Source organism: Hemitrygon akajei, chromosome 16, assembly GCF_048418815.1.
Source record: "Hemitrygon akajei chromosome 16, sHemAka1.3, whole genome shotgun sequence".
In the NCBI taxonomy this organism is placed as follows: Eukaryota; Metazoa; Chordata; class Chondrichthyes; order Myliobatiformes; family Dasyatidae; genus Hemitrygon; species Hemitrygon akajei.
The window spans coordinates 50,849,164-50,921,252 of record NC_133139.1 but is presented as its reverse complement, the minus strand read 5'-3'; the positions used below and the strand labels follow the sequence as shown (position 1 = coordinate 50,921,252).

The 72,089-nt window shown below is 42.6% G+C and overlaps 1 protein-coding gene across 2 annotated transcripts; it reads right to left on the bottom strand.

Annotated features, from left to right (window-relative positions):
* Window positions 1-37,114: 37,114 nt before the first annotated feature.
* On the bottom strand, window positions 37,115-71,872 carry tmem38a (transmembrane protein 38A). Of its 2 annotated transcripts, none has more exons than XM_073068867.1 (6): window positions 71,610-71,872; window positions 51,698-51,854; window positions 47,961-48,145; window positions 46,988-47,075; window positions 46,348-46,465; window positions 37,115-38,363 (listed from the first exon to the last, which is right to left on the bottom strand). In XM_073068867.1, exons 1-6 carry the CDS (start codon window positions 71,731-71,733, stop codon window positions 38,133-38,135), a joined length of 903 nt encoding a protein of 300 aa, XP_072924968.1. In that variant the 5' UTR covers window positions 71,734-71,872; the 3' UTR covers window positions 37,115-38,132. The 2 variants fall into 2 exon arrangements, with proteins under 2 accessions (XP_072924968.1, XP_072924970.1); XM_073068869.1 differs by having other exon boundaries at window positions 71,719-71,869.
* Window positions 71,873-72,089: the final 217 nt, after the last annotated feature.

Genomic DNA, 72,089 nt, shown 5'->3' with positions numbered 1-72,089 from the left:
GTGCATTCGCTGCTACGCCAGAAGACACTGCCTGTGCAGGCAGCTCCTTTGTCCCACTTGCAGAGTGCGGGGCCCCTGGATCTGGTGTGTATGGATTTCCTGTCCATCAAACCTGATGCCAGCAACATGGCAAATGTTTTAGTCATCACGGACCACTATGCTAGATATGCTCTGGCTTTTCCTACTGATGCACCATCAATAACTCTTGGAGACGGGAGGTGAACGATAGGCTTTTATTAGCAGCAAAAGGGAGCACGGCATCTCGGAGACTGAGGGGGGAGCAGTGCCCCAATCGCTTTTATACAGGGGTCTGTGGGAGGAGCCACAGAAGCAGTCAGCAGGGGGCGTGTCCAGACAGGCATACATAGTTTACCACATTCACCCCCCCTTTGTTTTAAAAGAGAGTCCCCACGGGGCGAAGTTTCTTACAAGTATATTTACAGGTTAAGTCTATCAGGCAGTCGAATCTGTCGCTGCGATCGACGTAGCACCGGTGGTGATTGCACCGGTGATGGTGGTTGTGCTGGCTCCGGCCTGACTTGAGGTGCCAGCCCGTTAGGCGTCAGTAATCCCTCATGCGTGTGCGTGACGCCCGGTATGAGAGTGTCGTGAGGAGTCTGTGTAGGGCTTGGTGTGCGCGGCGTCTCGTGGGTATATACATCGGTGGGTACGGGGTTCAGAGTCACCGTGGGGTGTTCGGGGTAGGGCTCTGGTGCTCCTGTGGGTGCCAGGTCGCGGACGGAGACCGTGTCCTCCCGCCCATCAGGTAAGACCACGTAGGCATACTGGGAGTTCGCATGTAGTAGGTGAACCCTCTCGACCATCGTGCATAACAGGGAGCGGATGGAGTGGAGTGCCTCGGGGAGGACCTCCTGCCAGTGAGAGACCGGCAATCCCTTTGACTTAAGGGCTAAGAGTGTGGCCTTCCACACTGTGGCATTCTCCCTCTCCACCTGTCCATTCCCCCGGGGATTATAGCTTGTGGTCCTACTAGTAGCAATACCCCTAGCCAGCAGGTACTGACGCAGCTCGTCACTCATAAAGGAGGACCCTCTATCACTGTGGATATAGCAGGGATATCCAAACAGAGTGAAGAGCTGGTGCAGGGCTTTTATGATGGATGTGGCAGTGGTATCGGGACAGGGGATGGCAAAGGGGAACCGCGAGTACTCGTCGATTATGTTGAGAAAGTACACATTGCGGTTGGTGGAGGGAAGGGGGCCCTTAAAGTCAACACACAGTCGCTCAAAGGGGCGAGTGGCCTTGAAAAGTTGTGCCTTTTCAGGACGGTAGAAGTGCAGTTTGCACTCAGCGCAGACTTTACAGTCCCTGGTCATCGTCCTGATTTCCTCAAGGGAGTAAGGCAGGTTCCGAGCTTTCACGAAATGGTAAAATCAGGTGACCCCTGGGTGGCAAAGATTTGCATGGAGCGCGTATAGCTGGTCGAGCTGCGCGCTGGCACACGCTCCCCGGGATAGGGCATCAGGGGGCTCATTGAGCCTTCCAGGCCGGTACAGGATGTCATAGTTGTAGGTGGAGAGTTCTATTCTCCACCTCAAAATTTAATCATTTTTGATTTTGCCCCTCTGTTGGTGGCTGAACATGAACGCAACTGAGCGCTGGTCGGTCAGCAAGGTGAACCTTTTGCCAGCGAGATAGTGCCTCCAGTGCCTAATAGCTTCCACTATGGCCTGGGCTTCTTTCTCCACCGCAGAGTGCCGAATCTCAGGGCCTTTAAGGGTATGAGAGAAGAATGCTACTGGCCTGCCTGCTTGATTGAGGGTAGCAGCCAGCGCAAAGTCAGAGGCGTCACTCTCTACTTGGAAGGGAATGGTCTCGTCCACCGCATGCATCGTTGCTTTGGCAATGTCCCCTTTAATGCAGCTGAAGGCCGCACAGGCCTCGGCTGAGAGGGGAAAAGTGGTAGACTTGACCAGGGGGCGGGCCTTGTCTGCGTAATGGGGGACCCATTGGGCGTAATAGGAAAAGAAGCCCAGACACCGTCTGAGGGCTTTGAGAGTGGTGGGGAGAGGGAGTTCCAACAGGGGGCGCATACGGTCGGGATCAGGGTCAATGACTCCGTTCTCCACAACATACCCAAGGATAGCGAGTCGGGTGGTTCCGAACACACACTTGTCCCTGTTATAGGTGAGGTTAAGAGCTTTGGCCACTTGGAAAAATCGTTGGGGGTTGGTGTCGTGATCCTGCCAGTCGTGACTGCAGATGGTGATGTTATCCAGATATGGGAACTTGGCCTTCAGTTGGCACTGGTCCACCATCTGGTCCATTTCCCTCTGGAAAACAGAGACACCATTCGTGACACCGAAGGGGACGCACAGGAAGTGATAGAGCCTGCTGCCCGCCTTGAAGGCGGTGTAGGGGCGGTCCTCCGGGCGAATGGGGAGCTGATGGTAAGCGGATTTCAGGTCTATGGTCGAGTACACCTTGTACTGAGCTATCTGGTTGACCATATCCGCAATGCGGGTTAGGGGGTACGCGTCAAGCTGCGTGAACCTATTGATGGTCTGGCTATAGTCCACGACCATCCTATTTTTCTGCCCGGTCCGAACAACAACCACCTGGGCCCTCCAAGGGCTTGTGCTTGGCTCAATGATCCCCTCCCTGAGCAGCCGCTGCACCTCCGACTGAATGAAGGCCCTGTCCCCCGCGCTGTACCTCCTGCTTTTAGTTGCCACAGGTTTACAGTCGGGGGTCAGGTTGGCGAACAGCGGTGGGGGAGGGATCTTGAGGGTGGAGAGGCTGCAAGTGGTGTCAGTAGCGCGGCTGTTGGCATGGAGTTGGGTGGGATGTGTTGGTCGGTGTGTGTGTGTGGTCAGTAGCGGGGTATATGACGAAGTCCCACCAAACTGAGGATTTCTGACAGCGATTGGTGGGAGGGGCCCATCATACTCCATTGTCACACTTTTCAGGTGGCTCTGGAAGTCGAGCCCCAATAGCACAGAGGCACACAGTTGAGGCATGACCAGTAACGCAAAGTCCCGATATTCTGTGCCCTGCACCACCAATGTCGCTACACAACCCACCCGGATGTCTGTGGAATGTGATCCAGAAGCCATGGTGACCCTCTGGCTTACCGGCAGTGTCACGAGTCCACAGCGTTGCACCGTGTCCGGGTCAATAAAACTCTCAGTGCTGCCCGTGTCAAACAGGCAGCTAGTCCTGTGCCCCTCCACCAGGATGTCCATCATAGACCTTGCGAGCTGGTGTGGAGCACTTTGGTCAAGGGTCACGAAGGCCAGAGTCGAATCACTGTCGGAGGTGGGGCGAGGTGGTGCCAACAAAGATGGCCGCCCCCATGCCTTGCACGAGGCGGGCAGGCAAGATGGCGGCGACCAAGATGGCGACCCCCATGCATCACACGCGGCGCTGCTCGACCCCGCTCGTGGTTTGGACTTACAGGCCTTGGCGAAGTGGCCCTTCTTTCCGCAGCCGGAGCAGGTAACTTCTCGGGCCGGGCAGTGTTTTTGGGGGTGCTTCTCGAGTCTGCAGAAGTAACACTGCGCAGACTTGCGACTGGCAGCAGCTGAGGTCGATTCGCCAGCGGGTTGCGGGGAGTGCAGCGTCCATGAGGCCAGCAGGAGATTGCACACCTGGACAGCATCAGCGTTGTGCAGAGCAGCCTCCAGCGTGTTAGCCAGCTCGATCGCTGAATGTAAGGTGAGATCGGCTTGTTCCAGCAGCCGCTGGTGCACGTACACTGACCTGATCCCCATAACAAAGTTGTCTCTTACTAGCAGTTCCGCATGCTGTTCCACCGTCAGTCCCCTGCAGTCGCAGGCCCGCACAAGCATCTGTAGGGCCCGGACAAACTCAGCACTCGACTCTCCAGCCCGCTGCCGCCGTGTCGCTAAGCGATGTCTTGCGTAAACGGTGTTCTCCAGCCGCCAGTATTGTCTTTTGAGGGCATCCATCGCACCCTGGTAATCCGTTTGGTCTCTGATCATGGAGTAGACTCTTGCACTGACTCTGGAGAGGAGAACCCTGTGCATCGTGGCAGGCTCGGTCACATGAATCTCCTCCAGGTACGATTCGAAGCATGCTAGCCAGAGTTTGAAAGCGTCGCCGGCTTCCTGGGATTGAGGGTCGAGATCCAATTTGTCTGGTCGTAAAATGCTCTCCATGTTTTAAAATTGCTGCTAATAAAATTGATGCACCATCAATAACTCTCGGAGACGGGAGGTGAACGATAGGCTTTTATTAGCAGCAAAAGGGAGCACGGCATCTCGGAGACTGAGGGAGGAGCAGTGCCTCCAATTGCCTTTATACAGGGGTCTGTGGGAGGAGCCACAGGAGCAGTCAGCAGAGGGTCGTGTCCAGACAGGTATACATAGTTTACCGCACGTACCAAGGACCAGAGGGCAACTACGGTGGCAAAAGTGACATGGGAGAAGTATTTTGTGCGTTATGGCCTTCCCAGGTGGATACATGTGACCAGGGTCGGGACTTTGAGAGTAAGCTCATCTATGAGTTACTGGGCATGCTGGGAGTTGAGAAATTGAGGATCACACCCTGTCATCTGCAGGGCAATACCCAGCCTGAGAGGTTTAATCAAACCTTGCTAGCCATGCTCGGGATTCTGGAGATCAGCAAGAAGAGCGGGTGGAGTCAACATATTGGACATCTGGTTCACTGTTACAACTATACGCAGAATGAAGCTTCTGGGTATGTGCCATATTATCTGATGTTTGGGCACGAGGCCAGGTTGCCCATTGACCTTTGTCTCAGGACTGATGAGGGTGACTTACCACCGAAGCGTTATCTGAAGTATGTGTCTGATATGAGGAGAGAGCTGAAAAGGGCGTATGAATTAGCTGGGGTTGCGGCCACCAAGCAGAATCAAGGAAATAAGAGGAGGTATGATCAGAAAGCGAAGTTCTCCCAACTCCTGCCGGGAGACCGAGTCCTCATAAGGAATTTGGGGCTACCTGGAAAGCACAAGTTGGCTGATGACTATGTGGTGGAGAGTCAGATGCCAAACCTGTCACTTTTCCAGGTGAAACCAGAGGAGGGGAAAGTTCTCCATCGGAACCACCCAGGACAAAAGGTGCAGGTAGACAGAGAGCCCAACTTGGAGCCTACACCTAGCAAGAGGACTCTGCGAAAACACAGGGTGACTGCAGGGCCCACAGCAGGAGAGGCTGGGCCGGGCCCTGCACTTAAGAGGAATACTGATTCAGAGGATAATGATCTGGGTGTGTGGTACATGCTGCCTTTTGCTAACTTCCCATTGATTGAGGACGACACTCCTGGCCCTTCTCCAACTGAGTCAGGTGAGGCGAGGGGGCTATTGTGAGCAGCCTGGGATACAACAGGACCCTGAAGGAGAGGAGGTGAGGCCTGGCTGGACATGAGACAGAGGGCTCCAAGTTGCAGGGAGTTTTGAGTGATAGATCGCTGGAGGTTTTGCCAGGCAGACCCGAAGTATCCCCAGTAGCATCTGAGCTAGAAGAGTGAGGGGAGGAGGTACGGAGGTCTCAGAGTATTAGGAAACCTCCCCCCCCGGATAGGTTGGCCTATGTAGCGCCTGGGGAGCTATGTCACGGCTCTCTGCCCTTGGATTGGGCTTTGTGTTTTGCAGGAAGGGTTGGCGAATTATCTTAAAGTCATGAGGGCACGACTAAATTCAGTGGGGGGAGAATGTAGAGTTCTCAGTAATGTTAACTGGTAAGGCTAATGAAATGGCTTCTCTGTAATGCTAACTGCTGAAGTAATGGTTTCTCTGTAGCAGCGATGTTATAACTACAGATAACGAGTAACTAACCAATGGGAAACATGTTATTCTTTCTTGTATGTCTGGGAGCTGGGGATTTTGCAGGCTTTCGGTCAGGGAGAGTGAAGAGAAAGGACGAGTGCGGAGAGTGTTCGGTGATTACTGGACGCCGTATACAGGAATTCAAGGGTCCAGAGGTCGGCGATGTTTCGGCAGAGGTCGATTAGGGAGGAACACTGGAGGCGTGAGCTCCAATGAATTTTGTGCACAAGCTATTTAATAAAAATGGCACCTTTTCTCTTTTATATTTTGTTTCCCCACTAACCATATGGCAAAATAAGAGTTATAATGTGTAATCATTTAATCACTTATTGTGTACTGTCTGATATTTTGCGTTGTGGGTTTGTACTGACGTACATTACGCAGCATCCACTGAAACCTGAATGGCCTGTTTGGCAGGGCCGAAAGTTGATTCCGCTAGATGCACGAGCAGACAAGCCTAGTGGGCTACACTTACAATTTAAAAAAAGATACTTTCTAACAAAACTACCACATTTAAACATTAAAAAAATAAGCTAGCATTTTGCCAAAACTCCAAGAAGAAAAACAGCACAACAAAATTCATTTTAAATCAAGACATTGTAAATTATTTTAAATCAAGACTATTAAGCAAAAACAATACTTATTCTCCTAGGAAATCACTAGCCCACGGTTCCCACAGGGTGATCTGATAAGCAATCATTTCCTGGCAGAAATCCAATTTTGATCTTTCAAAAGGTGATTCCCATTTCATGTCTACACATAATAACAAGGTAAATTAGAAATGCAGCCTGTTGTGTAAAAAGTACTTTCTTCTACAATTTACTTATATATATTGTAATAAGATTCACCCAACAAATATTGATTTCAAACATGTTTACATAAGGGGAGTTACGAATGAAAATTGGCTGCTTTTATCTTTTCAGTGAACAAAACTTTCTTCAGACTTGCTTCACTAGCTATCAAATCATATTTGAAAAGAAACAGACAAATTTACTCCAGCAAAATTTTGCTTGTTCCTGATACAGCAATTCACAGGTTGAAATTATAAAGTCTCCTCTTCTGCAACAGAACAGAATCGTAAATTTGCAGTATAGTTTTAATGTTTTTCCTACAAAGTGTAGGAAAGCATGAATACTGTGTGGTCGCAACCCAAACAACTCGTGCTTTGAATTCCAGCAAAAATAACATTTTTCTGAACTTGTATGATCAATCCAGATATTTGAAAAAAAAATGTATAGATACAGTGGATTCTGGTTAATTGGGCATTCATTAATTTCTGCAACACTTAAAGAACAAAAACTAAATTGTGGAAATAGCCAGGGTTCCCTTTGTTTGTCTAGGACACTGTGGCACTTAAATGGGACAGGAAATTGTTGCTGAACAGTTTCTAATTAATGTCAACTCTTGCATGTCCTTTAGACACTACTTCATGTTTAGAACAATCACAGTATTTAAATAGTTGCGCGTATTTCTGTTCAAAAAGAAGAGATTTTTATAATTGATAGTTGACGGGAAATAAGCAGTAAGACTATTCAACACTGTTTCACTCACTACAGTTTCAAGTATTCAAGCTTGGAGTTGCCCAAAATGGCCTGGAGTGAAAGTGACACCTGCAAAACGCTGGAGGAACTCAGCTGGTCAGACAGCGTCTATGGAAAAGAGTACAGTCAATGTTATGGGCCGAGACCCATCGGCAGGACTGGAGAAAAAAGGATGAGGAGTAGAGTTGAAAGGTAGGAGGAGGGGAGGAAGAAACACAAGGTTATAGGTAAACCAGGAGGGGGAGGGGTGAAGTAAGGAGCTGGGAAGTTGATTGGTGAAACAGATACAGGGCTGGAGAAGGGAGAGTCTGTTAGGAGAACACAGAAGGCCATGGAAGAAAGAAAAGGGGGAGGATCGCCAGAAGGAGGTGAGGGGCAGGCAAGGAGATAAGGTGAGAGAGACAAAAGGGAATGGAGAATGGTGAAGAAGAGAGGGAGTGGGGCCATTACCAGAAGTGAAAGAGAAAGTCAAATGATTTCACTACTTCAGGTTAGGAATTACAAAGGTATCAACTGTCGTCTTGAATGTTACAATGAAAATGAAGACTTGGAGGATGCATTTGTCTAAAACTTGTACGAAGGCAGTCCATTATCTTTGCTGATTTTGATCATTTACATTCAAAGGAACACAACAGATGAATATCTCTGTTAATTATTTCAGAGTTTTATAGTAATGTAGAGGTATTAGTAGTGTTTTAGTGTTCTGTAATTCATTTAACTATTCCATTCATTATTACTTGTTGTGGAATAACTTAATGTCAGAGTCAGAAATTATTAAAAAAAGATGATTTTAAGTCTTAAAGTTATCCAGATCAACCTTCAATACTCCATTAATAAAAAGTTTTAATATCCTAAATTAGTGCATTCCAATACATTATTGAAATTTAAAATAAACTCATTCAGTTCCAAACAAATTCTTTACACAGATATACCAGCTTTGTAAAAGTACTTCTTACTAGTGTTACGAACCCCGTAACTGGGTCACTTACCAGCAAAGATAGAGACGTCCGTTGAAGTCTGATGACACTATTTTTAACAGTATTTATCAGTAAAAATACACAAAAATAATATCAATGCAAACATACAGATAATATACGTCGTCAATACTAAATCTAAAAGTGCGGGTATAATAATAATCAATAAGAAATAAGCTCTATCATTGTCTAGGGGATAACATATTGTCCGATGGAAAGATAAAGTTCACTCAGTTCATGCAGGCTGCAGCCGTTGGGGACCGCTGTGTTGCAATTGTTGGAGTGAGAGAGAGAGAGATAGGATGGGAACAGTTACCGCTACTGGGTTTTTCCCAACCTTCCTTTATGATTTCGATCCGTCAGGTGTCTCATTGCCGTGGCCGTTCAGTTGTGACCTCCCCTTTAGCTAAACCGTTCTTCTGTGGTGAGCTCGCCACCCTGGCAAGGGAGGACGCACACGAGCCCCCACTGGCTGTCGCTATTAAACGCTGTCACGGGATTTCTAGCGTTTCTCCTGGTGCGTCTAAAGGGGTGTTCCCTGACCCCTCTTTTATCCTTACTCACGGGGTCTCAGATGTCAATCAGGTTGGGATGATGCAATCGCTCAACCAGACCACTCTGGTTGTCCCCTGAGGGGTTTCAATGAATAGTACAGCACTCAATACACAATTCCGTCTCCAAGAGACAATAGCAGTAATCAGTGGTTCCGTTTCGCTGAGGTCAGGACACATTCCAAACCTTGTGTATTCTGAGTGTCTCTCTCTCATTTCCTGGGTCCCAGACCCGAATTAATAGCGATCTTGCGATTCTCAAAAAGGAGGGGGCGACTTTGTACCCTTCGGCCCCTCAGAGTTGCTTCACATTCATAACACTAGATAGATAGTGAACCTGATATCTATACCTTGGTCTATAGAATCATAGAATTGTACATGTTGAATATGATACCAATCTAATCTAATTTATCCTGCATTAAACTTGTACCTCAAGTTTTCCTATCTAAGTGCCTGTCTTAATGCCTTTTAAACTTTGTATAGTTATCTGTTTCCACCTCTAGCAGCATGTTCCAGATACTCACCACTCTGTGTAGAAAAACTCACTCCTCCGATCTCTTCATTTTCTCTCTTCTCACCATAAGCCAGGGTAGCAATCTCTGGATAGCAACACCTGAACCTGAGGGGGACCAATATCCTTGCAAACAGGTTTGTTAGAGCTGTTGGGGAGGGTTTAACCTAATTTGGCAGAGTGATAGGACTGTTGGTTTACAAACAGAGGCAGTGCATAGTGAGACTGTCAGAGAGGACAGGCTGATGATAGGACAACGTTGCAGTCAGCGTGATGAATTGCAGTGTAAAAGGGGACAAAATTGTAAAGGATGAAGGCACGCCGTATATGGAAAAAAGTAGATGATAAACATGAAAAAGTTTGCAGATGCTGGAAATCCAAAGCAACACATTCAAAATGCTGGAGGAACTCAGCAGGCCAAGCAGCATCCATGGAAATGAGTAAACAATCGACATTTCAGGCTGAGACCCTTCTTCAGGACAGGACAGGAAAGGAAGGGAAAAGATGCCGGAATAAAAAGGGTGGGGGGTGCGGGAAGGAGGACAGCTAGAAGATGATAGGTGAAACCGTGGTTAGGAAGAATAAAGGGCTGGAGAGGAAGGAATCCAGAGAAAGGAAGTAGATGATCTTGTTGTGCAGTTAGAGATTGGCAGATATAATGTAGTGGGCATCACTGAATTATGGCTGAAAGAAAGTTATAGATGGGAGTTTAACATCCAAGGATTCACATTGTATCAAAAGTACAGGTAGGTAGGCAGAGGGGTTGGCATGGTTCTATTAGTAAAAAATGAATCAAATCCTTAGAAAAAGGTGACATTGGATCAGAAGATGTAGAATCCTTGCAGGCAGAGTTCAGAAACTGCAAGGGTAAAAAGACCCAAATGGGAGTTACACACAGTCTCCAAACTGTAGCCAGGACGTGGGCTACAGGTTACAATGGCAGACAGAAAAGTCATGTAAGAAGGGCATTGTTGGGGGATTTCAATATGCAGGCAGGTTGGTGCTGGATCCCAAGGGAGAGATGTAGAATGCTTAAGAGATAGCATTGGATGTTGTTCAATGAACCAGATTTGATTAGGGAGCTTAAGGTAAAGGAACCTCTGGGAGACAGTGATCGTCACATAATGGAATTTACTTTGCAATTTGAGATGGAGAAGCTAAAGTCAGATGTATCACTATTGCAGTGGAGCAAAGGAATTACAGAGGCTTGAGAGAGGAGCTGACTGAAGTTGATTGGAAGGGACCACTAGCAGTGATGATGGCAGAGCAGCAATGGCTGGAGTTTCTGGGAGCAATTTGGAAGGTGCAGGATGAATACATCCCAACAAAGAAGGCAGGATGACACAACCGTAGCTGACAAGGGAAGTCAATCCTCACATAAAACCAAAAGAGAGAGCAAAAATATGTGGGAAGTTGGAGGATTGGGAAACTTAAAAATCAACTAAAAAACCCAAAATGGGTTTTATAAGGGTTCTATAGATTTGCTAAGAAGATTTGCCGCAGGAAAAAGAAACTCAGGGCTGTATGTAGTGATATGTACGTACTCTGATGATAGATTTTACTTTGAACTTTGATTTTGTTTGATAGCTTTATGAAGGTAAGCTAGCCAACAATATCAAAGTTCAAAGTAAAATCTATCATCAGAATACATACATATCACCACATACAACCCTGAGATTCTTTATACTGTGGGCATCTTATAGAACAGTAACTGTAAACAGGATCAATTAACAATAAATGCTGCAAATACAAGTATAAATAAATAGCAATAAATAACAAAAGCATGAAATAACAAGATAAAGAGTCCTTAAAGTGAGATAATCAGTTATGGGAGCACCAGAAATAGAATGAATATAGTTATCTTCTTTTGTTCAAGAGCCTGATGCTTGAGGGGTAGTAACTGTACATGAATTTGGTGGTGTGAGTCCTGAGGCATTTGTACCTTCTGCCAGATGGCAGCAGTGGGAAAGGAGCATGGTCTGGGTGGTGAAGAGCTTTGATGATGGATGCTGCTTATGATGGATATCAAAGAAGATACCAATTTTTTTTCAGATATATCAAGAGTAAAAGAGAGGCAAGAGTAGATATCGGATCACTGGAAAATATTGCTGGAGAGGCAGTAATGGAGGCAAGGAAATAGTGGATAAACTGATTAAGTATTTTGTATCACTAGCAGTATGCCAGAAGTGAGTGTAGTTGCTATTACTTGGGAGAAGGTGCTTGGGAAACAGAAAGGTGTGAAGGGAGATGTGTCATCTGAACCAGATGGACTATGCCCAATGTTCTGAAAGAGGTAGCTGAAGAGATTGTGGAAGTAATTACCTTTCAAGAATCAATTGATTCAAGAATGGTTTCAGAGGACTGGAAAATTGCAATGTTACTCCACTCTTCAAGAAGGGAGGGAGACAGAAGGAAGAAAATTATAAGCCAGTTAGCCTGACCTCAATGGTTGAGAAGATGTTGGAGTCGATTGTGAAGGATATGGTTTTGGTGTACTTGGAGGCACATGATAAGATAAGCCAAGTCAGCCTGGTTTCCTCCAGGGAAATCTTGCCTGACAAATCTTTTAGAATTCTGTGAGGAAGCAGCATAGACAAAAGAGAATCAGTGGATCTTGTGTATTGCTTGTTAGCACCTCCCAAATCTGCAACCTTCTCCACCAGAAGGGGAGCACAGGCAAAATGAAACAATACAGTGTGCAGTTTCCCTCCAAGTTGAACGGAATGCAACTCGGGTTGTACAGTAGTGTCGTGCTTAGTTTGACGTGTCTCCTGCTACTGTCTCAAAGGAGTTTGTATGGTCTCCCCATGAGCACATGGGTTTCCTCTGGGTGCTCTGGTTTCTTCCTACAATTCAAGGACGTACAGGTTAGTAATTGGGCAACATGTCCTCATTGGGCTGTCAGGTTCTGATGGAGTGCTAACCCAAACTGCATTTATTCTGTTAAGGTGCTTCTTTTTTTTTAATAAAGTACTTAGTTATATCTAGTAATTGAACAGAAAAATGCTGAAAATCTGAAATAAAAGTTGAAAACTCTATAAATATTTTCTATAGATGCTGCCTGATTCTTCCACTACTTCTGGTATTTTCAGTTTTTATCTGAATTATATTGAATAACTGCCTCCTAATGAAAAAGAAATAGCCAGCTACTATACAATTTCCCAAGCAATTTAATGAATAGGGACTGTATCACACTTTATTATTCCCTAACACTTCAATTTAGAAAACTCATTTTCTTTCGTCATTGCCCAAATTTTGTGATTGTCTTTATCATAATGAATCTGATCTGAAATCACATTCAACAAAACTGAGCTACTTCACCAAAATAAAATTGAAAGAGCACTAATTTCATCGGCAATCTTTTTCCTGATAACACATTTGGTAAACTCAATGAGGTACCAGTATATTATTTTACCAAATAATAAAACACAAACATGATGACCAGCTACTTTTGGGGTGACACAGCAGTGTAGTGGTTAGCACAACGTTTTACAGGCAAACGAGGTTTGATTCCTGCCGCTGCCTGTAAGGAGTTTGTACATTCTCCCTGTGACCACGTGGGTTTCCTCCGGGTGCTCCGGTTTCCTCCCACAGTCCATACACGTATCAGTTAGTAGGTTAATTATTCATTGTAAATTGTCCTGTGACTAGGCTTGGACTAAATTGCCGTATTGCTGGGCAGCACGGCTCAAAGGGATGGAAGGGCCCACTCTGTGCTATACTCCAATAAAAACTCCTTTAGACAGTTATGATCTTAAAGCAATGATCAGGAAATTCCTACCATTTAATGCCTGAGACCCCTATCCTCCAGGCTTTTGAGAGTCCAAAGTCCCACAATACAGTTTTGGCTTAAGAAATCTCCCATGCACTCTTAAGTGTTCAATCAGTGGGGTAAAATAAGCACATCTTGGGCACTTATAGCTTCTGCCATGTAAATTTTATATAGAAGGAATCCACTTAGCTATCAGCTTATTCACAGTTCTACTTCTAACATTTATCCCACTTTATCCCACTAAATCAGAACATTGCAGATAGCTTCACTACAGCCTAAGAGATACAATCCTTACAACACATCAACTTACTTATTGCTCACTTATAATACAATTTTTGTAAATAATTCAATAAAAAGTTACAAGCAATAACTTGACAATACTACATTCAACAATAATAACTTCTCCTTGAAGCATTATGGAGTGAGTCAAAATGCAAAAAGAATACCGTTACGTTTAACATTAAATTGGAACAAGGGGAGTAAATACGGGTCTGGCTACCTCTCCTCTTTACTTTGTGAGGCGGGCATCTATCATGTTTTAGTGTGATGACATATGCAATTAATTTATTTTTACATACAACCCATAATTAATTAAACAGACAAGAATGCTTAATTGAACTATATACAGATACATACATACACACACATACAAGATTACTCAAATATTACTGAACTATTAAATACACAACACTCCTCCCTGCTTAGCTATAAATTTCAACTCAATAGAGAATGCATCTCAGCTAGATACACAGTGTATTATATAATTCAACTACACATCCACAGCATAGTTGATGCACTATCAATAACTCTTGGAGACGTGAGGCGAGATACAGGCTTTTATTCGCTGGAAGAGAGCAGTCAGCAGCAAGAGATCCCCACACGACATCCTGGAGACTGAGGGAGGAGCAGTGCCTCCAATCGCCTTTATACAGGGGTCTGTGGGAGGAGCCACAGGAGCAGTCAGCAGGGGGGCGTGTCCAGACAGGTACATGTAGTTCACCACAATAGTAAAATTTTAAATTGTCCCATTCAGGCCTAAAGATTCAATTGCTCTGCAGGATTTATTACTCGCGTGGTGTTCAGCATGGAGACAGTTGTGGAATCATCAAGAATCTTTTAACATTTGCTTTCATATAGCTTCATTTCAGGGAATGTGGCATTCAAGCGGTGGATGGATCTGTAACGTTGAATCAGGTTCACAGGTCTGGTGAGTGAGACAGAATACACTGACTGCGAATAGGTATATTAATCATTTATTTACAAACAGTAAAAATTCAACCACAAATTCATGTTCTCCAAGTTACAGAAACTACAAAGCTGAATATCCAACAAACATACTTAGTTAAAAGCACATACAGAGGGTTTGTGCACCACATGCCTTAAACAAAGGAAAAAGAGAGCAAGCTCCTTCCATGTGCTATTTTATACCCAGGATATTTGACACTAGGCACCAGGCATCTAACCAATGGGAAAAGCAGCTACAGTTTCTAAACTAAACAGTCACAACAAGCCATGCCCTCCACAGGAAACCCCACCCCTCAAATGTAATGATCCAACCCTCAGAGTAGTATGACCCTCGCAAACACCCAACTAAGTCTGAGTTAAGAAACTGCAAGGGTAAAAGGACGTTGATGGCCGTTATATACAGGCTTCCAGCAGTGGCTGGGAGATGGATCACAGGTTACAACAGGAAATTGAAAAGGCGTGTCAAAAGGGCAATGTTATGGTAGTCATGGGAGATTTTAACATGCAGGTCGATTGGGAAAATCAGGTTGGTAATGGATCTCAAGAAAATGAGTTTGTTGAATGCCTAAGAGATGGCTTTTTAGAGCAGTTTGTCATTGAGCCTACTCGGGGATCAGCTATACTGGATTGAGTGTTATGTAATGAACCAGAGGTGATTAGGGAGCTTAAGGTAAAAAAACCCTTAGGAATAAAAAATTTTTTAAAAGCTTCTTGATTGGTCAAGGCATCGAAGGTTACAGGGAGAAGGCCAGGAACTGGGGTTGAGGAGGAGAAAAAAAATGATCAGCCATGATTGAATGGTGGAGCAGACTCAATGGGCCAGATGGCCTAATTCTGCTCCTATGTCTTATGATCTAAGTTACATACAAAACTCAAGAGTCCAAAACCCAAGACTGTAAACCCAATAGTCTCCTTCCAGTGTACTACAGAAGTCCACCAGTGTCCCTGTGCCCCAAAAGGCCTCCAGCCTCACCCCAGGGTGTGATAGCTATTGACCTGGTCCCCCACTTGGTCTTATACACTGATCATATCACCGAGTGATGTTACCTGATCCATCAGGAATGTAGTGACCAATAGCTATACAAGTGCCACCTTCCTTTGAACAGATAATCTAAGGACATCAGAATCAGTTCCTGGGACAGTCTAGCTGTACCATGCTGAGAAAGGCCATCATTCAAAATATCCTTCCTTTGTTACTGACCAGCATGGGCAAGGTGTTTATTCAGGGCACTGGGTGGCACACATACGGCACCACATATCAACCACACAACCCTGTGGGAACAACAGATAGGCCTAGTAAGTGTCCAGCAAGTACCAGCTTCACTACACCATTTAGTATGGACACAGCCATCCCAAGACATTGTTCCCCCTCACTCACTTTGCACTTTGTGCCTGTACTCAACGTGCCACCCATGCCAACACTCTAATAGGTGGAGAAATCACCTTAAGTGTCAGGACCTTCCAATTAAACAAATGGTATGTCGGGAAATACCAGCCCCTGAAGTACTTACTCCACCAGGCTATTAAGGCTTAAGTTGCTTAAGGCTGTTACCATATTCCAGGTTGAGGTTGGCTGGAATAGACTGCTCCCTCCCAGCTCCCCCAAAACTGAATGTCAAAACTTGAGAAACCAGATAATTTCCCCATCAGACTTCTTCCTTGTTAAAGGGATTGATATTAGTGACATCCCTTCCACGATGTACAGGCAGTTCCCGGGTTACAACCGTCCAACTTACGGACAACTCGTACTTACGAACGGACTGCCATAAAGCCTATTATATTAAAAATTTGAGTTGAATACAATGGTTCATAATAACAAACGCACACACTACTTTGTGACACTCATGAAAACATTGCGCAGCTTCAGCAGTTCATCAGCTCGAGGAAGGAGAACGCCGTCTGCAGTTAGACATCAGTGAAAGTGATGTTGTAGAGTTACTCGACCCCCCATGCTGAAGAACTGACCAATAAAGACCTTATGGAACTAGAGCAGCAGATAAGAGCGTTTGAGGAAGAAGACTGGGACCTAGGAACTCTGGAACCGAAAAAGCTTGTGACGAAAGAGTTAGCTGAAGCCTTTTGTCTCATTGAAGCAGGAGCAAGTTAGAGGAGCAAGATCTTAATACAGAGAGGTTCACCAAAGTTTACTGTGCAGTTACCGAGGGCCTCAGCTGCTACAAGGCCGTTTATGATGAGAAAAAGAAAAGCTCTGTACAAGCCTCCCTTGATACCTTTCTCCTTCAAGAAATTAACTCCAGTAGTAACCCCCACCTCTCCAGCAGCAGAATCAAACCCTGACTCTCCAGCACCAGGTCCATCATAATGTTACCTCACGAATGCCCCTTCCGGTATGCAAGACATCGATGGAACTGTATGTAGTTACTTTTATTATTACTGTATTATTATTATTATTATGTTTAAGATGTTTTAGTGTATTTGGAAGTGTTTCTTAAGTGTTTTATATGCATAGAAAGGTAAAATTATTACTATATACTAAGACAAACATTTGACTAACTGATGCTAAATAAGACCAGATGTACCTGTTCCGACTTACGTACAAATCCAACTTAAAGACAGACTTAGGAACAGATCTCATTCATAACCCAGGGACTGCCTCTAGTAAGGAGACATCATACAAATTCAGCAATCTGGTCCAGTGTGAAAATTCAAATACAAGCCCTAGGGATGTATCAGAAGATCTCCCAAGTCAGTATCATCACTTAGATAAGCATACAGGGGTGGAGGATCCCATGTGTCCCGTAAAGAAATGTTTTTAGCATTGCTCAAAGCTGGCGTCCCAGAGGAGCAGGTAAACCACCACTCTCAATGCCATTTTGTAATGCAGGGAGATACAAATGCATTTGCTCTTGATTAATTGCTGGGTATTTAGAAAACACACACAAAAAAAACAAAAGAACTAGTGGAATTGCTTCCCAAATGCTTATGTCCCTCTGAGATGTGGGCATCTCATATCTGCAATGAAGTTGCCCAAACTCCTACCCCATCAACTCAAATTTCATATGGTCAGCATGAAAAGTGAGTCATCCCTAAAACCAATTGCATAGGGAAACAAGTAACAAAGTAACAGATTAAGACAACACGTAACAGATTAAAAACAACAAAGTAACAGGTTAGAACACAAAACGCAAAGCCCGGGCTGTACTCCTCTTCTTTAAATCTTTGAATGGAGCAGCAAAAACTTAAAACAGGCAGTTAATTTCTCACAGAGAAATAGCGCACTTCTCAGAGAACAACTGAGAAGGAAAGAGCAAGCGGGCAGGGCCCAACATGTTCACAATCTCTTAAAGGCAAAATCCACACACGCGCGCGCACAAGCTCACACACACGCACAAACACACACGCACACAAGCTCACACACACGCACAAACACACACACACACACACAAACACACACGCACACAAGCTCACACACATGCGCACGCGCACACACACACACAAGCTCTCACACTCGCACACACACAAACACTCACACAGGGACACACTCACACGCATACACTAAGGCAAACCATCACATGTGGCCACATCTTACATTTCTCCACATTCAAATCATTCACACTCTATTTACAGGGAAGACGGATGCTGTGCTAACCACCACCTGATTCCCATTGCTAGTGAACATTAGCCAAGGCCCTATGTAGGGAATCATGAATTGGATGCGAGGAATCTGGCAGAGTCCTTGTTGGGAGAGGACTTGAAGAAATACCCTTCCCCCTCATCAGTCTTCCTTTCCTGCTTCTCCAGACAGTGCTTCCACCAGATGGCATTGAGAGTGGTGGTTTACCTGCTCCTCCGGGACGCCAGCTTTGAGCAATGCTAAAAACATTTCTTTACGGGACACGTGGGATCCTCCACCCCTGTATGCTTATTTAACATCCATACTTGGCTACAAATACACTTTTCTACATATTCTAAACCTTGTAATAATTGAATCACTGTACTTATTGGATGAGCAACAGTTGGTGCTATTAAAGACTTCTATTTGGGAAGCTGCTGCCCACACATGTCATGTCATTCCAGAAATTAATTCCACATCTGCTGGTGGGTATTACTACTGCTGTTTAATTCTGCGATGAGAATCCATTGGCGTTAAACTTTACTGAGCTCCATTCCGGGGTTTTAGATTCCACTCAGTGAAAGTGGGGTACCCAAGGCCAAATCCAACTGAGCTGGTGAATTTTGAAAATGCCGGTGTCGTGAAAAAATGATAGGCGTCCGCACCGGGTGTTTCTGAAAATACCTCCGTCCACATTAAAACCTCCTCCTACTGGGCACGTGCGCAGGACACAGCCTCAGAAGACAAGCGTTGCCATTACTCTAACCTACAGTGATGCTTTATTTTCAGGGGAAGCAAGTGTAGGTTTATGTAAATAAAACTAAGTGAGGAATTTTATCTTTAATGAAACCTGTAACACATTTTATTGAACTTAAACCTACACAACAAAAGCACACTAAAAATCTTTTTCATTATAATGTCATCATGCCAGACCAGCCTCTTAAAGTGTTGTAAATTGTACATTTCTCCCGATTACATTACCCTACACAGCCCCTCCCCAGAATTCACTAAAACCGGCATTGTGAGCCTGTCTGGAGCCCAGCTCAGGTCCTGTGTTCCAGGGGTGGAGGAACAGCAGGAGCCAATGGCTCATCCAGGGTTGCATTGACACACTCATGGTCATGTTGTGACTCCAGGACACTCCAAATCTTGGTGGGCCAGTTAAAGGTGAGCCTCCAACCTGATGGCATGGACATTGACTTCTCTAACTTCTGTTAATGCCCCTCCTCCCCTTCTTACCCCATCCCTGACATATTTAGTTGTTTGTTTTTTTTCTCTCTCTCTGCCCATCACCCTGCCTGTTCTCCATCTCCCTCTCCCCCCCCCCTTCTTTCTCCCGAGGCCTCCCGTCCCATGATCCTTTCCCTTCTCCAGCTCTGTATCACTTTCGCCAATCACCTTTCCAGCTCTTAGCTTCATCCCACCCCCTCCAGTCTTCTCCTATCATTTCGCATTTCCCCCTCCCCCCACTACTTTCAAATCTCTTACTATCTTTCCTTTCGGTTAGTCCTGACGAAGGGTCTCGGCCCGAAACGTCGACAGTGCTTCTCCCTATAGATGCTGCCTGGCCTGCTGTGTTCCACCAGCATTTTGGTGTGTGTTGTCTACCGAAATATGTTCAGCTTGACCACTCTCATCTATGATAGAAGTCGCTGTTCCAAAACGTGGAACGGGCCATCATTTGGGGATGTTGGGGTGGGTCATGACAGATGAAAACAAACGAGGTGGAATGTAGGTGATCAGAAACCCAAGGGTAGGAAAAGGCAAAAATGAATTAAATTTACTGAGGAGGGTGGAACACTGTTGAGAGGCTGACCAGGGGGTTATGGCATCAGGAATGAAATCTCCTGGCATGTAATGGCTGCCCATATACCAACTCAACCGTGGATGACTGCAGTTCCTCTTTTGGAGCCATTCAGAGCCCCAGAGCGATCCATGAGAGATGATCATACCAACACTCATCGATCAGGGAAACCTTCAGAGCAGCCTTTAAGAAGTGATGAAACTGCTCACATTGGCCACTGGCCCAGAACTTCAGCTGCAGCCCATCGCAGCCCAGAGGTCTGTAATGAATTACGGACCGCAGTCAGAGGAAATTTCAGATGCGGTGCCAAACCGAGCAACTCAGGTACTGTTGAACGCTTGAGCCGCACCTGCAGCCATTGTCGTTGCTAGAGGGATGACCTCTGGCCACCTAGTGGTGCAGTCCATCATGGTACAAAGGTGTGTGAAACCACAGGAGGGGGAAAGAGGACCATAAGGTCCACATTGACATGGTCAAGCCATTGTTCAGGGACTTCAGAATGTGCCAATGGCGCCTGAACATGATGGCTAATTTTTGCCCTTTGGCGCTCCACACCAGCTGAAGTCCAATAACACACGTCCTTTCTGAGGCCGAGCCAAACAAACTTTAGTGCAACTAGTTTCTGTGAGGCCTTCTGGACCAGATGCGAGAAGCCATGTATGGAGTTGAAAACAGTCCATCTCCAGTTTGTGGGCATGATGGGGCGAGGGCAATCGGCTGAGACATCACACAGGAGAGAAACCCCAGTTTCACCAAGCAATGTCAGCCAGCCACAGGTCCATGACTGCTGTTCGCTGTCAGCTGCCACGCCGGCAGTCAACGCCTATGTGTACAGCCTCAAGAGTTGGCCATGAGAGGCTATCAGCCACAGAATTATTTTTCCCCTTGATAGTTTGTACATCTCTTGTGAACTCGGATATGTAGGCTGGGTGGTGTTGCTACTGTGCAGACCAAGGTTCTGATATATTGGCCATCGTGTTCATGAGGGGTTGGTGGTCAATGAATGCCGTGAAATGGCGACCCTCTAAAAGAAAATGAAAATGGCCGACAGCAGATAGAGGCCGAGAAACTCGCGGTCAAACGTGCTCTGATTCCTTTCAGGAGGACGGAGCTGCCGGCTGAAGAAGGTGGGCAGCTGCCACACACCTCCGATAACTGGTTGTGCACAGCACCCACAGAGTAGTCTGATGCATCAGTAGTAATGGCTATTGGGGCATTTGGGAGTGGGTGCCCCAGTAGGGTCATGTTAGAAAGAGTTTGATATCATCAAATGCCCTGGTCATGTCCTTTGACCAGTCAAGTACATGATTAGGAGTATTGCCTTTGAACAAATTATACAGGAGAGCATAAGTTCAGCAGCTCACGGAATGTAACAGTGATAGAAGCTTATCGTACCTAAAAACTCCGGTAGTTTTTAGTAGTGCAGAGTGGTGGGAAATCCTTAATAGCACCAGCTTTGCCTTGAGGGGTTCTGCACCTTCTGGATGTGATGACCAAGAAAGTTGATGGTTGACCAACCAAACTGACATTTAGCAGGGTTAACAATCAACCTATGTTGACTTAAGCACTCAAAAAGTATGCAGAGATGAGATACATTTTCAATTTGGCCACATTAGCGACAAGTATGTCATCCAGGCAAACAAAAAGAAAATCTTAGCCCTTTAATACAGAGTCCATCAGCCTTTGGAAAGTCTGTGCTGCATTTTTCAGTCCAAGTGGCATGCACAGAAACTCAGAAAGGCCTAACAGGGTTACCACAGCTGTTTTGGGAACGCCTTCCAAGCACACAGGCACCTGAAGGCAGCCCTTAGCTAGAATGACTTTGGAAAAAGTTAACTTTCCAGCTAAACGTTCTGAAAAGACTTAAATATATGGACCAGGTAATGATCAGGGGTGGTGGCCTCATTAAGGCATTGGTAATCCCCATCTGGGCGGCAACCACCATTGGATTTAGGGACCATATGGTAGGGTTAAGCCCAGGGGCTATTAGATCAGCATTCAATTCCAAGTCTTTCCATGTTGGCAAACTCAGTCTTCGCAGTTGCCAGCTTTTCTGGATCTAGACTACACATACAGGCATGGACAGTTGTGGAAATGTGGTGCTTGATCCCATGTTTTGTGACTGTAGTGGAGAATGTGGGCTTGATGAGGTTTGGGGATTTACCCAGTGGTCGAGTAAACTCACAGGGGGTGATGCATGTACTTGACAGAGTCACTGTGGGGATCTCACTTGGGGAGCAGGGTAATGACCCAAAGGCCTTGACATCCACAAGCCGGAAGGACTAACGGTCCTTGGGCACACAGAAAATCTGCCCCAAGCAGAGGTCCAGCCACTCTTGCCAGGATAAAGTCCCACGTATAACGTCACTCACTGAAGTAGAATGTCACCCGTTGTGGCCCGTAAGTCTGGATCCTGTTGCCACTGGTGGCCTCCAGCAAGATTGTGTTGCTCTTTGCCTTGTCATGAATAGGCGACGCCGGAAGCACAGTCACTTGTGTCACACAGGAAGTGTTGCCCTGAAACGGTGTCTGTAATGAACAGTAGGGGAGCCTGGCTGCTGGAACCCACAGTGTTCACAGGCCTCTGGTGACCTGATGTGCCAGCACTGTCGAAGCTGCAAGGCTGTTGACCCTTCCTAGTGTTGCTACCAAAACGAGCGTGGTAAAATCACAGGCTCGGCGTCGGCTGTTCCAGAGCCACAGGAGGCCTTGCTGACCAGGCTCATTGAGGTAGATAAAGGAGAAGGAGTGATGCATCGCTGCCCAACTGAGTGTAGACGATCAGCCATTTTAACCAGCTCTCTATAGTCCATCACAGGTGCATTAGTGAGGGCTATTTGCTGCATGAAGAGTTCTCTAAAAATAAAAGAAGGATGGTAATTTCTCAGGAGAGGCTGCATGTGGTCCATAGGCTCTGGAGGTTTAACATTGCTGAGGCCAGGCAAGGAGAGCAACTGTTTAGCTCGATCGGTCTGTAGAAGATGAGCTTTCAGCAATCGGTATTTATCATGTTCAGACGGGTGTTCAAACAGACTCGCCACTCTCACAGCCGTGGAGTTTCTGAGTGATGCTACTACATAAAACTATTAGCTGGTTGTCAATGGCGATTTCTTGCCGCGCTAATTGCTCCTCAGCTTGTACAGACCAAACAGCGGCATTTTGCTCCCAAAACTCCAGCGATCTCAAAGCAACTGGTTGGTCAATGTGTTCAATAACTCCGGAACCATCCTAGTGCATGGGGGTCACCAATGTAGGTTTATGCAAATAAAACTAACTGAGGCATTTTATGTTTATCGAAGCCCATAACACATTTTATTGAAATCCAAAACCTACACAACAGAAGTGTGCTAAAAAACCTTTTTCATAATAACATGATCACGTCAGAGCGCAAAGCGAAACCCCAGCTCCATGTCAGTAATTGTGAATTATGTACATTTCCACCAGTTCCATTCCCCTACACAAGCTGCATTCTCAAGGCAGTATTGATCGTGTGTTGGGACAATAGGCTCCCTAAATCACCCATCCCTCTATGATACAGCCTCACTTCCACCTGGGGGACTCTGCATCCCTCAAATGGGAGGTCCTCCCTTTTAAATAAGCTTTTAAAGAAATGCATATCCTGCTTGCAGCACCAAAATATAACATTGAATCAGGTTCACGGGTCTGGCAAGTGAGACAGAAAACACTGACTGCAAATAAGTATATTAATCATTTATTTACAAACAGTAAAAATCGACCAAACATTCATGTTCCCCAAGTTACAGAAGCTACAAAGCTGAATATTCAACAAACATGCTTAGTTAAAAGCAAACACAGAGCATACCTTCCCAAGGGTTTGTACACTGCTTGCCTTAAACAAAGGAAGACAGAGAGAGCAAACCCCTTCCATGTGCTATTTTATACACACGATATTTGAAACTAGACACCAGGCATCTAACCAATGGGAAAAGCAGCTGCAGTTTCTAAACTAACAATCATAACAAAGTTACTTTCAACAATCAGAATAAGCCACATCACCCACAGGACAGGATCTCCAATCAAGTTGTAGTTGTCTCAGCCAATCACGCCGCTACGATACTGGTCCTTCTGTTTAGATAGATAGATAGATAGATAGATAGATAGATACTTTATTCATCCCCATGGGGAAATTCAACTTTTTTCCAATGTCCCATACACTTGTTGTAGCAAAACTAATTACATACAATACTTAACTCAGTAAAAAATATGATATGCATCTAAATCACTGTCTCAAAAAGCATTAATAATAGCTTTTAAAAAGTTCTTAAGTCCTGGCAGTAGAATTGTAAAGCCTAATGGCATTGGGGAGTATTGACCTCTTCATCCTGTCTGAGGAGCATTGCATCGATAGTAACCTGTCGCTGAAACTGCTTCTCTGTCTCTGGATGGTGCTATGTAGAGGATGTTCAGAGTTTTCCATAATTGACCGTAGCCTACTCAGCGCCCTTCGCTCAGCTACCGATGTTAAACTCTCCAGTACTTTGCCCACGACAGAGCCCGCCTTCCTTACCAGCTTATTAAGACGTGAGGCGTCCCTCTTCTTAATGCTTCCTCCCCAACACGCCACCACAAAGAAGAGGGCGCTCTCCACAACTGACCTATAGAACATCTTCAGCATCTCACTACAGACATTGAATGACGCCAACCTTCTAAGGAAGTACAGTCGACTCTGTGCCTTCCTGCACAAGGCATCTGTGTTGGCAGTCCAGTCTAGCTTCTCGTCTAACTGTACTCCCAGATACTTGTAGGTCTTAACCTGCTCCACACATTCTCCATTAATGATCACTGGCTTTTACCCCACACAAGCTTAATGTGGCTTGGTGGTTGTTGTATTTCACTGTTATGGCTATTACAGGAGTTATCTTTTCTCCAGTATAAGTTCTTAATTGGATATCTGCAAGTGCCCAGGTTCTACCTGTCGCCCTGGCTACGAAGGATGGGTCTGGCCCCTTTACAGCGCAACACCCCTGTCAGCTGGTCATTGCCGCCATACCTGTCCTTCGTAGAGAAATTCTTTCAGGTCAACGCCTTTGACCACAGGGCCATCAGGCAGTGGTCAGCACGTAAAGTCCTGCAGGCACTGCAGGAGAAGGACATGATGGACACAGTGGGGTGGTTCCCTGAGCAGACCATCCAGTTCATCTGGCAAAATACCTCATCGCCAGACCTCACCAACAGACACCAAGACCTCGCCTGGCTGGCAGTGAGAGGGGCCCTCCCAGTCCGATCCCTCCTGTATGCCCGGAACGTCGTCTCCACACCCCTCTGCCCATGGGAGGACTGAAGTGAGGAGGAGTTGGTGACCCACCTCTTTGCACACTGTGGGTTCACTGAGAAGGTGTGGAGGAGGTTGGAAGGGGCAGTGTCAAGGTTCATCCCCAGCAGCTGCGTAACAGAGGATTCTCTGATCTACGGGCTGTTCCCGGGGATGCACACGGAGACCAACATCAGGTGCTGCTGGCAGATCATCAACTCGGTGAAAGACACTCTTTGGTCAGCCCGAAACTTGATGGTCTACCAGCACACAGAGATGTCCGTGGGGGAATGCTGCCGACTGGCACATTCTCAGCTGCAGGAGTACGTGCTGAGGGACGCACTCAAACTTGGTGCAGCCACCGCAAGGGCCCGGTGGGGAAGGACCACAGTCTAGGGTTCTTCTCCCGTGGGAGTTGAGGGGTAGGGGGGCAGGGTGTATACCCCTGAACAAGTGTATGTAAATATGAAGTAACAGAGTGCCACCTGGGTGGTAAAAGTGTGGGAATGTAAAGACTGTAATGGAAACATTTGTAAAGGACTGAGAGTCATTGAATGGTTTATTGTACATAATTTTATTTTTGAATAAAGTATATTTTGATTTTTAAAAATCTGCAGGCTTCAGTTTAGTATCTTTGAAATGCCATTTAAACTCATTTTGGGGAATGACTGAAACAGTAGAATGAGTGTCCAATTCCATTTTAATTAATTTGCTGTATATTTCTGGCATAAGCCATATTGCTTGTCTATTGTTAATTTTCACACTGCACAGTCCTGTATCACTCTCATCCTTATCAGATCTTTCATCAACAGCATGCAGATTAGTGCTCTTTTCAAAACTGCAATTTGACTTCTTAGCATCTTTTCGTCCCTGTGCAGACCATTTATATGTCCTACTTTGTTGCATTTTCTACAAGTTTCGCCTTTAAATCTGCCTGCCACAATGGTTACATAATCTGTTTGGTCAAACTGGTTTCTGTTTACATGCTGCAATTTTATTCACGCTCACTTTCATTCCTGACTGCAACTCAGTCGCGTCTCTGTCTGCGGTTTCCATTGAAATGGCGATTTCCACTTCTCATTTAAAATGTAAGCTATACTTCATCTAGGAGCCATTTTTGAATGCTTTCTTTTAAGGTTTAATGATCCCATAGTGTATCAGTGGCACTGTAATTTCCTTTGGGATCAATAAAGTATTTATCTATCTATTACCGAACTGGCGACGCTCAGAAAATCTCTTCAATTCAGCCAGGTAGACTGAAGGGATTCCCTTGCTTTTGATTCCACTTGCGAACTTTCTGCCTTTAACAATGGCTTTGGTTCTAAGTATTCCTGCATCATTTTTACAACAGCAGCAAAGCTTATTTCTGATGGCTTGGTTGTAGCAGTCAAACTTCGAAGTAAACTGCATACCTTTAAACTCAATGATCTTAGCAAAATTGGCACTGATTTTTCATTGCCTGTTTCATTTGCTTCAAAATACTGTTCCAATAGTTCAGTATACATGAGCCACTACTCACTGTGTATGAACCCTGAATACTTCTGTTTACGGCCTTTTAAAAAAAACTTGATCATCTCTTCCCTTCAGAAGAACATGTCCTGGCTGGTTTTGTTTTAAACTCGACCATCTCTCCACGTGCTGGCTATTTCTTTTAGATTCAATTGTCCCTTGCAGCATTTTTTTTTGTTCAAATGTCTCACTCTGCTTAAACAGATAGATAGCCATCTCAGATTTGTTCTGAAAATAACTTGTCACCAATGTAATTTCAAAACATTAAATCAATTCAAAGGAAGACGCGAGGAGTCCGATATGGGTCCGGCTTCACCCTTACTTTTAGTGAGATGTGCATATATCACATTTAATGTATTTTTACATATACCTGTAATCTGTAATTAATTATTTTAATGAACAAGAATGCTTAATTAAACTATATATATATATATATATATATACACACATGAGATTATATACCCAAACAGTAGCTGGGATGTGGACTACAGAATACAACAGGAAATAGAAAAGGCATGTCAAAAGGGAAATGTTATGGTCATTTTATATTTAACCCGGATATTGCAAGCTTTACTATCTCTGAATTTTCAGATGTAATGTTCTGAAATTTGTGATTTAGAATCAGCAGAGGGGGAATGTTGGATCAGACTGTTTAATTGTTAAGAGTCAGCGGATGTTATTTACTTAGAAAATAGAATATTTCAGAACATTACAGGGCCTTTGGACCATAATATGGTGATCTTTTATCCTACTCGAGGATCAATCTGACCATTCGTTCTGACATAGTCCTCCATTTTTCCATCTTCCATGTGCCTATTTAAGTGTTTCTTAAATGCATCTGCCTCTACCACCACCCCAGCAGAGTGCTCCATGCATCCACTGCTCTCTGTGTAACAAAAGTTACCTCTTATATCCCCCGCCCACACTATAATTACCACCAGTCACTTTAAAATTATGTTTCCTTATATTTTCCATTTCCACTCTGGGAAAATGTTTCTGGCTATCCACTCCATATCTGCTTCTTAATCATCTTCAGAGCTTCTATCAAGTCACCTGCCATCGTCCTTTGCTCCAAAGAGAAAAGCCCTAACGTGCTCAACCTACCCTCATAAGACATGCTCTCTTATCTGGGCAACATCCTGGGAAATCCTCAGCATTCTCTCTAAAGCTTCCACATCCTTCCTATAATGAGGCAACCAGAACTGAACACGACTTTCCTCGTGTGGCCTAACTATGTTTAGAGCTGCAACATTACCTCACGGCTCTTGAACTCAATCCCCCAAATCATAAAAGCACTATCAACTCGTGCAGCAACTTTGAGGTCTCTATGAACGTGAATCCCAGGATCCATCTGTTCCTCTACACTACTAAGAATCCTGCTATTAGTCCTGTATTAGAAACATAGAACATAGAAAACCTACAGCACAATATAGGCCTGTCAGCCCACAAGGTTGTGCCAAACATGTCCCTACACTAGTAATTACTAGGCTTACCCATAGCCCTCTATTTTTCTCAGCTCTATGTACCTAGCCAAAAGTCTCTTAAAAGACCCTATCGTATCCGCCTCCACCATATTTGCCGGCAGCCCATTCCACGCACTCACCACTCTCTTAAGTAAAAAAAACTTACCCCTGACATCTCCTCTGCACCTGCTCCCCAGCACCTTAAACCTGTGTCCTCTTGTGGCAACCATTTCAGCCCTGGGAAAAAACCTCCGACTATCCACACGATCAACGCCTCTCATCATCTTATACACCTCTATCAGGTCATCTCTCATCCTCCTTCGCTTCAAGGAGAAAAGGCCGAGTTCACTCAACCTATTCTCATAAGGCATGCTCCCCAATCCAGGCATCATCCTTGTAAATCTCCTCTGCACCCTTTCTATGGCTTCCACATCCTTCCTGTAGTGAGGCGACCTGAACTGAGCACAGTACTCCAAGTGGGGTCTGACCAGGGTCCTATATAGCTGCAACATTACCTCTCAGCTCCTAAATTCAATTCCACGATTGAGGAAGGCCAATACACCATATGCCTTCTTAACCACAGAGTCAACCTGCGCAACTGCTTTGAGCATCCTATGAACTTGGACCCCAAGATCCCTCTGATCCTCCACACTGCCAAGAGTCTTACCATTAAAACTATATTCTGCCATCATATTTGACCTACCAAAATGAACCACTTTACACTTATCTGGGTTGAACTCCATCTGCCACTTCTCAGCCCAGTTTTGCGTCCTATCAATGTCCCTGTAACCTCTGACAGCCCTCCACACTATCCACAACACCTCCAACCTTACTGTCATCAGCAAACTTACTAACCCATCCCTCCAATTCCTCATCCAGGTCATTTATAAAAATCATAAGAGTAAGAGTCCCAGAATAGATCCCTGAGGTACTCCACTGGTGACTGACTTCCATGCGGAATATGACTGTCTACAACCACTCTTTGCCTTCTGTGGGCAAGCCAGTTCTCAATCCTCAAAGCAATGTCCCCTTGGATCCCATGCCTTCTTACTTTCTCAATAAGCCTTGTGTTATGTATTCAGGCAACAATAAATATATGTGAGTTAGGCAAAGGTTTTTATAACAAATAACACGTTTATTAAACACTGAAAACAAACCCCCCCAAAAGTAAACAAACACTAACGTAACCGGAAATCAGCTGCTGTGCGGCAGCTTAACAGTTCTTAAAATGATGTTGCAAAAACAGTTCTTAAAAGTGGTATTGCCAAAAGTTCAAAATGCTCACAGTCCATTTAAAAGGAGAGACTTTTTAAGACGATTTAAATTCTCTTTCACGTCACTTTGCTTCAATCCCCGGCGTCGAACTTTTCCCACGAAGAATTTACGAAACAAAACGGCTTAAGGGCACTGACCTTTCCTTTATCACACTGTCCTCAATCTTCTGCTATCCTGCAGAGATTAACACGAGAACAGTCAACGAATTCCTTTCGAATAAGGATCAAATAAGGCCGAACCTGTTTCACCGTCGAAATTCGATTCTCCTCGATCTTTAACTCCCGAACTCCGATCTTCACTCTCCACTGATTCTTAAACTAGCAGTATTGTAAAGAAACTGCTGGCAATGAACCTTTTAAACTTTAGGCAATAGATAAAACTTCATCTTTCAACTAAACTGCATCATCACATTAAATCACGCAGTGGCATGAAGTCAACTTGGCAAATCCAGCCACGAACTGCCCCACATCACAGGGAGGGGTCCTCCTCTTATACCCTGTAAAAAAAAACCTGTCACATGATCTCTACTGGCGAGAAAATGACGTCACTCCACCATCACAAGACCATTACCTCAAGTCCAGTATAACTTCAACCCCAATCACGTGACAAGGGTACCACTGTCACGTGTCATGGGTACGTAACACTTGCGTGGGGTACCTTATCAAATACCTTGCTGAAATCCATATACATTACATCTACTGCTCTTCCTTCATCAATGTGTTTAGTCACATCCTCAAAAAATTCAATCAGGCTCGTAAGGCACGACCTGCCCTTGACAAAGCTGTGCTGATTATTCCTAATCATATTATACCTCTCCAAATGTTCATAAATCCTGCCACTCAGGATCTTCTCCATCAACTTACCAACCACTAAGGCTCGCTGGTCTATAAATTCCTGGGCTATCTCTACTCTCCTTCTTGAAAAAAGGAACAACATCCGCAACCCTCCAATCCTCTGGAACCTCTCCCGTCCCCACTGATGACGCATAGATCATTGCCAGAGGCCCAGCAATCTCCTCCCTCGCCTCCCACAGTAGCCTGGGGTACATCTCATCTGGGCCTGGCGACTTATCCAACTTGATTCTTTCCAAATGCTCCAGCACATCCTCTTTCTTAATATCTACATGCTCAAGCTTTTCAATCTGCTGCAAGTCATCACTTTTATCACCAAGATCCTTTTCCATAGTGAATACTACAGTAAAGTATTCATTAAGTACCTCTGCTATTTCCTCCGGTTCTATATACATTTTCCCACTGTCACACTTAATTGGTCCTATTCTTTCACATCTTATCCTCCTGCTCTTCACATACTTGTAGAATGCCTTGGGGTTTTCCTTAATCCTGCTCACCAAGGCCTTCTCATGGCCCCTTCTGGCTCTCCTAATTTCCTTCTTAAGCTCCTTCCTGTTAGCCTTATAATCTTCTAGATCTCTAACATTACCTAGCTCTCTGAACCTTTTGTAAGTTTTTCTTTTCTTCTTGACCAGTCATTTCAGCCTTTGTACACCACGGTTCCTGCACCTTACCATAACTTCCCTGTCTCATTGGAACGTACTTATACAGAACTCTACACAAATATCCCCTGAACATTTGCCACATTTCTTCCATACATCTGTTTCCAATTTAAGCTTTCAATTTCCTGCCTGATAGCCTCATAATTCCCCTTACTCCAATTAAATGCTTTTCTAACTTGTCTGTTCCTATCTCTCTCCAATGCTATGGTAAAGGAGATAGAATTGTGATCACTATCTTCAAAATGCTCTCCCACTGATTAATTTCTCCCACAGGTTAATTTCCCAATATGAAATCAAATACAGCCTCTCCCCTTGTAGGCTTATTTACATATTGTGTCAAGAAACCTTCCTGAACACACCTAACAAACTCCACCCCATCTAAACCCCTTGCTCTAGGGAGATGCCAATCTATATTTGGGAAATTAAGATCTCCCATCACAACATTATTACACCTTTCCAGGATCTGTTTCCCTATCTGCTCCTCGACATCCCTGTTACTATTGGGCAGCCTATAGAAAACACCCAGTAAAGTTATTGACCCCTTCATGTTCCTAACCTCCACCCACAGAGACTCCGTAGACAATCCCTCCATGACGTCCACCTTTTTTGCAACTGTGACACTATCTCTGATCAACAGTCCCACAGCCCCACCTCTTTTGCCTCCCTCCCTGTCCTTTCTGAAACATCTAAAACCTGGCACGAAGTAACCATTCCTGTCCCTGAGCTGTCCAAGTCTCTGTAATGGCCACAACATCACATCCCGAAGTATTGATCCACGCTCTAAGCTCATCCGCTTTGTTCACAATACTCCTTACATTAAAATAGACACATCTCAAACCGTCAGTCTGAGCATGTCCCTTCTCTATCACCTGCCTATCCTCCCTCACACTCTGTCTCCTGTCTTTCTCTATCTGAGAGCCAGACGCCTCTTCCCCAGTCTCTTCAGTTTGGGACCTGAGAACATTTCTATCACATACAAACCTTCGATTTCTGTCCACACAAGCAGTCCTCACATGACCTCTATTCTCCTCCACCTCACCATCTGCTCTAATACTCTGGTTCCCCTCCCCCTGCAAATCTAGTTTAAACCTCCCAGAGCAGCACTAGCAAACCTTCCCACAAGGATGTTAGTCCCCCTCCAGTTCAGGTTCAAACCATCCTGTTGGAACAGGTCCCACCTTCCCTGGAACAAGGCCCAATTGTCCAGAAAAACTCTGCCTTCAAATTCAGCCTTCTAAAGGGATTCCTTTGTTTAATTCCCTTGTTTAAAAGACTGTTTAATTCTTAAATTAGACATAATTGTTATTTTCCGTGTAGCTTAACAATTAATTGTCTGCTTGTATTTTAAGTGACTACATATATACATAGAAATATACATGTTTCCTAGTGGCCACAGTATATATATACGCAGTTGTTCAGTGTGTCCCCTAGTGGTTACAGCTGTATGATTCTGGAAAGTTCTGGAAGCTTCTTTGGTGCTGCACTATTTGAACACTGTAGCAGCTTTCTACTGACTGACTCTTATCTGAAAATTTGAATAGAATGTTTCTTATCTGTGTATGAAGTAAGCTGACCATGAAGTTGCAAACACAAGGAAATATGCAGATGCTGGAAATTCAAGCAACACACACAAAATGCTGGTGGAACACAGCAGGCCAGGCAGCATCTATAGAAAGAAGCGGTGTCGACGTTTCGGGCCGAGACCCTTCATCAGGACTAACTGAAAGAAAAGATCGTAAGAGATTTGAAAGTAGGAGGGGGAGGGGGAATTCCGAAATGATAGGAGAAGACCGGAGAGGGAGGGATGAAGCTAAGAGCTGGAAAGTTGATTGGCAAAAGGGATACAGAGCTGGAGAAGGGAAAGGATCATGGGACTGGAGGCCTCAGGAGAAAGAAAGGGGAGGGGAGCATCAGAGGGAGATGGAGAACAGGCAAAGAGTGATGGGCAGAGAGAGGAAAAAGGGAGGGGAAGGAATAAATAAATCAGGGGTGGGGAAAGAAGGGGAGGAGGGGCATTAACAGAAGTTAGAGAAATCTATGTTCATGCCATCAGGTTGGAGGCTACCCAGACGGTATATAAGGTGTTGTTCCTCCAACCTGAGTGTGGCTTCATCTTGACAGTAGAGGAGGCCATGGATAGACATATCAGAATGGGAATGGGACGTGGAATTAAAATGTGTGGCCACTGGGAGATCCTGCTTTCTCTGGCGGACAGAGCGTAGGTGTTCAGCGAAATAGTCTCCCGGTCTGCCTCACCTTTGTTCTGCCTTCTTCTACTACTAGCTTCTGCTCCTGTTATTGTGCATTTTCTAATTTTCTTTGGTTTAGTAATGCTTAATAAAATAATCGTGAAGCAACAAGATTTGTGCCTTTTTCCTGACTTCTGAAAGAACCTTGGATTAAACACATCAGAATTAGGCCATTTGGCCCATTGAGTCTGCTCCGCCATTCAATCATGGCTGATCCTTTTTTCCCCTCCTCAGCCCCACTCCCCGTAACCTTTGATGCCATGGCCAATCAAGAATGAGAGAGAGAGTGAGACTGAGTGAGAGAGAGAGAGTGAAAGTGACTGAGAAAGTGAGTGAGTGTGAGAGAGAGTGAGTGAGTGTGAGAGAGAGTGAGTGAGTGAGTGAGTGAGTGAGAGAGTGATTGAGTGAGAAAGAGAGACTGAGAGTGAGAGAGTGAGTGAAAGAGAGAGAGAGTGAGAGAGAGAGAGAGTGAGAGAGTGAGTGAGAGTGAGTGAGAGAGTGGGTGAGAGAGATTGAGAGAGTGAGAGTGAATGAGAGAGAGAGAATGAGAGTGAGTGAGAGAGAGAGTGAGTGAGAGAGAGTGAGAGAAAGAAAAAAAACAAGAATTAATCAGATTGGGCCAAAATTAATAAGTGAAGGTTTTAATCATTGTATCTTTTGTCCCGAATTTTTAAATAGGGTCCTGAATCACCTATTAATTGGAATAATAGAACATTAGTTATAACCAGAGGCAGGTGGAAGGCCAATGGAACCAAGATGGATTTGGAGAGTGTGAAGGTGGAAACTGCTGGAGATGTCATTGTTTTCACACAACATTCCTTTACATTTCTCGCATTTACATAAGAAGGAACAAAGTGTACTTGCTGGAATCTAATAAAAATGGAGATAATAGTAAGTTTTGGGGCACTGGGGAATATTTGAATTTTTAATTTCAGGCAATTCTTCCACTCCCCCCCAACCCCTTCACCCCCCACCCAAGTCTTCTCCATTTTTGACTACTCTCTTAAAACCTGCTCCAAACCTCCATCACACATGAACATTCCCCTCCTTATCCTGATTCCATCCATCTACTCTCCAAATATTTTACCCTGGTTTTACTTTGAATTCTAAAATGTCCTCAATCCCAACTTTGTATCGATTTACCTTTGATTTCACATGATTTTTAACATATCATGTTAGTTACAGTTGTATCATTTATTAGGATTTTATTCCTGAAAATGATATGTATTTGTTATAAACTCCATACCTGTTCTTTAATTGTCTATTTGTTGTCATCTATTTTTATGTGGTTCCTCAATCTATCATTATCATCTCCTTCATGCCTTTATAATCTGCTTGGTGGTTTCAGCACTTTTTGCTGTTGCTAGTTTCCACAGTTCCTGCCATGGTGTACATCAGGTGCAATTGCTACACCCATCTCTTAAAAGACCATCACATGATTAACAATCAGTTTTCACTTGCTGCTCAGGCACATGTTAATGTGACAAGACTGATTCAGATAAATGTAGGATGACATCATTGCCTTCTCTGAAGATGTGAGAATCCTGGAGAATGATGGCCTGTTGTTTCTCTGACCCTCTCTAGTCTTTCTACTTACCATGTTCTCCTCCATGAATGTAAAGGAATGTTGTGTGAGAACAATGGCATGCTTTGAATTTACAAGGATGTTGCTTGGATTGGGGAGCATGCCTTATGAGAATAGGTTGAGTGAACTCGGGCTTTTCTCCTTGGAGTGATAGAGGATGAGAGGAGACCTGATAGAGGTGTATAAGATGATAAGAGGCATTGATCATGAGATTTTTTCCCCAGGGTGGAAATGGCTAACACAAGAGGGCACAGTTTTAAGGTGCTTGGAAGTAGGGACAGAGGAGATGTCAGGGGCAAGATTTTTTACTTAGAGAGTGGTGGGTGCATGGAATGGGCTGCCGGTGATGTTGGTGGAGGCAGATACGATAGGGTCTTTTAAGAGAATCCTGGATAGGTACATGGAGCTTAGAAAAATAGAGGGCTATGGGTAACCCTAAGTAATTTCTAGCTTACCAGACACCTTCTTCTTAGCAATAGCAACTACTCTCACTTTTCATGGAACTCAAATTTCTGGCATGCTGCTGGTGTCCTCCATAGTGAAGTCTGACACAGGACACTTGTTGAGTTCACCTGCCATTTCTTTGTCCACCTTATTACTATTTCTACAGCATTATTTTCCAGTGGTGTAATATCTACTCTTGCCTCTCTTTTACACTTTAAATAGCTGGAAAAAAATTCTCTTATATTATTGGCTAGATTAATTTCATAGTTTATCTTTTCTCTCCTTACTGCATTTTTTAGTTGCATTCTGCACCTCAATCATCTAGCACATCATAAAGGGCCTGTATTGTGCTGTAGGTTTTCTATGTTTCTATGAACTTTTGCTTTGTATTTTGTGAAATATGTGAAGGGAAATTCAAGGGGTCCAGCACTGAGACCAAGTAGTTACTGCAAAAGGATTGTGAATAGAAGCTCAAATTGGGCCTACAAGTGGAAGGATGAATCAGTTAAGTTCTCAAGGGAATGGTTTGTACGGTAGCCACTGCACTGCAGTTCAATTTTAGCCTGGAAGTATAGAATGGCACATAATAAAACTAATGAAGCCTACTGGTGAGACATTCAGCTGCTAGAAGATAGCATTTTGGAATTGGGATAAAGATTGGGACCTCTCTTCATATGGTGTGGTGGTCAGAAGATTGGTAATTGGTGTGGGTGACCAATGAGTCAGGGATTGAGGTGTCAGACAGTCAAGGAATTTGAGTCAAGTATCAGTAGGGTAGGAGTTGAACAGACATTCAGAGTGATCAGGGAAATCATGGTTGGTGGTGATCAGAGAATTCAGGATGAGATAGCTGGTCAGGACTTCTGTTATGCTATGAATCCTAAAAAGGTTAATTGAGCACCAGGCCATTGGTCAATGGGGTGATCCTAGGAAAAGGCATGGGAACAGTACTACCACAGTAGGAAAAGTGGATTTTCAATCATTTAGTAAAAAAAAATATTGTGGTGGTGTAAAGTGTGATATGCTGCAGTAGCTTTCTAAGAGCAGAGTGAAGTTGAATGTTCCATTTAATCCCATGAGTTTATTGAATGACCTGAACCATGGGACACACCCCTGCCACAATTTATAGGGCCAGCACCATTTTGTTGCAGCTATCAAACTTCTGCTTCCTGTTGTTGCCAGCCTGACTTCCAGGAAGACGTTGCTGAATCTTGTTGGGTCTATGCCCCATGTTCTAACTCTCCTGTATAGTGCAGCTGATTCAGGGATCCACCAAAAAGAAAATTTTAGTTGTGGTTTTAAACAAGTGAGTTAAAATTATGTATATCGTTACTCCACCCACTGAACCTATTTGGTCAGAACATCCTGATAATCAGGGCTATACCCCATGTTCCAAATTGCCCCAATTTTCAAAGGTAACATCTCTAATGAAGATTTCAGAAGTATCGCCCCGAATTCCTGTGGGTCACACATAGCATTCCACCTAGCGCTACCATTTTTCCTTTTCCTTTAGATTCCCTATTTTCCCTTCATTTTGAATTCCATTCCCCCTAAATGTTGCTTCATGTCTCAGTCTCTCCTGGGAAGAAAGTTAAGGCTGCTGTTAAAATGTTACAAGGAATTCTATTCTTAGTTCATATCTACAAACGTGTACCTTAATACCATGTACGTAAAATGTTTTTGGATCCTAATTATGGTGTTTGCAGCTTTGAGGAGAATAATGTTAACAATCATTTAAGCCCTGACGAGTCCAAAATCAGATGTTGCTAGGCAATTTCTTCCTCATCTTCACTGCTCTAGATTGCATACCTTGACCCATTATCCATTGGCCTTGAAATCACCTCCTCATCTCTGCTCCTTCCCTCCCTCCTCAAATCCCCACTTTTCACTTGCTCTCTAATCGTGCTAATTGGAAAGGAAACCTGGAAATAATGTGTTCATGCAGTGGCTGCATCAAAAGTGAAAAGAGAGTTGTAATTTTTTTTAACTCACCAACCACAGAGAACTCACAGCTCTGTCCGCTCATTTTCAGTGAGTTGATAAGTCAACAAGTCAGCTGTGTCGCTTATATTTAAACTTTATTATATTAAGTCATTTGGAAGACCAAAAGTATAATACAAATTCTTACATAGTAATTTTGGCAATAATAAATTACTTTCTATATTTATCTGAAAATTATGAATGTGTGTGTGTAAAATGTATGAAGAAATTATAATCACAGAGACAGAATGTATTGCTATTAAAATTGGCACAATGATCTAAATTTGACTAAAATTTTGAAATTTCCTTTTGTGACACTTCAAATATTTGTGGTGCAGTTCATCTGTTACCCTAGATATCAGTGGATTAATGCTTAAAACATGCATACTTCATTCCTCTGTATTGTTAATAGAAACTTTGAACTGTTTACTTCCAGCTGATTTTTACATTTCCACTATCTGTACCAACATGAGTTTTAATGGCTACCTTTTCCTCTGTGTCTGGATGAGGGCAATGCAGCTACTCTAGTTATCAGAGAATATTCACCACCACTGCCAGCAGAGATATATCATCTGTCTAGTTTGCTTTTGCCTCTTCAGTCCAAAAGCTATTAGGTACCAATACTAGAAAATAGAAATCCATTTTAACTTCGGCATACAGTGATAAAATGAGACTCTCTCTGGTCTGGTACAATGTTAGCTGGATGCAAATAAGGCATTTATCTTTACAAAGTTCCTACCGTACACCTTGGCAATTTTGGCAGGCTATTCAGATGAATATTTCCATTTGCTTCCCATTCTATATCCACACGGCCTTAAGAAAATGACAAAGGTGTCTATCTTTTCGAGGTGGGACGTGAAACTGGGAAACATATTCTTTTTCAGTACCAGGAGAGAAATCCTGGGAAGGATAGGCCAAGTACCATTCATTCACATTTTTTTTCCATTTAATGAGACAGACAAGCTCAAATGCAAACCCTAGTAGACTGTATGAGTACAATAATGTTGATATTCCTCATAGTAACAGTTTCCAGATCACACTAAGTCCCAAAAATTGCACTTTCAGCACACTTTGATAAATCTTGGCAGTTACATCACTTATTCGGTCTTTTTGCACTTCTTCTTCCTTGTTCCTTCATTAAGTTCTTCCTTTGTCTTGGCCGTGTAGGGAGACAAATTGCAAGGGGGGCAGCTATGTGTATTATCACGAGAACAAACACGGTCATGATCATCATAGGTACCACACGCATTCCCAAAGATGATAGGGCAGATAAAAGCTTCAACTGGAGCAAAAGGTGATCCATGGGAGTGTGTTGCTGTCATGAATATCTGCAAAGTGAGAAGAATATAATAGGAAAATTAAGTCAACATCGTTAATATGGTATATTTTAATGATGACCTAATTATTCAATCATTGCACATTAACTGCTTTGGTTTGAAATTGAACTGAATCTCTAGTCACACTGCATTCACAGAGCAAGCATAAACAGGAATTTTCATGAGGAGGGGCCAAGCAGACACACAGACTCCCCATAATTATCTTGAGGAAATATGTGACTTGCAGTGTTGGAAACAGAGATGCACATTTCACTCTCCACATTAGAGATGTCCTCCTCCAAAGCTGACAAATTTGAACTCTCGTGCATAAACTAGAATGGAAGATCTGATATACCTACTGGATTAATGCCAGTTGTGCTTCTTAGAAAATTTAATAAACCTTTAAGAATACATTTAAATGAGAATACTCCTTTACATAAATTGTACAAACTATTTTGCCATGCACATACAAATTTGTCACCACTTCAGTGTGAGTTATTAAATAATAGAATTGCATTTCCCAGATTAGTTCCATAGAATTACAGAAATGTATGGTGAGGAATTCATAGCTTTCTGCCCATCATTTTCTTGCTAGGTTAAAAAATGTAAACTTACCATGTCTCAGAATGGAGGCCTAAACATTACAACACATCAGGTACTCATCCAAGTCCATTCTCCTCTTTAAACCCACTGTATTCCTATTCCCATTTTCTCAGAATCACAATCAGGTTCAATATCACCAGCATATGCTGTGAAATTTGTTGTCTTGCAGCAGCAGTACATTGCAATACACAATAAACTATAAATTACAATAAGAAATATTGTACATATATAAAAATTTAAGTAGTGTAAAAAGAGAGCAAAAGTAAGTGAGGTAGTGTGCATGGGTTCAATGTCCATTCAGAAATCTGATGGTGGAGGGCTTCTCGCTCCAGCACTCTTCCAAGCAAAATGTTTTAAGCAGTCATTGCATTTTAAGTGAAAATATTTTCCTTAGTTTCCTTCTAATCCTGATATCATAAGGAGGCTACCTCCTCCTAGTTATTGACCTCACAGCTAATGCAAATTGGTTCATCCTGTCCCATGACTAGGATGCTCTTAATTTTATGTATTACCATTAAATATTCCCTTGGTCTCTACCATTCCAAAACAAACCACAACACTGAGTGAATCTACACTATGGTCACCTTACACACCTGTATCCTGCTTGTTAATGCAAACACCTAATCAACCAATCATGTGGCAGCAATACAATGCATAAAGGCATGGAGACATTACCAAGAAAGTCAGTTGTTCAAACCAAACCTCAGAACGGGGAAAAATATGATCCAAGTGACATGGAATAACTGTTGCACACCAATCTCTAGAGTTTACAGATAAAGTTGTGACAAACAAGAAGAAACATCTAGTCAGCAGCAGTTCTGTGGGTGAAAATGCCTTGCTAATGAGAAAGGTCAGAGGAGAATGGTCAGACTTGATCAAACAAACAGGAAGGCAACAATAACTCAAACAACCACACATTACTACAGTGGTGTCCATAAGAGCATCTCTAAACACACAACACATCGAACCTTGAAGGGATGGGCTACAGCAGCAGAAGACCATGAACATACACTCAGTGGCCACTTTATTAGGTACGGAGGTACTTAAACTGCCACTGAGTGTACCTTTCTAGTGCGATGACATCTTCCCCGGTTACTAGACCTGTAGTTTATTGAGTGTTTTATACAGTTCTAGTGCCCGGACTATAGCTACTACTTCTAGGCCAAAAAAAGCCAATATGATATAAGCTTTCTTCATCCCTTATTACTTATAATCATCCTATTACTTCAGGTAGCTGGAATCACAAAACACAGAAACAGACCTTTCACATGCAAGTCTGTGTTGATCATCCTACCCTAATCCCATTTAGTTCTCCTCATCATGCCATGAACTCCTCCGGATCCTGCCGTTCACCTGCATTTTGTGGCAAATTACTGGGACTAATAAACCTAATTCACTGGCCTTTGGAATAGAACATAGAAATTCACAGCAGGTTGCAGGCCCTTCGGCCCACAATGTTGTGCCGACCATGTAACCTACTCTAGAGACTGCCTAGAATTTCCCTAGCACATAGCCCTCTATTTTATGGGAGAAAACTCATGCAGTCACAGGGAGGAAGCGGAAGCTCCAAACAAACAGACCTATAGACACCTCTCCAATTCCCTTGCCTGTCTCTTCACTTCTTGATGTGTGTTCCTTAAATTTGTTTGCACTTCTCAAATGCATTGTTCACACTTATCCAGAATGAATTTGATTTCCCATTTTCTGTCCACTTGGCCAGGTCTTAGATAATTCCTCACACTCTAAAGCTTTCTTTCCCTTATAGGACAAATTTAACTGTATTTGCAAATGTTTAAATACGAAAAAAATTACACAAACAGGCTTCTCATCACCAAAACACACTCAACCAACATTACTTGGCTTCCAGTTAATGTGTCAATTTTTTAATGTAACCTGTCAATTTTTTTCTGGATCCACTGTTTCTTTAACTTGTCTGATCAGTCTGTCATATGCGATCCTATCAAACAATGTGCTAATAGTCCATATAGACTGCATACTTCGAACTAGTGAGTGAGATTGTTGCAGAGCAACAGTTATTTGAAAACAACAAGTCTCGTACAGAATGAGTTTTATTTGAGCCAATAAAAAGAAATGAGGTGGCCATTGTAGGAGCAGACCAGGGTTAGAGTGAAAGGCTCTGGCGCAACAGGGTTCAGCAAGAACAAATGGAGCCTAAGGGTGCTGAGCTTAAGTTACCCCAAGTTTTAAGACAGCTATAGAAAAGGATAAGTATGGACCTTGTGGGTGAGCATCAAGCTGAAGCAGATTACAAGAATATTCAGCAGGAACTAGGGAGAATTAATTGAGAGCAGCTGTTTTTGGGCAAGTCCACATCCAACATGTGGAGGGTATTTAAAGACCAACTGCATAGAGTACAGGACAAGTATTTCCAGTCAGAAGGAAGAACAAGGATGGCACGGGAAGAGGGAGATGATGAATTCACTAAAGAAAAAGGAAAAGTATTGAAAAAGGAAAAGCTTGAGAAGATCGAACCAAATAGAGCCCTTGAGGATTATAAAGAAGCCAGAAGAGAACTCAAGAAGAGAATTAGGAAAGCCAGGAAGGGCCACAAAAATCCTTGGCAAGTAGGAATAAACAGAACCTCTGAAGTATTCTATACATACATCAGGAGCAAGAGGATAATTACGGAAAGGGTAGGACTACTCAAGGATAATTGGCATGTTGGATCTGACTGTTAAATTATTTTCTTCGCAGCTTAATAATTATTTGTCTGCTTGCATTTTATTTAATTACTTATATAGAAGTAACTGCTTAGTAGTTACATTTGTATGATTCTAGAAAGTTTCTCTGGTGCTGCATTATTTGAACAGGGGCTTTCCGATTGGCTGGTTCATATTTGCAAACTTGAATGAAATTTTCTTCATCTTCATCTATGTAGTGTAAAAGAGCTGATTGCGCAGTGGTGCCATCTTTTTCTTTTTGCTTCCATCTCCATTTACTTTGTAGACATGTCTGTTTTCAACCATCTTTGTTCTGTTAACGCTTAATAAAGCAATCGTGAAGCACCAAGTTTTGTGCCTCGGCCTCTGAAAGAGCTTTGGATCCAACAGGGGCAACATCTGAATTGGCCATCTGAATTCAGAAGTAGCTTTTGCATAGAGGGTAGTAATCGAAGGGACTCATTCTAGCTGGAAGTCTGTGCTTAGTGGTGTTCTACAGGGATCTGTACTGGGACCTCTGCTGTTTGTGATGTATATAAATGACCCGTCTGAAAGTGTAGGTTAGTAAGTTTGATGATAATAGGAAGATTGGTGGTGTTGTGGATAGTGTAGATGTAGAGATGGAGTTCAACCTGCCAAATGTGAAGTGCAAGATGCTCAACAGTGTTGATGAGCAGAGGGATCTTGGGGTCCAATTTCAGCTTCCTGCAAGTGGCTACATGGGTTGATAGGGTGGTTAAGAAAGCATATAGCATGCTTGCCTTGTCAAGACATTGAAGTCAAAGGTCAGAAAGTTATGTAGCAGTTTTATAAAACTCCAGTAAGGCTGCATCTGTAAACACCCCATGACAGGGAGACTTTGGAGAGGGTGCAGAAGAGGTTTACCAAGATGCTGCCTGGATTAGAGGGTATGTGCTGTAATAAGATTGGACAAGCTTGCATTGCTTTCTCCTGAGTGACAGAGGCTGAGGGAAGATCTAATAGAGGATTGTAAGATTATGAGAAGCATAGAGTAGACAGACAGTATCATTTTCCCAGAGTTGAAATGTCTCTTACCAGAGGGTGAAAAGTGTAATTTCAAAGGAGAAGTGAGGGGCAAGTATATTTTACACAGAGAGTGGTGGCTGCCTGGGGTGATATAGAGGCAGATACATTAAGGGGAAATTAATGTGATATGTAAGAATCATTTAGATAGGCACATGAATGTGATGAAATGGAAGGATATGGACATTGGACATTGTGTAGGCAGAAGGAATTAGTTTAGTTGGCAACTGCATCACTGCCTGGTTCGGAAATTGCACCATCTCAGATCGCAAGACCCTGCAGCGGATAGTGAGGTCAGCTGAGAAGATCATCAGGGTCTCTCTTCCCGCCATCATAGACATCTACACTACACGCTGCATCCGCAAAGCAAACAGCATTATGAAGGACCCTGTGCAGCCTTCATACAAACTCTTCTCCCTCCTGCCATCTGGGAAAAGGCACCAGAGCATTTGGGCTCTCACGACCAGACTATGTAATAGTTTCTTCCCCCAAGCTATCAGACTCCTCAATACCCAGAGTCTGGACTGACACCAACTTATTGCCCTCTACTGTGCCTATTGTCTTGTTTATTATTTATTGTAATGCCTGCACTGTTTTGTGTACTTTATGCAGTCCTGGGTAGGTCTGTAGTCTAGTGTAGTTTTTTTTTCCCTGTGTTGATTTCACGTAGTTCAGTGTAGATTTTGTACTGTTTCATGTAGCACCATGGTCCTGAAAAACATCGTATTGCTTTTACTGTGTAGATAGATGAATAAAGTATCTATCTATCTATCTATACCAGCAGTTATGGTCGAAATGACAATAAAAGTGACTTGACTTGACTTGAGATTACTAATTTAATTGGTTCAGCACAACTTTGTGGGCCGAAGGGCCTGTTCCTGTGCCATACTCTTCTATGTTCGGTTTTATCAAAAGTCTCTACAGCCTTTTTTGTTACCTCCACAAAAATATAATTGTTATTTAGACAGAACCTCCCCTCCCCTAAACAAATACTGCTATTTTCGATTAACCTATGTATATCTAAATGAACAAACTCTTCCCAATGTTTGACTGGCCTATGTCTCTCCCTCATATCTGGTATAAAATTGAAACAGTAATTTTGACATACCATACTTTGAGAAGTACAGATTAGTGGCCCCACAGCAGCACTGTGGATTAATAAAGCAATCATTCCCACTGGGGAACATGTAGGTATATGGTATCTGTTCACAATCTTTACTGGTAACTCTGCCGTACCCAGTGATGGTATGGGTTGACATCCAAGGCAGTCATGTAGGTATGAGGGGCGGCATATACTGTAGCTCATTGATGGCATGGATAGAATATCTGGTCATTATCAGCTTACTGTTTGCAGGATCCCACACTATGACATTGACCATTATGCTTCTAACTCTGTAGCAACAATTGCACAAAAATGTAAAGCTCTCTGGGAAATTGTGAGATCATAAAGAATGCTACATAAATGTAAATCTGTATTTCCTTTTCAGATGGTAAATGGTGATGTGACTGGTAAGTCTATGTTCTTGACATTCCACATGTATGATTCATTTATGACTTTGCTTTTCAATTGCAGTCCTCTTTTGCTAGATCCTGTTTTATCATATTGAAACTTGTCTTCCCCCAGTTCAGGACCTTAAATTCTAGTCTATCCTTGGCTTTCTTCTGACAGCCTAAAAACTTATGATCATTCTCAGCAAAAATGATTTCAGACAATATCTAATCTTGCCCGGATGCACTTCTAAAAATCAGATCCATTAATGTTCTTCCTCTGGTTCAAAACACTACCTTGGATGCCTTTTAAAATCCTGTCCATACCATCTTTCATGAGACCGCATGGTTGGGCTTCAAAACAAAAATGGAATACTCATTTTGATCCACCTATGTAGCGTCATTTGAAGAACCTTCTAGGATATCCTCCCTCTTTATTGCTGAAATGTTGTACTGCTCTTCTTTTGATATGCCAGCTATAATGTCTGAAGATTCCAGTCATCACCTGCCTAATGTGCCTCCTCTCTCTTCCCCTTCTCTACTCCAATCCCTTACCCTTTCTTTCACTTCCCCTCTCTTCCCTGACCACAATTCACTCTTAATTGAGAGAGAGCTATTGAGAATATTTCCTCAAATTTGTTACTCCTCAGAAATATGTTACTATTGCATATCTGCTAAATGATCCAGACCCAGTGAAGCATGGCTGGGTCATTGCAACAAAATTCTTCTCAATTTTCCACAGGATAATACTTTATTCAGCTTCAACAAACCTCCCTCTGGAATGGATGAACAGTAAGTTGTTTTCATTATGTCCCTTCCAGCACCATGTAAACTCCAATCTCAGACAATGATTTTCAGATGCAATGACTTTTGTCTCTGTGCACATTTAGAGGCAATACTCCAAGTCGTCATAGGTTGTCACATTTTGCACAACAGTGCCTAACAATCAATACACACAATGAGACCTTAGAAAACATGGATTACTTTCCATAATTTAAGAGCAAAAAACAGATGCAGATGAAGTTTACTGTCACTGCTCAAGTTCTAGTGCATCTTTTGGCCACTTGGGAAAAGGACGGTGTTCAAAAATTAAGACCAAGATCATGGTCTATAGGGCATACGTAATCCTCACCATCCAGTACATTTCAAGACAGTCAGCCAACAACAGGTAAAATATGGAGAGGTACTGTCACTGCCATCTCTTCAAGATCTTCCAAACCCATTGGCACTACGATGACTGACATCAGCATCTCTCCCAGGTAAACACTGCCAGTATCAAAGCTCAGCTTATGCTTAGACATCCTGCAGGTGGGCCACACCAGGCTCCTGAAACATGCTCTCTACTCCATCAGAAGGTACAGGAAGGAAAGAGAAAATATTTCAGGATGTTAAGTCAGAGGGTTGTACACACAGAATAAGCTCTTCAGCCCATATCCATACCTACCACTTCACCCATCTACACTAAATCTTATTTGTCTACTTTAGTCCTGTATTTTTCACTGCTTTGCCTAAAGTTAGGACGCTGTGCCTACCCAAAGGCTTACTGAGAAAATGTAACACCCTCACTGACTCCTTGTCCTTGACCAACCAAACTGGGAAAGGAGCACCTGAGAAGGCCTTGAAACTCTGTAATGGAAGTAAGCAGAGACTGAATGTAGAATATCTGAAAACAACACACCCTCCTGCCTTTTCAGTTCCTGTTTGGCTTGAGCCATCTCAGAAGTTGCAGAATTGCTGTGAAATTGGAGGATGGAGAGAGGGAAGTGAGGTTTTACTGGGCAAGTTTGAGAAAGTATATTACAGGAAACTACATGGAGGTTAGAGATTTGGATTGCTCTGAAAACAGATGGAATTGATCGTCTTCCTTTCATGTCATGGAGGAAATATGGGAATATAATTATTCATCCTCAACCACAAGGGACTGTTTAAGAAGCAGAAGATGTAGACATTTCTTGATATTCAGGTATAGAATGTCAAAACTATGACAAGAAACTTTAAATACCAATGATTCAACATTACAACTTCTCATTGCAGCTCCTTAAGTTGAATATATTACTTGCATTTTTTAGATATTCACCTACTAATAAAATTAATTAGCAACAAACGTTTCGGACAAAGCCTGAAACTTCACAATCCTGAAACATAAAAATTATAACTTGGAATTGAAAAGATCTATTTACCTTTGTAACAACCATGAACATAGTAAACAAGAAGATAATGTTATGTTTGGATATGGGTAGCCAATGGGCTTGCTGTAGAGTGAAGATAACAGATCCCACAAGACTAGCTTTTGTTGGGCTGTAAAAAGACAAAATACAATTGTGGTTAGTTTCATGGTCAACCCTTTATACTTAGCATTTTAAAAATGTGAACTTTTTAAATAAGTTGTCATTCTCCTAGGCTCAGGAAGGGACTAAATGAATTTCCTACTTTCTGATTCCACAGGTAGGGCAACACCAACTTCTCAGCAAATGTCTTTCACAACTTCTTCATTCTGTTATGGTAGGCATTTGGTTTCAGCTTCTGCTCAGTGGCTGTTCTCATAGCTACACAACAGAGGCTAACAGGTTAGGACTGAAACTCGATGTATTGTGGTATCTAAGATTTAATCCCAACTCCACATCTTGCGTACAATAAGCATGTAGGCAGAGTGGGGTGGGGTGAGAGTTTAAAATCAGTCATGAGTGGCGGCATAAAAAGCTACAAATTGACTTGTCTCCCTTTCCAAAGCTAGTCATGGTATAAAAGGGGCTACTTTGTGGCTGTTGCTCAACAGCCTTGGATGAATTTCATCCTCTTGATGTGGTCTTTGTCACTTACAAGGACATGCTGAGAAACTCGTTTGTTTCTGGTTTCCAAACACCACGAATTAGCTGCTCAAAGTTGGAGATTAATGCAACTCCAGCACCTGTAGAGAACAGAGTAACTGCCATTAGTCATTCAGATAAACTTGTTTTAACTTTGCCACACAGTCAGGCAGCATCTATGGAGGGAAATAAACAATTGACATTTCAGACCAAAGCCCTTCATCGGGACTGGAAAGGAAGGGGGCTGAAGCCAGAATAAGAGGGTGGGGAGAGGGAGAAAAGTAAAAGCTAGCAGGTGATGGAGAAGATGGGTGGGAGAGGGGAGATTAATTAAAAAGCTGGGAGATGATGGGTGCAAAAGATAAAGGGATGAAGGAGGAGGTATCTAATAGGGGAGGGAGTAGACTCTCCCCTATAAATGGAAGAAGTAAGAGAACCAGAGGAAGCTGATGGGCAGGTGAGAAGCAAAGAGGTGAGGGGGTTTATCAGAATAGGGAACAAAAAAGGTTTGGGGGAGGCAGAATTTCAGGAAGTTAGAGAAATTAATATTCATGCCATCAGAATGGAGATTACCCAGATGGAATATGTGCTGTTGCTCCTCCAATCCAAGTTTGGCCTCATTACGGCTATGAAGGAGACCATGGTCAGCCATGTAGGTATGAGGATGAGAAGTCATATTGAAATGCATAGACATCAGGAGATCATGTATTTTGCAGCAGAGCAAAGGTGCTCGACTTTTGCATTGATTGCATGACAAGATTTCTACAGCACAAAATGTTCCATATTTTTATATGGATACCTACCCCAAGGCACCCAACTCATTTCAGGATCAACCAGAAAGTAAACATTGCTGGAGAAGAACACAACTGGAAGGCTGTGTGGCATTCTTATTGGATTTACAGTTAAATAAATGAAACTAAAATGAATATTCAGCTCTGCAGTGCCTAGTTTAACATCTCAAAAATAAGAAATAACAAGCTACTTACCTTTGACCCATCCAACCAAAGCCATGATGATCCACCCGTGGTGATAGGCGTGGTGAGCATGGATAACACCCACACTGATTTTGCGCACCCTCACCACCTCCTTCATAGCAGTGAGGATTAACTTCACAGGCATGAAGGCCACACATTTGTAGAAAAGGTTCAGTGGGCAATAAAAGATGAGATACCTAAGGTAAAAGCATTGTTCAGTTTGTGATCAATATTCAAAGTTAAATTAGTACAGAAAAATCCAACAATACCAAGGGTGTGTTTTAAAATGTGATGAATTCTTGTCCTTTCTTGATCTTTAAAGATAAAAGTTCAGCTTTATTTAATCACATGTACCTCAAAACATACAGTGAGGTGCAACTTCTAGCATTGAGAATGTACTGAGGGCAGACTATAAGTGTTGCCAAGCCTGCAGCTTACTAACCCTAACCTGTACGTGTTTGGAATGTGCGAGGAAACCGGACCACCCGGACAAAACCCCCTGATCACAGGCAAACATATAAACTCCTTAGAGACAACGGCAGAACTGAACCCCGATCTTAGAGCTGGTGCTAATCACCGTTGCCTCTTTAAATAGAGGACAGACATCAAATGAATGAGGGAACATTAATTCCAATCATACAGTTCCGAGAATGTGATTAAAAGCCTGCACTGGACCAGAACTTTCACTTTATTGTTCAGTTGATCTCAAATATACACACAACATATAGAGTAAAGGGGAATTACCAGATGAGCCAAAGGGTTTGTTTTTATTGCCTTTCAGCCATTTATAACTCTGAGGTTGTGGGCTGATGCCCCATTTTAGAAACAATCACTAAGTTAATGCTCCTGGTGCAATGCTGCAGAAGTTTACTTTCTCAGTTGCATGAAGTTCAGGCAGCCAGGTCTTTTCTCCTTTGAGTGAATCTCAAAGATCCTGTGGTATTATTTCAAAAAAGTGTGAGGGTAATCTACCAGCTGTCCTGTCTGCCTTTCGTTCAGTGTGACAATAAGATAATGTGGTTATTACTTTGCTGTGATCATATTGCTCACAAGTTAGCCAAATGAGTACAATTACACAGTATTTAATTAGATGTAAAATGCTTTAAAACATTGCAAAGGAACTATATTCAACTTAATTCTTTATCATAAATGGACAACATGTGCATAAAATCACAAAACAGCATGGAAATAAGCTTTTGGTCATCAAATCCATGCCAACCATCAAGCATCCCTTACATTAATCACAGTTTATTTTCCCCCCATTCCCCCCAGACTTTAACACTCAACCTACACCCTTTGGGCAAGCTACAGTGACCATTTTGCCTACCAGCCCAGGCACATTTGTGAGAGGAAACCAGAGCACTAGAGGAAGTCAACACAGAGCCAACACATAGACAACACAACAGATCAGAGTTAAAACTTATTGCTAGAGCTGTGCCCCTGTTGAAATTGTCTGGAAAACCTTTATTCTCATTTCTGTATTTACTCATGGCTTGTGAAGTTTAGCTTCTTTCCAAAATACCTTTATTTTTCTATAAAACTAGGTGAATTATAATCAGCAAAAATTACCACTAACAAGACATTCATTAACTTTTGTAATCCATTTTCTAAAAAAACTCTACTCTTTGGGAATTATACTATTAAACGTTTCTTTGTGTGAACTCTAAGGATCATCTGTAAAATTCTTTTTGGAGCAGAGAGGTGCAAAAGGCAGCATCAAAGAAGAGTCGAAAGTCACGATGCATTTTCGATGGACCAGACTGTTGGCAGAAGGGTAACTCACCAGGGAATTGCACAACTGTCAGCTGGAGGGTAACTCATCAGGGAATTCTATCTAAGGTAATTCACATAAGAACCAAAGAAGGGTAGAAGTGATTAAAGACTTAGTTGCAACTTGAGAATTGGAAAAACTGTGGATCTAAAGGGAAAGACTAAGCAAGTGAAAGTAATAGGAAAGTGACTGCCACAGGGAAAATAGACCCAGGCATTCTGTATCAGGGATTTTAATGAACAAAAATGGGTCTGAAATACAGTAGTTGTAGTGGGAAGAAGTCAATTATTGGTATGTGCTGAATACCATCTAGAGCCCCAGAAATCAGAAATCTAGATGACAATCTATCCTTAACTTTGACAGCATAGCGTTTGGTTCAGAAGGAAGTACTAGACACATTTGCAAGCAGTATTCTGATTGCCTTGCACTGTCCTACATTGCGCAGGAGTGCAATCAGGGACGATGGCTATAATTATAGTACCCTCCTTATGAATCCATTATAAAAGTATTTCTTCAGTTTCTGGTAAGACAGGCAAAAGCAGCTCTTGGTGAGCTAATGCCTCATACAGTTGTTCACTTTCTTTACTTGAAAGTGAGTGAACACACAATATAACTATTGAAATCAGATTCTTTTAAATCTTTGATGTAGCTTGTAATAGAAAAAAAACAATCAAACCCTTCCCACAGTTTATGTAATGACATTAAATTTCTCAGCATAGAAAGAGATCATTTGACCCATCCACTCGAGGCTCCTCTCACCTCAATTCATTTCACTCTACCAACATCTTATTCCTTTCTTCCTCATTTTTCATGATGCAGCTCATTATGTCTATCCCTTCATTCCGATTCCCCTAACTATTCTCTCTCTTGTACCCATGGACACTATCCCGATTCTCCTCCTACTAGCTACGTACACCAGGAAGAATTTGCACTACCCAATTAACCTAGTATGATCCTGGAATGTGCGAGGAAACAGGAGTACCAGCAAGAACCCTAGTGCTTACAAAAAGCTTGCATTTTCCACACTACAGCATTGTTGTTAAATTGAGTCCAATTAGCCGAAATTGAGACAAGTCAATCTGAGACCCTATTTCATCTTGTTTCATTTTAGTTATACATTTTCTTCTGTAGCTCTTTCACCAAGTCCGACATTATAAAATATAGCCTTTTACTACACTCTTCTTTGCATAAGTAGGTGTCTAATCTTTTGCTGTTCGCTTACTGAGCAACTAAAATCACTCATTTTCTAACAGAGTGTGTAAGTTGTTGATTATTTACCAATACAAGCTAGCAAATTTCTATTACTGCAGATTCTTTTATCATAAGCTTATTTAAATCTACTGTGCTTGAAAATGGCAATGCAGAGATGATGCTAAACTTGTGATCTGGTACCATAAGTACATAGTGGACATCAACAATTTCTGCTGCTTTGACACACTGACATGCAACTTCTTGAGTCTACAGCGATGATTACACCACCTTATGATTGGAATACAAAGTAAATTTATTATGAAAGTACATATATGCGACCATATACAACCCTGAGATTCATTTACTTGCAGGCATACTCAATAAATCCAATAACCATAACAGAATCAGTGAAAGACGGCACCAACAAGGCAGTTAACCTGTGTGCAAAAGACAACTGTGCAAATACAAAAGAAAAGAAGAATGAATAAATAAAGAAAGAAAGAACACAAGATGAAGTGCCCTTGAAAGTAAGTCCATAAGTTGTGGGAACAGTTCAGTGATGAGGCCATTGAAGTTGAGTGAATTAACTTTTCCTCAATTTCATCCACTCAGACACCGTTTTCTTTTTAACTGTGATCTAACTTAATTCTTATATAAAAACAAATTGTCCTGCAAATATATCTTACCACTTCCATAGTGACATCTGACCACCAATTAGGACCCACGTAAATTGCAACATCTGGTTTTTAATAAAGTCTGTGAATAATAAAAGTCTGTGACCACTCACCAAACAGCTGTTGCCAGTAAGATGTGGGAAGTGTTGTTGAAGTAATGGAGAGGTGATTCTCCAAGCAGCACATCAGCCATTATGTAACTGGCAAAGCAATAAAGCATTGCACACATCCATGAGGCAATTGGATTATGACGGGACACATTCACTGATCCTGGAAAAAAAAGGCACACCAATCAGCTGCATGCACTTTTATTTAACCTTTCACTATTTTCTGTTCCTCTCTTACTGTCTAAAGCCTTATACCCATTTGCAGCATAAAGGTTAGTGGGTGGTCTGTACCTTACTGTTCTTCTTTTTCTGGCTTCTCTAGTGCATGAAAAAAAAAGGTATTTCTGTGGTGTCTTTCAAGACCTCTGGACACACCAAAGTGCTTTATATTTCTTGAGGTTCTCGGATGGTGGGGCTGACCATAGATGTTGCATCCCAGCAGTCTATGTGACATGCAAGGCAGGGCAGTGTGATATGGGGAGCAAGCTGTTGCCCATGTAACAGACTCACCCTCCCCACACAGCACAAAGGAACGGCAGAGACTGATCCCAGTGGTGGGAGTTGCCAGTCAGTGTTGAATTCAACGTATGACTGCCCTAGGGGCTCCAACTCTGGATTTTTCCTGAAGCCCTCCCCATGAGTGGATATAGTTGCTCATGAGATCAATGATTTCCAGCTCCTAGAGGACATGCCAACCACTGCTGCTGAGCTCCATCTGCCCAAGCTTTGCACCTGTTGAAGTACAAACTACATTTAGGGCATTTACTGAAAGCAAAGCTACAACAACCTGCAAACAGCAACATGGTAACAGCCAGGCCATCTTCCTAGTGGTGTTAGTTCAATAATAAAAATGGGCAATGACATCAGGGAAAGTGCCTTCCAAAAATATTATCATGAGATATTTACATAGAGGGTAACAAGCTCTCAGTTGTACTGTCAACCTAGATTCTGTGTTCATGTATCTCCAGTGGGATCTGAATAGTCAACCTATTGACTTACAGGCAAGAGTGAAACCACTACTATTCCTGGAGGCAAATGTGAGCTTCATTCACTTCTCAGTATAACTGTGCAGCCATTAAGAGTTCCAAAATATTGGCAATACTTTGTGTATTCCCTTCGTCTCCCCCATGTCAATCACAGGGATCCTGGTTCACTTTTGGAAATGCAGATCCGTCACGTGGCTCTTTATCTCACGTCTGCCCTAATCTGTTCATTACAAATAGCTTGTCCTCAAGGTTTGACTTACAGTGCAGGAGGCTTTTTAGCCCATCATGCCTGTACTACTTCTTTAAAAGGCTGTGCAATTTAGCCAGTCTCTGGCTTCCACCCACTCATCCCCATACATCTGCATGCCTTTTTCAAAACCATTTCCAATTCTTTAAATGTTTCTGCAGAATATTATACCTTTAATATTGGTGCAGAGATAATTCCATTAGTTCTGCCAGTTATCTTAAATGCATGGTCTATAGTTACAGCTTTATTAGTCTGAGGAAATAGTTTTCCTCATATAAAGGATCTTGACTTAACCTGTTCCAACTAGGTCATAACAGTTTATCTGATTTCTTCATATCACTGCATTAACCCTGGTAAACCTCCTGTATAACCTCACTGGATCTGAACAGCCTTCCTATTTTTCAGTTCCTAGAACTTTGCTCAATAGTCCAGCAATACTCCTTCACAAACAACTAAACAATTGTTTGTGAAAGATGAGCTTGGCATTCTTTTTCTATATTTAATGTCCTTATTTGAAGACCAAAAATCCCATATGCTTTCCCAATGGTTCCAGCACCTTCAAGTGCAGATGCTTTCCCACATTTAACTTTCTTATAGTTCACTCATTTAGCCCATCCAGAATGATTGTGACCTCTCTAAAATATTTCACCCAATGTCACATTTACATGTATTAGGTTGTATCTACTCAGTGTCTGGAATTTTATCAATGTACTCCACTGTCCTGGCCCCAGCATTTCAATGTTACAAAGTTTTGCATGTTCTACAAACTTATAAATTGTACTCCCTCTGCCAAAGTCACAAGAAACTATTGTGCTATTCTGTTATGGAGACCATGATTATAACATCCACTGTCAATCAAGCCTGATAGTTCTAAGAAAGATTGAACAAACACAAAATTTGTAAAGAACATCCTTCAGTCCCTCTATGTTTTGGTGTTTGCTCCTTATTCTACTGAGGTGCCCCTCAGGGCTGTGTACTAAGCCACACCCCTCCCCTTTACTCTCTGTATACCCATGACTGTCACCACCCACAGCTCTAATCTGCTAATTATATTTGCTGATGACACTACATTAATTGGCCTTATCTCAAACAATAATGAAGTGGCCTACAGGGAAGGAGTCAACACAATGGTGTCAAGAAAAATCAACCTCTCCCTCAATGTCACAAAAACAAGGGAGCTGATTGTGGACTACAGGAGGAGTGGAGACGGGCTAACCCCTATAGACATCAATGGATCTGGGGTTGTGAAGGTGAATTGCTTTAAGGCCTCACTTGGTCTGTATGTACCAGCTGTCTGGTGAAAAAAGCACAACAGCGCCTCTTTCACCTTAGACAGTTTAAGAAGTTTGGTATGGGCCCCAAATCCTAAGAACTTTCTATAGGGGCACAATTGAGAGCATCCTGACTGGCTGCATCACTGCCTTGTATGGGAACTGTACTTCCCTCAATCACAGGACTCTGCAGAGAGTGGTGCAGACAGCCCAGCGCATCTGTAGATGTGTATTTCCCGCTATTCAGGACATTTATAAAGAAGTGTGTAAAATGGGCCTGAAGGATCATTGGGGACTCAAGTCACCCCAACCACAAACTGTTCCAGCTGCTACCATCAGGGAAGCGGTACCATAGCATAAAAGCCAGGACCACCAGGCCCCAGGACAACTTATTCCACCAGGCCATCAGACTGATTAATTCATGCTGACACAACTGTATTTCTATGTTATTTGACTGTTCTGTTGCACATACTATTTATTATAAATGACCATAAATTGCACATTGCACATTTAGAAGGAGATGTAGCTTATCCTTATGTATATGAAGGATGTAAGTAATAAAGTCAATTCAATTCAATTTTCTGAGTAACTTGCATTTAGCTGTGCACCTGCCCACTGTGAGCCCAAATATAAACATGCTCTGAATTCAATTTAATGGCTGGCACAGAATAGTCAATAGAAACTAAACAACTAATGCCAATGTAGTTGCTGCTTCCACATTTGCATGTGGCATGCAAACATGGTGCTGGAAAGCTTGATTGTATCACTGCTTGCTTGGAACTCCTGCACGTTGTCTGAAAGTATTCAGGGTGGTGAAAAAGGCTTTTGGCACCCTGGCATTAATCAGGCAGGACATTGAGTATATGTTACATTGCAGTTGTACAAGATGTTAGTTAGGCCAGATTTGGGATATTGTGTTCAGTTTTGGTTACCCTGCTATAGGAAAGATGCCCTAAAGAGTGCAGAGGAGACTTACAAGGCTGCTGTTGGGACTTGAGGAACTGTTATGAGAGAGCTTAAGCAGGTGGGGACTTTTGTTTCCACTGGAGAGTTGGAGCATAAGGGTATAAAACCATGAGGGCACAGATAGGGTCAATATGTAGTCTCTTCCTCTTGGAAGGAAACAAAAAAAAGCATAGATTTAACATGGGGGGGGGGAGAGAAGAGATTTAAGAGAACATAAGGTGCAACTCTTTCCACCCTGAATGTAGTTATATATTCAATAAGCTGCCAGAGAAAGTGGTTCAGGGTGGTACATCACAATATTTATGGGTTTAGGAAAGGTTTGGAGGGTTATGAGCCAAATGCAGGCAAATGGAACTAGCGTAGATGGTAACCTTGGATGGCATGGACCAGCTGGAAATGAAGGACCTGTCTTCATGCTGCATCATGCTGTGACTTGATATAAAAGGGCATATGTTACCAAATTTATTAAACACGAGTGGTCAAATCAGTTCATTACTGCCCTATGCATTCCCAAGGTACTATGAACCAAACAGAAATAGGGTAAAATTCAGTCCTTCAGCACCCCTAACCCTACGCTATGCTCCAGTTAGCCATGGACCTGTTCATCTATGTCTTCTTCTGATGAATTAATATGTTGATTGTAAAATGCTCATGTTTTCAATCTACCCATGGCCTTTTTGCATGGCATCTCTAATCTTCAGTCCCACAGTCACACAATATTCCAGTTCTGAGCAACTTTATTTTAACTGATCATTATTGCCATCTATGTCTTCAGTACAAACAGTCCAAGTTATGTAATTCTGTTCTTAAAACTGGATTTTCCTTCCTCTTCTCAAATGCATCTTAAACCTAGCTCTGGCCAATGTACTTGTGTACAAAAAGTGCCGATGCAAATGTGAACATTGATCTATATGGGTCTGTGCCATATCTTGTTTGTTAATACTTGCATGAAGCCCATTGAAATGACCAACTTAGACTGCAAGATGAAGACAGTGGGCTAGAAATTAGAAACCCAACAAATTATTTTGTGAAGTTTGCAACTAAAGATCTTGATCTTTCAAAAGTGCCTGTGCAACCCATAATATTGTTATTTACATTCGCAAGATTGACAGAATAATGTTGTAACTTGGGAAGTACAAGCTTTAGTATATACTGTGCTGATCTATCGTAGCTTGCGGCATCTGCTGATTGTTAGGCTCATCATGTCAAAGCTGGTCATTAATTACATATATACACTAATCACACTTCTTAATTTTCCCCACATTCTCATCAATCCCCCCAAATTCTTACACTCACCTACACACTAGGAGCAGTTTATAGTAGCCCATTAACCTATGAACGCCCAAGTCCTTGCACCAGGACGAAATCCATGCAGTCACAGGGACAGGGTACAGACAGCGTCCAAGGTCAGGATCAAACCTGGATCTGGTGTGCCATGAGGCAGCAGCTCTACTGACTATGCCACTGTGCCACCTTTACAATAGCAAAATGAATGGTCAAGTGATGAGAGGGCAGTTCAAGGCATCTGGACCAGTGGATGTGCTGGAAGGCAATGTGATCTCTGAGCCTGAAGACCATAGAGATCCTTCAGGGCTACAACCAGATGCTCCTGGCAAGAAATTATTCAAAGGCCTCAACTTTGGGCAAGCCTGAAATTCCTCTGGTTGAAATACAAATAAGATTAAGTCTCCCTGCATTGAGTATAGAGTTCAGGTGATATCCAATGCCAGAAATGAGCGGTAAACTGAGTTGTGGCAGAGATCAGCAGCAGCTAAAAATGGTCCTGACTCAAGGAATCTCTAGGAGACTATGATGACTTTGACCTCCTTGGGCAAAGTACACCTATAAGCAGTATTTGAGGCCAACAAAAACTGCTGAACAAGTCCAGGATCCTAACACAGTAGTTTTAGGATAAACAGGAAATCCTGATCATTCTATGCGGATGTAAAAAATCACTACTAAGATCTATAAGGTTGAAAATCTTACTGGAGGTACTTTAGATGTATACAAGTCTGAGGCAATCAAGGTATATATTTTTTTTAAACAGATTGCTATTTTATAGCATGATATTCAACAGGCTGTATTGATCTCTAATTTATGAATATTTGATTTATTTTTAAGTTTTTAAAACATGGGACAGGTTTTAACTTCTGAAGGTTATATTAAGCTATTAATAAAAGACAAATTGTAATCGCTCTCTACATGCTCAAAGCCAAGAAGTAAATCTCTCAAGCAGCTGCTGTCAATTTGATCTTATGCAGAATGATGAGCCTGCAGTTCATGTGTAAAAGATACTGAGGATCTGAAAATATCACAAGATCCATTCCACTGACTCATCCATACACCACCCCCCACCACCAATGTCACTTGCTAACTTCTTCACCCAATTCATCATTATGTCAAACTGTAAGCACCACATACCCACTGTCAATTTGAGGACCAAAAGCTGCAAATACTGTTCCAGAAGGAAAGGATGTTGAGTCAGCACGGAATCAAGTTAGCAGTGTAGGACAAACACTAAATGAAATTTGGAGTAGCTCAAAGCAGAAGCAATAAACCTCTGATGAGCTTTATTGATCAAACTGGATTTTTATGTCAAGGCAGAAACTTTTGCATTACATTTATTAAGCCAACTCACACTCAAAATCATTTTAAAAATTTTTTACGGTGACCACTCTGGCACTTGAACTCTAACCTCTGTGTGACAAATTTATCAGCTCTGGCTATTTATACTGTCAGAACTCTGTAGGGGTGAAATGTTTGATGTTTTAAAGATGGGTTACTTGTGTGTTTGGATCTAATCTAAACTCACATTGTAGCTATAAAGGGATTAGGATTATTTTTACATTTAATTTATGATTTCTTAATAGCAATTAGCCAACAGAAAGAATGTTTGTCCTGTCTCTATTAAAGAGTCCTTAGCAGGTTTGGGGATCAGAGTTCTGTGTGGACAAGAGGCACAAGGGCCGGTGACCCTTAGGTATGTGAGTTGGCAAGATGAGAGTTTGAGGCCTAGTGTTCAGGGTCCTTGTTCGTCCAGACCAGTGATTCCTGGGGTCGATACCAAATATCAAAGCCTGAAGGTCAATCTGAACCCGGGTAGTTTGCGGAAGCCTGGGTCTGAGAGTCAACGAGTTTGAGGGGAAGCCATTCTCTGCAAATCCACCTGTTCACTGGAGGCTAAAGATGGCCTGTCCTGGAACTGGAGGACTGTGTGTGGATGGGAGGCAGAAATGGGGCTTATTCTGCTGTTTTTATTTTGTTGCTTGTTGTATTCTGTTTTTGTTCTGCCAAGCATTCTGGGCAAGCTATGTTGGCACCAGAATATGTGGTGACATTTGCAGGCTGCCCCATCATATTATTAGGTTTATATGGTCGTTAATGCAAATGACACATTTCTCTGTATGTTTCCATGTATATGTGATAAATAAATGAATCTGAATCTGAGATTGTAAAGAATAATTTGAAAAGTGATCTTTGCACAGGCCTTGTACAATGAGTTCTATTGTGGATTTACAATCTTCAGAGAGCTGAAGAATCATTCTCGAAATCCCAGAAGGAAGCACTGTTGTTTCTAACTCTAAACTTCACATTATAACATTTATTCAGACTTTATCCATGGCCATTCATGGATATACTCATGACTCCAAAGCTACAAGAATCCTAGATACTATTTAGTGAACTTGATTAACTAATAATCACAAACTAGTTATAGAGCGCTAACCGTAAACATAACTTTTAGGAAAAGGAAACTTGTTTTCTCCTTTTTGACTGAAAGGATTTTTGTTTTAACAAAATCAGTTTAAAGTCACTAGAATATGGATAGGAGTTCCACAAGTGAGCAGTTTTGGTACTAAAAATTTTCCCAAATTGGAAACTCATGTATTATTTTAACTTTCCAACTTCTTTCATCCTTTCTTCATATAAACCAGATATAAAACAACATCTAAAATATCAAAGTTGTTAGCAGGCAATGGATGAGGAACATGATATAGGAATGTACTGCAACCAACCTATTTCCAAATCATTCAGAGTGCATTTCAACTGAGAGTCTTTTGGCCTTGGCAAAGCCACCCATCCCAGTCAGACCAGGTCTCGATTACAAAGGAAGTCACAATTTGATGACATCATTCGAAACAAGTTGATCCAGGTTCTGTACAATCTCTGAGTCAACTGGAAACAAGACTGAGCCACGAAAGGTTGAGGTAAATCACCAACTATGTAAGAAATTCTCCATTTCGTCTAACTATGAAAATATGAGCTTTACTTCCCAGGAATCTCCTATCTCAGGCCACAATTGCCCAGGTGGGCTGGCATTCTGAACTGCACAATTTTGTAGTTTGATTCAGATTATTTAATAGGTTGTATTGACCTCAAAGTTTACAGGTTTACTTTGTACTGAAAAGGGAGGGCGAGAAGCCAGAGGTCATGGTACATATTAATGACATAGGTAGGAAAGGGAGAAGGTCCGGAAAACAGAGAAGCAGGACCTTAAGGGTAGTAATCTCGGGATTGTTTACTGTGCCACACGACAGTGAGGATAGGAATGGAATGAGGTGACAGATAATTGTGCAGCTGAAGAATTGGAGCAGGGGGCAGGGATTCAGATTTCTGGAAAACTGGGACCACTTCTGGAGCAGGTGGGACGTGTTGCACTTGATTCTGAGGGTGTGAGTATAATACAGCAGGAGGATGGGAACCAGGATGATAGAGCTGAGGATGAGCCAGCAGGTTTACAAGTAGATGTTGGGTATGACATGAATGCAAAAAAGGACAACCCAATGATTTGGTACAAATGCAGGCAAAGCAAACAGTTAAATTGTACCACAGAGGCAAAATTCAAAAGCGTGAAGAAAGCAGGACTGAAGGTGCTGTATTTAAATGTGCTCAGCATTCAGAATAAGGTGAACAAACTCATGGCACAATTAGAGATTGGTCGGTGTGACATTGTAGGCATCATTTAGTCTTGGCTGAAAGAAGGCCACAGTTGAGAGCTTAACATCAAAGGATATATTTTGTATTGAAAGGACAGGCAAGAAGGCATAGGTGGTGGTGTGGCTCTGTGGTAAGAGAGGGAATTACATCTTTACAAAGAGGTGACACAGGGTCAGAGGATGTTGAATCTTTGTGGGTGGAGTTAAGAAATTGCAAGGGTAAAAAAACCATAATGGGAATCATAGATAGGCCTCCAAACAGTAGCCAAGATGTGGGGTTGTAATGAGGGGCTTCAATATGCAAAGGGATTGGAAAAATCAGGTTGGTGTCTGATTGCAAGAAAGGGAATTGATTGAATGTCTATGAAATGGTTTTTTAGAACAGCTTGTGCTTGAGCCTTTCCCCTATCTTAGACTGAGTGTTGTGTGATAACCCAGATTCTATTAGGGAGCTTAGTGTAAAGGAACCCTTAGGAGGCAGTTAGTATAATGATTGAATTCTTACTGCAATTTGAGATGGAGAACCATAAGTCACATGTATCAGTGTCAAAATGAAATAAAGGGAATTACAGAGGCATGAGAGAGGAGCTTGTCCAGGTGAATTGGAGGAAGATACTGGTGGGGCCGATTGCAGAGCAGAGATGGTTGAAGTTTCTGGGAATAGTTCACAAGGTGCAGGATAGATTTGCCCCACAAATGACAGGGGTAGGCAACTGTGGCTGACAAGGTAAGTTAAGAACTGCATAAAAGCCAAGGAAAAGGCATACAAGTTAGCAAATGGGAAGTTGGATGATTGGGAAACTTTTAAAATCCAACAAAAGACAACTTAAATGCTATAGGAAGGGAAAAGATGAAATATGAGGGCAAACTAGTCAATAATATAAAGCAGTTTTTTTCAGTATATAAAGAGTAAAATGGAGGGGAGAGTTGATATTGGACCACTGGAAAATGATGTTGGTGAGGTAGTAATGGGGGACAAAGAAATGGTAGGTGAATTTAATGGTACTTTGCATCTGTCTTCACTGTGGAAGACACTAGCTGTGTGCCAGAGGTCTGTGAGTGTCAGGGAGCAGGAGTGAGTGCCATTGCTATTACAAAAGAAAAAGTGCTAGGCAAACTCAAAGGTCTTAAGGTAGATAAGTCATCTGGGCCAGATGGACTACATCCCAAGATAAAACAGAAGTTGATAGTTTCCTGATTGGTCGGAGCATCAAAGGATATCGCGAGAAGGCAATTGTATGGAGTTGAGTGGGATCTAGGATCAGCCATGATGGGATGTCGAAGCAGACTTGAATGGCTGAATGGCCCAATTCTGTTCCTATGTCTTACGGTCTTAATACAGAAATCAGAGGAATCAAGCACTCCTTCTGAAACTGCAACCCTTCATCACCAACCCAACAATTTCCTTGGCTACATACACAAGGACATAATAAATAAATAGAATCAGGTATTATTCAAGTTGTCCATTTGTGCCTCATCGGCTAGTCATGCCTGATCTTTTATCCCTGTGACTCTTCCCTGCACTAGCCCCATATCCTTTGATTCACTTAACATCAAAAAATCTATTGACCATCTTAAAAATATTCAGTAAGTGAGCCCCCACAGATGTTTTGAATAGTAAATTCCAAAGATTTGCAATCCTATTGGTGAAAAACATCTGTCATTATTTTGAAGCTGTGACCTCTGGTTTTCAACAACAGTCTGCAAAAAACATCAACTGCACATCAACCCTGGCAAATCTGGTAATACTGTACATTTTAATGAGATCACATCTCATTCTTCTGGACACAAGAGCTCACAGGAACTATTTTGTTTAATGACAGCCCCACCATACAAGAATCAATCTGATTATCCTTTGTGGCATTCCTTCCATCAAGTGTATTCCTCCTTAGGTAGGATGACCAGACCTGCTTATAGTATCCCATATGCTCCCTCATCAGCCCTTTATATAACAGGAGGCACAAGGCAGCAACTACTCACCAACTCAAATTCTCTTTAAATTGTTGTTTCATTTATGTTTGTTTAAAAAATTAATAAAAAGATTTTTTTTGAAATTGTCAAGCATTCTGTTTGCCATCCTAATCTCTTGATAAACACCTGCATATTAGCTGTTTGTGACTCTTTACAAGCACTAACATCTTTCAATCCCTCATCATTTAATAAAAAAATCTGTTTACTATTTATTTTATATACCAAATGGGATGGTTTTCATTTTTCCATATCTTCCATCTGTTAGTCACTCACCTGAACTGTTCCGACCCAGCTCCCAAAGCTGTGACCTCTACTGATCAAAAAGAACAAGGGTAGCAGGTACATGGTTTCAAAGGTACATTTAATGTCAAAGAAATGTATACAATATACATCCTGATATTCTTTTTCTTCACAACCATCCATGAAAACAGAGGAGTGCCCCCAAAGAATGAATGACAGTTAAATGTTAGACACCCAAATCCCACCCCCCAGCTCTCCTCTCCCACACGCAAGCAGCAGCAAAGCAATGATCCCCATGGGAGCAGGTTCCCCTCCAATTGCACACCTGACTTGGAAGTATGTTGCCCACCTGATGCACCATCAATAACTCTCGGAGACGGGAGACGAACAATAGGCTTTTATTAGCTGCAAGAGACCACGATTAGCAGCAAGAGAGCACCACACAACATCCTGGAGACTGAGGGAGGAGCAGTGCCTCCAACCGCCTTTATACAGGGGTCTGTGGGAGGAGCCACAGGAGCAGTCAGCAGAGGGGCGTGTCCAGACAGGTATATGTAGTTCACCACACCACCTTTCTTCACCAATGTTTCTAAAGGGCTGCAGCAGTTAAAGAACGTCACCAGTTTCTCCAGAGCAACAAACATCCACCTTGCCAGCAATGCCCAAATCACAAAGAAATTTATGAATGGTTTGTGACTCCAGAAAACACCAGTAATGTGGTTGGCTCTAGACTGGGTCAATCATACCGTATGTTGGCCTCTGGAGTTACAAACAGGTTGGATTAGCTTATTTCCCTGCCAAAGTATATTAGTGAAATAGAGAAGTTTTTAATGACAGGCCAGTAGCTTCTTGTTCACTAATATTGATACATGGGATCTGAGTTCATATGTTCAGATGCTAACTCAGTCTTCACTATACTGGTCACACAATGTAACCAGAGGAATCTACTACTCACAGGAATTTCTTATATTTAGATCTAAGCAATGTTCATTTCACAATGTTTCCTATGTGGAAATTGACTCCCATGTCCCCTCAAACCATAAAGTTAATTAATTAAATTAAGGGTGCTTTCAGGTGTGCTTGAATTTGAAATTCAGTCTTATTCCTATGTTGACACATTTATCGGTGAATAAATAAGACATGAATTCATATGCCACTTCACAAATCCAAATACATTCCCTGACTGATCTGCACCCCAGCTCAGCACTGAGAAATACTACAATGAACATCTTGAGGCACTATGTAAAGATCAATATTTATTCCCAAATCAAGATCAGTAAAATTGGTAAATGTAATTGCTTTGATCCCCTGCACTTTGCCTACCAGGAGCACATTGAAGCCAATGATGCTGTCATCTATCTGCTGAACAGAGCCTACTCCCATATGCATTAACAGGGCAGCACTGTGAGGATCATGATTTCTCAAGTGCCTTCAATACCATACAGCCCTAACTACAGGGGAGAAAGCTCCATTCAATGCACTTCCATTGTATGTTCAGTTTCAGAGTTGTGTGTCAGACATGCCTACAAGCAGTACTGGGGCCCCACTGACTCCTTTCCTGCTTACACTGTACACCCTGGACTTTAGATACAACACTGAGTCATGTCATCTGCAGAAATTCCTGGGGTGCACTTGGGTGACAGACTTGAGTGGAGCACCAACCCAGAGGCTGACTACAAGAAGGGCCAGAGTCACCTTACTTCCTGAGGAGACTGAGGTCCTTTGGAGGATGCAGGCCTCTCCTTCACATGTTCTATCTGTCTGTTGTCACCAGTACAATCTTCTATGAGGTGATGCGCTGGGGCAATGGCATCAACACAGGTGATGCCAACAGGCTCAATAAACTAATTAGAAAGGCTGGCTCAGTTTTAGGAGTCAAACTGGACACACTGGAGGCTGTGGAAGAAGAAAGGACCCTCTGGAAAATCCTGGCAATTCTGGCCAACATTTCTCACCCTCTGCGTGCCACCTTGGCTGAACAGAGGAGCACTTTTAGTAATAGACTAAGACAATTGCACTGCTCCAAAGAGTGCTATATAAGTTCATTCTTACCCTCGGCCATAATGAGTCAACCTATAGCCGGGGAAGTGAGGACCCCCCCCCCCCCATTAGACTGTTTGTGGTAACCTATTTTTTTATTCTTTCTACTTTTCTTCTGATATTTATATCTGTGCATTTGTAATGCTACTGTGACACTGTAATCTCTTTTGGGATCAATAATGTATCTATCTGTCTTTATGTGCTACCTTGTCACATTGTCAGCAAATTGGCTTATTGAAATACTGACATATTGAAATGTTCAATGCCAATGCAACCTCCTTCCTTTTTAAGAGTAGTCTACTCTGAATAGCTTTCTTATACTTGTATTACTGTGGGGTGTTCCAAAGTAGCTACAAATTTATTAACTTATTCAAATATTATGGCCTCATCAACTCATATAATAGATCACAGTGTAACTCTGCTCAGCTATTTCCAGCACCCATTGTACTGCCCGTGACATGCAGGATTCCCTGAGACTTCTTTAAGTAATGATCATAGAATTGAAGGAAGCCCCTCATGTTCATCCCAACCCAATGTTCTATTTATAGCCCTGAGGGTGTTAAATCTCAAGTACTTCCCAGCTAACATTTTAACGAGCTAAGGGTTTATGCTTCCATCTATCCTTTGGACAAGGAGTTCCAGGTTCTTGCTACTTAGAAAAGATTAGATTAGCTTTATTTGATACACGTACATCAAAACATACAATGAAATGTATCATTTGTATCAATAACCAGTACAGTCCAAGATATTCTTGGGGCAGCCCACAAGTGTTGCTATGCTTCTGTTGTAACATAACATGCCCACTACTTAATTCTAACCAATATGTCTTTGGAATGCTGGAAGAAACCAGAATACCCAGAGGAAACACATGTGGTCATAGGGAAAACATACAAACTCCTCACAGACAGTAGAGGGATTTGAACTCCGCTCTTACCACTGGTGCTGTAAAATATTACATGCCAACTACTGTGCTGCCCTGTGAAAACATTATTCCTCAACTGCTCTGTAATCCTTCCACAAATTAAACTAAAGCTATGCCTTCCAGTTATAGACCTTCTTTTGCTCAGGTCTCTAACCATGTTCTCTTTCAAGGCCTCTCAAAATTCTGTATATCTAAATAAAATTTCCCTTTAAAAGCCATTCTCCAAGGAACACACAGAGTTGAATTACACCCTCATAACTTAAATTATTCTGGAAGCAGTTCTACATTTCTGTCCAAAGAGGAATGGAGCTAACGCTTCAGGTTAAAGATCCATCATCGTAACTGAGAAAGAGAGATACAAGGAGCAACAAAATCCACTGGGGGAACTGAGTGAGTCAAACAGCATCTCTGGGTAAGAAGGAATTGTTACACCTCGGGTTGAAACCCTGCATCAGAACATAATGCTCAGAACTTTTGATGTTTTGGGTTGACCTCGATACAAGGGTTCAACCTGAAACATCAATAATCCCTTCCCCCACAGATGCTACTTAACACATTAAGTTCCTCCAGCAGACTGTTGCCCTCTATTCCAACATCTGCAGTCTCTGTGTCTCCAAGTAAGAAACATTTCTCACTTCTGATGAATGAGAGTTAGAACTTGTTTGATATTGTCACAGGTACCAAGGTACAGTGGAAGGCTTGTCTTGTATATTGTCATATAGATCAATTAGTTACAATGTATTGAGTTAATATAAGGTAAAATAACAATGCAGAATAATAGCTACAGAAAAACGGGAGTATAGGTAAAATATAAGAGTGCTAGGGAACTGTTCAATAGACCTTTAACAGTGGAGTAGAAACTGTTGAAACTGGTGGTATATGGTTTCAGGCTTTTGGATCTTCATCCTGATGGGAGAGGGGAGAACAAAAGAATTCCAGGGTGGGTAGGGTCTTTAATTATTTTGATAATGGTTAAGGTTTCCAGCATATTCCATATTTATTTCCAGTTGCCAGCTTCTGAAATTTATTTGGTTTTCAATATTTTTAGTAATCTGCTCTGCACCTTCTCTAATGATTTTAACATCCTACTTGTAGTGTACTGACCAGAAACAGGTCTAATAGAATCTCCCTGCTCTTAACTTCCCCATTTTTCCAAATAACTTCATAATCTACCTGTTCCACTATCTCCAGGAATCAGTAGAAATGCAGTCCAAGATTTTTCTGTTTCTAAGTACTTCGTAACATTGCTCCATTCATTGTGTATTCCCTTGCTTTTACCCCTTTCTAAATATTTCACTGCTTTGAATTTAATATTTTACTTCTGTGCCCACCAAAAAGTCCACTGAATTTTTCCTGCAGACTGGAACTTAATTCCCAAAGAAAACTTCAGAAGGATTGCTTGCCCTTCTCACCCGATGTAAACCTGTACAATTAAAGGAGCAGTCACATTGTAATGACTTCACTCACTGTTAGGAGGTTTTGAAAACAGTGAAGCATAGATATCAGGTTAGAAAAAGAACAAAAAAAGGCAGGATACTTGGGAGTGTGGAGGAGCAAAGGGATCTGGGGATACATGTCCACATATCCCTGGAAGTTGCCTCACAGGTAGATAGGGTAGTTAAGAAAGCTTATGGGGTGTTAGCTTTCATAAGTCGAGGAATAGAGTTTAAGAGTTGTGGGGTGATGATGCAGCTCTATAAAACACTGGTTAGGCCACACTTGAGTACTGTGTCCAGTTCTGGTCACCTCACTATAGGAAGGATGTGGAAGCATTGGAAAGGGGGCAGAGGAGATTTACCAGGATGCTGCCTGGTTTAGAGAGTATGCATTAAGACCAGAGATTAAGGGAGCTAGGGAGAGAAGGAGGATGAGAGGAGACATGATAGAGGTATACAAGATATTAAGTGGAACAGATAGAGTGGACAGCCAGCGCCTCTTCCCCAGGGCACCACTGCTCAATACAAGAGGACTTGGCTTTAAGGTAAGGGGTGGAAAGTTCAAAGGGGATATTAGAGGAAGGTTTTTTACTCAGAGAGTGGTTGGTGCGTGGATGCACTGCCTGAGTCAGTGGTGGAGGCAGATACACTAGTGAAGTTTAAGAGACTACTAGACAGGTATATGGAGGAATTTAAGGTGGAGGGTTATATGGGAAGCAGGGTTTAAGGGTTGGCACAACATTGTGGGCCAAAGGGCCTGTACTGTGCTGTATTGTTCTATGTTCTGTGTTCTAACATGTGCAGCTGTTTTTACATCTGCCTTTTGCAGATGTTTCTTGGTGTTTGCACCCATTTCTGGTGTAAATCCCACCCACAGGAGAAATTAAGCCCACTGTGATCCACTCAAAACCAGGAGTCATTTATTCTTGGGATTTAGCAACCATGATGACATCACCTGAGTCTGCAGTGCATACTTCTGAATTATCAACAAAACTAGACAAAAAGTTGGTAACCTGTGACTTTCACTGGTACTTCACAAGGAACAAATCATGAAGAAAGTCAGCAACCACATGCAAGTTCACAGGTTCTCTGGAAATACCAGTCTTCTTTTCACTGACCCCCCCCCCCCCCCACCACTGAATTACAAGCATTGTCTTTTTGCAGACAGGTGGTGGTGACAAGTGCTCCAACCAGACGCAGTGATATGAACCCCTAATTATTGCTGCGGCAGCAGCAGCTCAGTCATGGTAGAGGCCACATTTAACAGGGTGGCAGCTGACACCTTGGAGAGCAGTTTCCATCCGTAAACGCACATCAGGTTTACATCTTTGGATTTTAGAAGATCTAATAAGGGTAGGACTGCATGGGAGTATTGAGGAACAGAGGGATCTTGGTGTACAATTCTATAGATCCCTAAAGATAACACCATAGGCAGGCAAGATGGTGACCTGAAACATCAATAATTCCTTTACCCCTGGAAAGTGGGATTCTTGCAGTAACACAGAATGTAAGAGCAGGGTGATTATAGTACAACTGTATAAAATACTGGTTAGGCTGTGGTGCTCTGATTAGCACACTATAGGAAGGACATGATTACACTAGAAAGCATACGGAAGAGATTCACCAGGACGTTGCATGAGAATTACAGGATTATAATTGTGGGGAGAGACTGAATAGCCTGGGTTTGTTTCCCTTGGAGAGGGGGAGAATGAGAGAGGGAACCTGACAGAGGTTTACAAAATTATGAGGAGAGTAATTAGGATAGATGGTAGAAAACTTCTCTCTATCACACGGACATCTAAAACTAGAATGCACACATTTAGGGGAAGGGGTAGAAGGTTTAGAGGTTTGAACCACAGAGATGGATGGAATCTGGAACATATTACCAGAGTGGTTCATGGAGGCAGGTGCTTTCTCAACATCTCAGACACAAGAGATTCTGCAACTGTTGGAAATCCTGAGCAACAGACACAAAACACTGCAAGAACTCAGCAGGTCAGGTAGTGTCTATGGAAGGAATTAAAAAGTCAATGTTTAGGGTCGAGACCCCCTATCAGGACCCGCATAGATGCTGCCTGACCTGCTGAGTTCCTCCAGTGTTTTGTGTGCATTGCTTAAGAAGAATCTCAACAACTGAATTGCTAAGGCAAGGGACCGAGTGCTAGTAAAGGGTATTAGTAAGAGATACATGCTTTGTAGTCAGCGTGGGGATGGAGTGAGTTGAAAGACCAGTCTCTGCGCTTTATGATTATGTGACTGTGGCTTTTAATAGCAGAAAAGCATAATAGTGGTTTCTTAAACCTAGGATATCCAAGTTCTTAATTTTTTTCTTGCTGGCCCCCAAAATATTGTGCTTCTTTGGATGACTGAAAATATGTGAAATTGAATTTTAGGCTTCACTTATTACTTGGTGATTAGAAGTTATGTTTTGTTTTTGAGCCTTGTGTTTTAATCTGTCAGTGAATTCCATTTGTACCGGGGCTGCATCTGAAATAATACACTGACCTCAGTCAGTTTAACTCAATGCTGATAGAGGTCAGCATGTTGTACCAGTCTCCTTCTGCTGAGATATACATGTTGAATTTTGCAAGGCTAGTAAAGCATGCCTCATAATGTGGAAATTTTGCACCGAACAGCACCTGACCCATATTGAAAGCCATATTAAGAAATTATGTCTGGTGACCTTTGCTTGGTAAATATTAATCTTGTGTAGAGAGGAGTCTGGTGTGCTAGCTAATAATAAGATTACTAGACTGGAACTGGAGTTCTGGATGATTGTGCAACAGGCACAGAAAGGTGGTGGAACTCAGCAAGTCAGTCAGCATCTATGGAGAGAAATAAACAGTCAATATTTCAGGCCAAGACCCTTCATCAAGACTGGAAAGGAATGGGACAGAATGCAACTTGAAGTGTCAACTGTTTATTTCCTTCCATAAATGGTACCTGATCTGCTGAGTTCCTCCAGCATTTTGTATGTGTAGCTCAAAATTTCCAGAATCCCTTGTGTCTGGATGATTATGGCAGCTAAAAAAAATAAAATTCAAATAACTTGAATCTGAAATAAATGAACAAATTTAGCCACTGTAACCATGAAAGTAAAGGACTGTTATGAAAACATGTGGTATTCTAATTTCTGGTAAGGGAAAGAAGTCTATCATCATAGCTCTTGTGACCTGTATGACTCTGGACTCACCAGACTGTCATTTCCATAAACTGGTTCCCTAATTCAAAGACAATTAAGTATGAACAATAAATGTTGCCATGCATAGTAACCAAACAAAATCATTCTGGGCATTGTTGAAGATGACAAATCAGGAAAATGGGAATGCAGACCCAGCCAGCAATAGAGCAGCACTGCCAACTATTATCATAGACACCAGCTGCTTTAGGTAGATCTTAACCAAAACTACATATGCAAATGTTAGAACTCAAATAATAAATAGAAAATGATGGAAATCTTCATCAGATTAGTCAGAGACAGAGTCACTAATCCAGGTTGATAATCAGCCATCAAATCTGGGAAAAGCAAGAAACAAAATCACATTTAAAATAGTGAAAGCAGTGTGTGTGGAGGGGGGGGTGGACAGTGGAGAGAATAAAAGGAGAGATTTGTGCTATAGTGGAGAACAGATGGATTGGTTGGTACCATAATGGCGGTACCAGTGGAAAGAGGGACACAAATGGTGTGCCAAGGGAGGTGTAGGCAGGAGGAAATGAGTTAAATCTGAAATTATCAGAGGATAGAGAACAAAAATGTAAAGTACACAAATGTAACTGGATTCCATCTGGGATGAAGAGGTTGTCCTCAGAGTGGGAGTTGGGTGGAGAATTAAAGTGGCCAGACAAAAGAAAACGGCGAGATGGAGCATTGAAGAGTGGGTGGTGGTGAAGATGGGGGAGAGAGAAGAGGACTGTGTGTTGGTGGATGTGGGAGACAGAACTAGACCGCTATCTCCAGAATAATCCCTTTACGGAAGGGATGAAGCGGAAGGAGAGGCAAATGTGTCTGGTGCTGGCATCACATTATTGACAAGTATGGATGTAGAAGATAAAAGATGGTTGGTAAACAGACAAGGGAGGTTTTAAGTTTGAACAAGTGTTGAGTTTTAAGGTGGGCGTGTATTTAGTGTTAGTGCCACTGCTAGAACCGAGCTCAGAATGCGGCCCGTGCCTCGGCGAGCTGATACAGGGATACCGGGGGGCAGACAAAGAAGAAGGAAATATCCTTTCCATTTTCTGGTGCTGGAAATTACATGAAGGTTGTTTTTCAGGTTTGAACATCCAGCTGTATATCTAGCTTGTTTAAGTTTCACGGATTCCTGATGGAAATATTGTGGTGAACGTCTATATCTATTGGAGATCTGCGTGCTCGCGCTGCACATACTCTGCATATGGCAGTCAGACAGCTGCAGTTATTCCTGGACACTGCTATTTATTCTCTCCACCCGGACACATTACGAAGCTCCTGCTGATTCTCACCGTCCCCTGCACCACACATACAGCCTCCAAGTATGTCACAAATACTCCTCCGATTAGGGTGAAACGGGGTTCCGTTGTGCTATTTTAAGGGGGTGGGGTTTAAGTGAAAAGATCACTGTAAATAGTTTCAAAGGTAAGTTAATTCCGCCGGGATAAGGACGCGGACTGCGGTACAACATCCACTGCCGGTGATTCTGGGTTGCCCAACCACCGAACCCCTCCCGTTCACTGGTCAGAGCAGATTTTCAGCTGCAGCAACACGCTAAATTGGGTTGCCCTGCCCAGGATTCCAATCACACACACACACACACCACTGGATAAGACACAGCAACCTGCGCCCGGTCCCTCGGACTGTCAGTGTGCCTCGTACCCCAACTGTAGCCCCGTTCCCCTGCCCCACCGCCGCCGAAACTGAAATGCACAGACCTGGTTCGTATTTCAAGTACAGAATCGACACGATGTAATAAGCCAGGTCAAAGAACGGGAACATGGATATTTTAGAAAAATAAAGAGCGACCTCGCTCAGATTCAACACCTCCAGGATATCCATGCTGAAGCAATAGTTCTCGTTCTGCAGCTTCTGGTTCCGATAATTACTGGGCCACGTCTTGCCGATTCCTCGTTTCTCGTCTCTCCTCTCTGTCTCTGTCTAATCATCTGACCTCCCAGTTGCGACTGACAGTGTAAATGCCCCCCAACGCGGCTCCTGACGTCACAAATAGCCCCCTGACGTCAGCCACACAACACACAATTGCGCTGTAATGTGTGATCAAAGCCAATCAGGACCGTCTCCGCAGCGTACATATACAAAAATAAACAGCCTTAAAAAGGCAGGCGGGGAAAGAGAAACTGCTCTCTCAGACTCACATCTTTGGATCCTTGGAGGTACCTTGACCTTAAGATGCA

Excerpts from the sequence above, each read along its gene's own strand:
- tmem38a (XM_073068867.1), bottom strand. The coding sequence starts at position 71,733 with ATGGATATCCTGGAGGTGTTGAATCTGAGCGAGGTCGCTCTTTATTTT. Across the intron at positions 48,146-51,697 it reads TTACTGGCAACAGCTGTTTG|GTATCTCATCTTTTATTGCC; the intron begins GTGAGTGGTCAC and ends CTTTTACCTTAG. Across the intron at positions 38,364-46,347 it reads TGTTCATGGTTGTTACAAAG|ATATTCATGACAGCAACACA; the intron begins GTAAATAGATCT and ends CTCACTTTGCAG.